This window comes from Cornus florida, unplaced genomic scaffold (assembly GCF_030987335.1).
Source record: "Cornus florida cultivar Cherokee Brave unplaced genomic scaffold, ASM3098733v1 CherokeeBrave_3.0.0_Hap2_Chr07, whole genome shotgun sequence".
In the NCBI taxonomy this organism is placed as follows: Eukaryota; Viridiplantae; Streptophyta; class Magnoliopsida; order Cornales; family Cornaceae; genus Cornus; species Cornus florida.
The window spans coordinates 45,706,126-45,778,214 of record NW_026775577.1 but is presented as its reverse complement, the minus strand read 5'-3'; the positions used below and the strand labels follow the sequence as shown (position 1 = coordinate 45,778,214).

At 36.6% G+C, this 72,089-nt stretch overlaps 3 protein-coding genes across 3 annotated transcripts; all 3 read left to right on the top strand.

Moving 5' to 3' along the window:
• The first annotated feature begins 23,170 nt into the window (after window positions 1-23,170).
• LOC132267139 (ATP-dependent 6-phosphofructokinase 5, chloroplastic) lies at window positions 23,171-46,827 on the top strand. The gene is made up of 13 exons (XM_059768207.1): window positions 23,171-23,668; window positions 24,219-24,309; window positions 24,680-24,753; window positions 27,243-27,354; window positions 27,812-27,907; window positions 29,589-29,690; window positions 29,832-29,906; window positions 30,821-30,961; window positions 31,585-31,701; window positions 31,781-31,885; window positions 33,371-33,451; window positions 35,318-35,446; window positions 46,268-46,827. The coding sequence occupies exons 1-13, from the start codon at window positions 23,370-23,372 to the stop codon at window positions 46,433-46,435; spliced, it is 1,590 nt and encodes a 529-aa protein (XP_059624190.1). The 5' UTR covers window positions 23,171-23,369; the 3' UTR covers window positions 46,436-46,827.
• A 1,801-nt stretch (window positions 46,828-48,628) lies between these two features.
• LOC132316668 (F-box/FBD/LRR-repeat protein At5g56420-like) lies at window positions 48,629-51,661 on the top strand (the record flags this gene model as incomplete). Its single annotated transcript, XM_059815141.1, has 2 exons — window positions 48,629-48,635; window positions 51,018-51,661. Coding segments are annotated over exons 1-2 (651 nt in total), but the record flags the coding sequence as incomplete, so codon positions are not given.
• A 7-nt stretch (window positions 51,662-51,668) lies between these two features.
• On the top strand, window positions 51,669-52,580 carry LOC132316667 (putative F-box/LRR-repeat protein At3g58920). Its single transcript, XM_059815140.1, has 3 exons — window positions 51,669-51,932; window positions 52,044-52,187; window positions 52,296-52,580. Exons 1-3 carry the CDS (start codon window positions 51,669-51,671, stop codon window positions 52,578-52,580), a joined length of 693 nt encoding a protein of 230 aa, XP_059671123.1.
• Window positions 52,581-72,089: the final 19,509 nt, after the last annotated feature.

The window sequence follows — 72,089 nt, the reverse complement described above, 5'->3', positions numbered from 1 at the left end:
GAGGAGGAAGTCCGGGCTTATGTTCAAGCTGAATCTGGAGAACCTTGGAGACCTGTCTTCTCAAGGGCTGACAAGTCAATCCTTCATTCTGGGGATTCAATAGTCTCTGATCCATCTGCTGCCTTGGCGGTTGCTCGAGGGATGTGGCTACCCAATGATGAAGAAATCATTGGGAATCTGGGGTTGGATCAGCTACTACCATCCGCCCCAGTTGATGCTGTGAAGGTTTATTCTTTTCCCTTCACTTATTTAATTCTTCATATTTCTTTTCACACATATTTACTAATATTGTTATTGTTGATTATGTAGAGTTTGTACCAGACTATAGCACTGTGTGCCACCGCTGAAGCTCGGTCTCTTTCCATTTAGAAATTGGAAAGAGACCTGGGTAATGCTAAGAAGAAAGCTTCGCATTTTGCTATGAATGCGAAGATCGCATCTGATGCGAGGGATGTCTATAAGAATCGCCTGGCAGCTTCTGAGGCTAAAGTAGAGACTCTGGAAGCTGAGGTCCAATGCTTGAATGATGCCATTGGTACCTGCATTACTGTTGGGAGATAAATGCAAGGACGCTACTCCACTCTTGTGCGCTTATCCAGTGCAAAGGCTTTTAGGTTCGGCTTCAGCCAGGGTTCTGGTGACAAAGTAAAGGATCCAGAAGCCTTTGATGTTGACATGAAAGTGTCCTTCCCTTATGCTGAGGGTCCAAAAGCCCAAGAAGCTAAGGTGCTCTTTGCTGAGATAGTGAAGGCTCATCCAGAGGTTCATCCAGCTCCAAGTTCCTCAAGTCGTCCAGCTCCAAGGCCTTTACTCCCCTCAGAAGCTGCTTCCAACCCAAATGTGGTTGATGCTTTCGACTCTGCTCCCTTTAACCCAAAAAGGAAGTAGGGCCGTGTAATATTTTTTTTTTTTTCTTTTTTTTTTTTACTTTGAACTGATGAATGTTATGACAATGTATTTTTGATCCTGAGGTTGTAATGATTAAATCTGTAGGTGACTTTATATCTGTGATTGTCTCTGAGTTTCATAGTGTCACCAAATAGTAATGTTTTCCTATCTTTAGAGGAAGACTCATTACCTGAGGGCTTCGTACCTCTTGTGGTCCGAAGAAAAAGCAGGAGAGATGATAAGAAAGGAATCCCTTTGACCGTTTAATTAATATCTGAAGATGGTTTCTCCGTCTAGGATTCTAACCATCAAGGGAACCCTTCTTGCCATTGATTCGTATGGCATAACTATATCAATACTTATTTTCCTTATATTATTCCGATGTGGGACAAAACTTTCCACGGGTTATATACCACTAGTCCATTAAAAAGGATATGTGGGCGTGTTACCATAGAGAATTTTTGCCCCCAGTTGGACTTATACTTTATTGACGTAGCCTCAAACTTAAATCATCCGATGTGGTATACTTTTCAGCTATGAGCCTGAGAGAAATTGCACTGTACCGGACTCCTGTTATCCGAAGTAATATGTTCCTCGGCCACGAGCTTGGGAGGAGCTGTATTGCGCCGGACTCTTAAGGTCCAAAGCAATGTGTTTCTCGGCTATGAGCCTGAGAGGAACTGTAGTATGCCGAACTCTTGAGGTCCGAGTGTTATGTTCCTCAGCAATGAGCCTGAGAGGAACTGTAGTATGTTGGACTCTTGAGGTCCGAGTGTTGTGTTCCTCGGCAATGAGCCTGAGAGGAACTGTAGTATGCCGGATTCTTGAGGTCCGAGTGTTGTGTTCCTCGGCAATGAGCCTGAGAGAAATTGTAGTATGCCTGACTCTTGAGGTCCGAGCGTTGTGTTCCTCGGTAATAATCCTGAGAGGAACTGTAGTATGCCGGACTCTTAAGGTCCGAGCGTTGTGTTCCTCAGCAATGAACCTGAGAGGATCTATATTGTGCCAGACTCTTGAGGTCTGAAGCAATGTGTTCCTCAGTTATGAGCCTGAGAGGAACTGTATTATGCTGGACTCTTGGGGTCTGAAGCGACGTGTTCCTCGACTATGAGCCCGAGAGGAACTGTATTGTGTCGGACTCTTGAGGTCCGAAGCGATATGTTCCTCAGCTATGAGCTTGAGAGGATTTTTACTCCGCCGGACTCTTGAGGCCCGAAGCGTTGTATTCCTCGGCAATAAGCCTGAAAGGAACTGTATTGTGCTGGACTCTTGAGGTCCGAAGTGATGTGTTCCTCGGCTATGAGCCCGAGAGGAATTGTATTGTGCCGGACTCTTGAGGTCTGAGACCTAATCTGGAAAACTTACCAAGTATGCCAAATTGGCCGAAGATTCAAAAATGACATGAGGCCAAGAAAGAGAGTAACTGTAACTGAGAAGTCCCCCATACCTTTGTTTGGGAGACTTTCTTCCACAGAGACTCTCTTCGTGGCAAACAAATGTGGTGTGCTAACTCTATATTTATTATACACCTCTTGTACTCCTATTCGATGTAGGACAAAGAATGGAATTCAATATGGGCCAAAAAACCTGGTATGTTTGAAAACAGAATTATTGCAAAGAATGCCCACTGGTACTTAGGTTTTTGAACACAATCTGGGCTGGGCCGTTACTGTTACCAATGGGCCCTCTTTGCAATGCATTCAAATACTTTAATATTTCCTTATATAAATGAATGTATAAAGGTATTCTTTTTCGATGTGGAAAAATAATACGGTATGAGTTCTGAGCTAAGTAAAGCCTGAATGTCCAATAAGCATTCGTTTGCAATACACATGCACTCTACAGTACGTTTCCCATGTAAAAAGACTTGTAAGTACAATCAATAAGCAAAAAATATATCTTTGCTTTGTTTTACTTTGTTTGTGAAAATATCTTCTTTTGTTTGTTTGTGATAATATCTTTCTTTTGTCGTAATATCAATAGTAGGGTGTATATATTGCCCCCTATGATGAAAAAGAAAGTAGCAACAAGTAATATTCTATATTACTAAAGTAAAAGGAGAAAAGATGTGTAGTACTCAAGAATCCTTTATTATACGGGCCTAAAAACAACCATGTTTGTAGAAAACAGATGTATACTGTTTGTAAAATAAAATGAATAAACCATATTGTCTAATGATAGTACCTTTTTAGGTGAATTGCATTATATGGACGTGCGATTGGACGTCCATCAACTTCAGCCAACCGGTAAGCTCCTTTCCCTACTACTTCTGTGACTCTGTAAGGTCCAGCCCAATTGGGTTGTAATTTCTCAACATGGGTTGTCTCTTGCTTCAGCACCCAATCACCTTCCACAAACTTCTAAACCGGACTCGCTTATTGTAACTATTATGCAACTATTGTTGGTATAAAGCAAGTCTAATTGCTGTGGCATCCCTTTTTTCTTCCAAGAGGTCGAGGTTATGCTCGTGCTGCTGATCATTGTTCCCTTCGAGCACCAGATGGGTTCGAAGAGTAGGAACTGCTAACTCCGTGGGGATGACAGCTTCCGACCCATAAGCCATGGCAAAGGGACTTTTGCCCGTTGGCCTTCGCAGGGTGGTACGATATGCCCACAATACGTGAGGCAGATTCTCGTACCACTTTGACTTGAGTTTCTCCAACTTTTTCTTTAAGCAGTTGAAAATGGTTCGGTTAGTTATTTCAGCCTGCCCGTTCCCCTGTGGATGGCTAACTACGGCCAACTTTTGCCTGATCCCATGCTCAGTAAAGAATTTTCTGGTACTTCTGTTATCCAAGTTCGGACCACTATCCATCATGATAACCTTTAGCACTCTAAATCGACAGATTATATTGTTCCATAGAAAACTCTTTCCTTGCTCGTGGGTCACACTTGAATAAGCCTCTGCCTCCACCCATTTTGCGGTAATCCGTGGCTAGCAACACGTATTCCTTTTGCTCCACAGTTTTGGGTAATAGACCGACTATATCAATCCCTTATTGAGCGAATGGCCATGGATTCGCCATTATGTGTAAATCTTCAGTGGGCTGATGTTTCATTAGACCATGTCGCTGGCATTTGTCACATCTTCTGGCATATTCTTCAGCATTCCAAGCCAAGTATGGCCAGAAATAACCTTAAGTTAGGACCTTATGTGCCAAGGATCTGTCGCCTGAGTGGTTGCCACAATCCCCGTCATGAATCTATTTTAGAATCGTGAGGGCCTCAGTGGGACTTAAACATTTCAGGTAAGGACCTGAGAATGACTTACGACATAATTGATTATTAATGATAGAATATTTGGCTGCAGTGAGCCTAAGTTTTCGTGCCTCGGCCTTCTGGTTTGGAAGAGTTCCCTCCTTGAGGTAAGCTTCCAATTGATCCATCCAGCATGGTTCGCGTGAAACATCTGGGATCACTATTATCTCCTGCCGAGGGCTTATACTTGGTTCGTCTAAGATGTTAATTTGTACTATCCGGACCAAATCTTCATCTGAAAAAGACGCTACAGCAGCCAACTGATCTGCTTCGGAACTCTCCTCATAAGGTACTTGATGGAATTTGATTTGATCGAACCCTCACGTGGCACTCTCTACAGCCTCCCTATAGGCTTTCATTCTATCTTCCTTGGGCTGATACTGACCTGTTACCTGATTCACAACAAGTTGAGAATCATTAAAAACTTTTAACCACCTTACCTGGAGCTGGTTTGCTAACCGAAGCCCAGCGAGCAAGGCCTCATACTCCGCCTCGTTGTTAGTGGCAGGAAAAGTCAGACGGATTGATTGCTGCAGCTTGGTGCCTTCGGGGGTTATGATAATGATTCCGGCCTCGGCACTAATCAGGTTCGAGGAACCATCCACCCGAAGCTCCCATTGTGGCTCAGGAGGACTTAACTCTTCGGGCTTATCCTCATACTCCAAGAGGAAATTAGCCAATGCTTGTCCTTTGTGTGACATCTTTGGTTCGTAGGATATATCAAATGAGCTGAGTTCGATTACCCATTTAGTTATTCTTTCGGATAAGTCTGGCTTAGAAAGAATGACTCGCATGGGGTAGTTGGTAAGAACTTTGATGCTGTGTGACTCAAAGTAGTGTCGAAGCTTTCTCTTTGCATACACCAATGCTAATATGATCTTCTCTACTTTGCTATATCGTGTTTCTGCATCTGTCATTGTTTTACTGGTGTAGAAGACTGGATACTGATTCTTCCCTTCTTCTCTAATCAACATTGCACTCGTAGCTATGCTGGAAATTGCTAAGTACATGATAAGAGTTTCACCAGGCTTCGGAGCCGATAGAATTGGGGGTTCAGCCATGTAGCACTTCAGTTGATTGAGAGCAGCCTGCTATTAAGGTCCCCATATGTCTTTATTTTTGGACGTTATTGTATCAAAGAATGGTTTATCTAACAATCAAGAGATAAATCGACTGAGAGCTGCGATTCGTCCAGTCAAAACCTGTATTTCTTTGCAGGTTTTCGGTTCTTGATTTTGTATAAGGGCTTGAGCCTGAGCCGGACTCACCTCAATTCCCCTTTTGTTTACAATATGGCAGAGGAACTGTCTTGAAGATATTGTAAAAGAGCACTTCGAATGGTTTAGCTTCATATCATACCTTCTCGAAGTGTCAAAGACCTCTTGGAGGTGCTTAGAATATTCCTCCTTCTTCACACTTTTGACCACCATGTCATCGATATAGGCCCCGACCGTTTTTCCCAACATCTCATTGAAGATCTTGTTAACAAGGCACTGGTAAGTTGCCCCAGCATTCTTGAGTCCGAAGGGCATGACTTTATAACAGTAGGTGCCATTCTCTGTTATGAAAGCAGTTTTTTCTTCATCTTCTGGATTCATAGGGATTTGGTTATAGCCAGAGTATGCATCAAGAAATATGAGCCTTTCAAAACCAGTGGTAGCATCAACCATCTAATCTATTTTGGGTAATGGAAAACTGTCTTTAGGGCAGGCTTTGTTGAGATTGGTAAAATCTATGCACACCCTCCATTTTTCATTTTTCTTCTGAACTACCACAATGTTAGAGAGCCATTGTGAGCAGTGCACCTCTCGGATGAAGCCCGCCTGAAGCAATTTGCTTACTTCTTCAGCTATAATCCGGTTGCGCTCAGGAACGAACCTTCTGTGCCTCTGCTTGACTGGTTTAAATGCCAAATCCACCTTCAGGATATGGCATGAGACTAAAGGATTGATTCCCACCATTTCTAAATGTTCCCAAGCAAATGCATCTGCGTTTCGTCGAATGACATCAATTAACGCTTTCTTTTCTTCGGCTGTGGGGGAAGAACCTATATAGGTGACCTTCTGAGGATCACCGAGGATTACTTCAACAGCCTCCAAAGACTCCTCAGTAGGCTTTGCAGCTTTGGTTTCATCCTCTGCTTTCAAATACCTGGGCAGAGGGCTTTGTAATTGCTATTTGGACATGCTCCTAGGAGGTGCGATTGGTTGGGGCTGTTTTGCTACCTTCTTTGCTTCATTTTGTGTCAGCATGTAGCATTCTTTGGCAGCGACTTGATCTCCCCTAAGATCAATAACCTCTTTACCGTCCGAAGATAAGCATCGTATCACTTGATGAAGGGTAGACGGAACCCCGTTCATTCAGTGGATCCAGCCTCTTCCCATAATAAGATTATAAGGAGGATGGATTTCCATTAGAACAAAGTTCTCCTTCAGTGTCCTCTTTGCTGCAGTCATGGATAGGTCAATTACCCCGAGAGGGCCCACCTTTGTGCCATCAACATCAAAAGACTGGAGGCGGGCCGAATTAATGACGACGGAATCTCCAGCCGCTTAAAAACTGCCTTTGTGATGATATTGGCACTACTACCGGGTGATGAGCGCTGAAAAGTGCGTATTTAAACCCCTTAAGCGAGGGTATTTTAGTCCATTCATCTATCTTTATTTACCCATTTTAGTACTTATTTGTGTTTTTGTATATTTTAGGTCAATAATATTAAAACGAGCTAAAAATGGTTTCTTAAGGCCTTTTTGGAGTCAAATTAAGTCTTAGTAATGATCCGGAGCAAAAGGAGACTGATTTGGTACAAAAAAAGGCTGATACTGAAAATCTGCCAAGTTGGATCCATCCAACTTATTTCTGATCGATCCAACTTTCTTGGATCGATCGAAGAAAAGTTGGATCGATCGAACTAAGTTGGATCGATTGAAGAAAAGTTGGATCGATCAAAAATGTGCTGGCAGTGAGCTGTCTTATTCCCGCGCGCCTAAAACTCCACCTACCACATAGTACGGGATTAGATATTTTTGGGGCTATATTTCTGACTTAATGGCTAAGAAAAGGACCATCTATATAAAGGGAAGTAACCCATTTTGTAAAAAGTTTTTTATCATTTTATTTTTACATTGTAATTTTAGTTTCTCTCTCTAGAAAGTTAGAGATTAGGGTTAGAAAAGAAGAGGGAAGTGGAGGCACATCTCAAGAACACATCTCTAGATTCATTCACTCTCTCTCTCTAGAGTTTCAAAGAAGAATTAGAAGAAGATGGAGCCATGTTTGGAGCTTACCCTTGAGGGTTTCATAACCACATCTACCTCCTCCATGATTGGCTAGATTTACACTTAGGGCTTGGATGAGCCCTAAGTCTTGTGTAATCTAAACCCTTGTATTTCTATTTTTGGGGATTTATATATATTATTGTGATTAGTGTTCTAGCCTTGTGAATTTAATGAATCTTGGTATATTTTTATGATTTCTATGGTTTAATTCTACCTATTAATTCTCTAGTTTATTTACATGTCTATGTGTGATTAAATTAGGAATTATTTCTTTCATGATTCATATGGATTAATTCTTTCTATTGATTCTCTATTTGATTACATGTTGTCTTATGTGTAATTATTTGGGAATTGATCTCTACGCTAGTTTTTTCAATATTAATTGCATGTCTATGTATGGTTGATTGAGAATCTAGTGATGGCTAGACATGGGTTTTATTAGATGGGTTCGTCAATTAATTTGATGGATTATTCTTATACTTGATGGATTGTTCTACAATTTAATTCATGCTTGTAGGTAGGTAGACAATCTATACTTGAGTTGATATTCTATGGCTTATTATTGCAAATTCCATGATTCTCTAGATTGATGCGTGCTATAATTGTTACTAATTTGATGGGTCATACTTAAAATTGATGGGTTGTACTACACTTAGTTTATTTGTTGGTTAGGTAGACAATTCATACATGGATTTGATGGTCCATGCTTAATATTGCAATTGGTAGTCACATTTTGTTCACAACAATGTATTCCCCATTAATGGAAAGCAAGTGGTTAATTACATGAGCTTAGTGGTGATTCCAACACCCTAAGACCTCTCTTCATATCTCTTAAATCCCTATCTCAGCTTAGTTTTATTTTAATTGCATTTTCATTAATTGAAGTAGTTTAATCATCTCATCAAATCTCTTTGCAATCTTGTGATACATTAGAGTCAAAGTTAAATTATAATACGTATAATCCCTTGGGATGATCCCTACTCACTCTTGTTACGTTAGTAGTAGTGGTGGTAGTGGTTTTTATAAATTTAAATTTGACCTAAAAGACTTTTCTTGAACCGCACATTCACTACATTATTTTGGCTTTCAAGAGGGCGCCGTTGCTGGGGATTAACGGTTTTGTTGGAATTATACTAGACAATAGTGTTCATTTGATTTCTTCTATTTTTATTTTATTTTCTATTGTATATTCTTTTCTCTTGTTCTCATTAGTATTTGTCAATTGGGTACTTGAGTACAAGAGAGGCAAACTTTGGAACTTGAAACAATCATTGGAGCTTAAAGCTAATATTAAAATTTGAAGTTGCTTAAGGACCGTTGTGAGCAATTCTTGGAACTCTTGTATTTCAATTGTGCACTTCTTTGCATGCTTGTGATAACCCTTGTTGAGGCTTATTTCATTGCTTTATTTTAAGTCCAAGCATAGGCCCTTGTTGAGGCCAATATTTTCTTGCATTTGGATTTTAATTGTGAATGGAGGAATTGTTTGATCCAAGTTTGGGGGAGAATTATATTCCTTCACCTTATGCTCCTCCATCATATTTTAATCCTTAAGAGATTGAGTCCAATTCATTTAATGCATCATCTTATTATGGACTTGATCACTCATTTAATCCTTCTTATGACTATTACCCTCCCCCACCATTTTATAATGAACCAACTCCACCACCTTCTAAGTACTCACCCTGATTTGAAGAAAAAGTGTTAGCTTTACTTGATGTGCATATTTCACACACTTCACTTATTAATTCTCATTCTCAAATGTTAGCCAAGCTTGAAGCTCAAGTTGAGCAAATTGCAAGTACTCTTTCTCGTCAAGTGGAGGAGGAATAGGCAAATGAAAAAATGGCAAGAACTTTAATGTATATAGATGAGGATGATAAGAGTGAAGAGGAGGATGAAGCAAGTGAGCTAATGCCTAACACTCTATCTTGTATAGAGGAAGAAGTGGCAAGTGAGTTAATGGCTAATCCAATAGAGCATAACATGATTAATGAGGACTTTCCTTGTTTTGATTATGATTTTATCTCGGACATTGCTACTTTAGAGAGTGAGGAGATGTTGACCACTATAGAGATAGGAGAGGAGGAGGAGGAGGAACTTGTTGAAGAGGGCCTTCCTTCTATTATCTCCAATGTCTTGAGGAATGCCTTTTTGAAAAGTATAAAAATTGTGGTTTTGACTTTGAAAGCTCAAAAAATGAAATAAACTCTCTAATGGACTCCTTACCTAACTTGGAAGGTAAGAAGATGGTTATTTTTGAGGAGGAGAAAAGGGATGAAGAGAAGATGTTTCTTGATATTCCAAATGAGTCTTTGAAAGACAATGCCTCACCAATTACCAATGTGAATGATCATTTGAATGTGTTTCAAGAACACAACAAAGAGACAAGCCCAGCCATGATTGATTTTGTTTTCAAGACCGTGGATAAAAGGAACGAAATCATCTCTTTCATTTCTTTTCAAGTCATTCTTTTGGAGGATGATTTCATTGTCATAAGTGGGATATTAAATGAGAAAAGTGAAAAGAGGATCAATAAGGATGTTTCATATCCAATTTTTGATTCTTTTGATTAGTGAGTTGACCCAACGTCTTGCTAGAGACGTTAAACACTAGTATTCATAGAGTTTTCAACTCTATTCCTCTCCCATTTCTTTTTATTATTTATTTTTATTTTTCGTTTTTGTGTATATTCTTCTATCCATTTTTCAATCTCTATTTTTGTTACCATCATTGGGGCTTAGCATAGGATTTTCTGCACTTTCATGTTGAAAGAAGTTCGATCGATCGAACTTCATACCTGCATCCAATCACCTCTCTGTCCCATCGAGCGAAGAAAACCGGCATATTTTAGCTCTCTGTCTGATCGATCGTAAGTTCTTTGATCGATCCAGATTCATCTTGGATCGATCTGTAGTCCCAACACTTAGAAAAAAATTTTGAACTTGCATATTTCAGCTCTCTGTCCCATCATTCGAACTTTATGTTCGATCGATCCAAGTCAATTCGATCGATCCAGGAGCCCTCATGATCGATCGAGATTCTATACTTAGAAAAATTTTCAAAGCACTGCGAATTTCATACTCTCTATCCCATCGTGCGAGCATATATCGATCATGGTGTGATCGATCCAAGTCAAGATCGATCACGGCCCCTTTGAATTTTTGACTTTTTCCTCTTTCTATTTTTATTTTATTATTTTTTTTTTTTACATTTTCTTTTATTTTATTTAGTTACTTTTCTTATGAAAAATAATAAAAATAAATAAATATTATTTCTTTGCATTCTTTATTTCCTTCTATTTTATTTACTTGCCTTTTTATTTTTGTGTGTGTACATATTTGTTTTGTCTAAAAATAAAATAAAATAAAATAAAAATGATGATTATTTTTCAAAATAGCATTCCGTCTTACTAGAGAAGTTAAACTTAGCACCCATTTTGTATATTACTTGCATTTTTCGTTTTTCTTTGCGTGTTAAAAAAAAAAAAAAAAAGGTTTATTTTTATTTTTATTTTTCATTATTTTGTTCTTGCATCCTTTCTTAGTTTTTGTTTTTCATTTCTTGTATTGTACATATTCTTTCATTGCATTTTAACTTCTTTATTTTTCTTTTTATATTTTGTTCATGTATTTTATTCTTTGTTTTTCTCGCATTTTGTATATACTTGCTTTCATAAAAAGAAATATATAAAAACTTTTTACCATTATGCCCTTATGTGTAGTCATGCATACTTTATACTTTAGTCAGGGCTTGATCCCATATCTCCCTTTCATATTGTGTTGTATTGTCTTAGAATGCATGATTTGATTATTCTTATCCCATTTGATTTATGATGTGAGTTTGCTAGTGTGGTTATTCAAATAGATTGTTGATTCCAAGTTTGGGGGAAACACTTTTCATATTGGATCATTGCCGAGCTTCATGTTTTCACCACCACGGTATACTCTTTCCTTCTTTTTCATTGTTCTCATTGCACATTGAGGCCAATGTGCGGTTTAAGTTTGGGGGTAAGGTGTCTTGTCGCATTCTACTTAAAGTTGAACTTTAAATGCATGATTGAGATTTGAGATTGATGTTAGCGATGATTTTGATCTTTTGAGGACTACATTGCTTAGAATTTAAAAATTGTTTGACTTGAGAGTCCAATACTCCTTGTATGCCTTGTAGATGCCATTTAGCAGTAAATTTTTCGAAAGATTGATATTTTGCTTGCATTTGTGGTCCACATCATCCTGATTTTGTGATTGTTTTGAGATTCACTCTAGGATTCTACACTAGCACAGGTGCACACTAGCATTCATTTGTGGGGTACATGCTTTATTGATTATTGAATTGGTTATTTTTCAATTGAGCTAGTAGTGCATTGAAAGCTTTCATGTTGATAAAAGTGGATAACAAACCCTTTCCATTGAGTAGCCGAGTTCTAGCCTCATCAAGCACTGAATTTCTCACGCCGAAAGGTGGAGGGCCCAAACTCTAGGTTAAAAAAAAAAAAAAAAAAAAAAAAAAAATGAAGTTACCAAAGCAATAAAAAAGTGAGGACTTTTCCTAAAAGGTGAGAAGTGGGAAATGATTAGATGGAGGTTATTTTGATTTGTAGCCTAATTGATTTGAGCTTGTAAGTCTTTAGGGGTGTTTGAACACCTAGTGCCCTAAAGCCTTCTGGTTTGGGAGTCATTGACCTGACGTCTGACCTCATGGATCGTTAGAAAGCTTAATAGATCACTACATTGCACCATGCTTCCATCTTTGATCCTTAGAAAAAAAAAAAAAAAAAAAACCAACAACAACAAAAAAAAAAAAAATTTGAGCGAACAGAATAAGCGCACCTAGATTAATAAAGCTTTAATAAAAGGTTCACTCTTTGTCTTGATGATCGGTACTAGATTTGTGTGCTAGTTTAAGGGTAAGGATGTGATCATTTTTTTAGTTGGCTTAGATAGCAACATATTTGATGCCAGTCCACTCAAAAATGATTCTAGTGTTGTTTTAATTTGCATGATCATTTTCTTGATGTGTGGAGGACCATATTTGCTTGCTTGGTGTTGAGATTTTGGGAGATTGCTTGAAAAGGGTTGAAAATTTGCATACTTGAAGTAGTTTTTTCCCAATGCTTGCAATATTGGTGCTTCTTTTGTGAGAATGAGCTTAATGTTTGTGGGTAGCATTTCTGAAAACCCTCATGAGACTTCACTCGTCCACTAGGGGTTTAAAAAGCTTGTTGCATATACTAAATGCAATCGTGTTCCCTACGAAAGTGGCATTATCCATATATTGCTTTCTAGTTCATAGTTAATTAGTTATTCATTTCATTCCTTTACTTTGTAGTTCATTGCAAGGGACTAGCAATATTTAAGTTTGGGGGTGTGATGAGCGCTGAAAAGTGCGCATTTAAACCCCTTAAGCGAGGGTATTTTAGTCCATTCATCTATCTTTATTTACCCGTTTTAGTACTTATTTGTGTTGTTGTCTATTTCAGGTCAATAATGTTAAAACGAGCTAAAAATGGTTTCTTAAGGCCTTTTTGGAGTCAAATTAAGTCTTAGTGATGATCCGGAGAAAAAAGAGACTGATTTGGAGCAAAAAGAGGCTGATACTGAAAATCTGCCAAGTTGGATCCATCCAACTTATTTCTGATCGATCCAACTTTTTTGGATCGATCGAAGAAAAGTTGGATCGATCGAACTAAGTTGGATCGATCGAAGAAAAGTTGGATCAATCGAAAATGTGCTTGCAGTGAGCTGTCTTATTCCCGCGCGCCCAAAACTTCACCTACCACATAGTACGGGATTAGACATTTTTTGGGTTATATTTCTGACTTAATGGCTAAGAAAAGGACCTTCTATATAAAGGGAAGTAACCCATTTTGTAAAAAAAAATTTTATCATTTTATTTTTACATTGTAATATTAGTTTCTCTCTCTAGAAAGTTAGAGATTAGGGTTAGAAGAGAAGGGGAAAGTAAAGGCACATCTCAAGAACACATCTCTAGATTCATTCACTCTCTCTCTCTAGAGCTTCAAAGAAGAAGAAGAAGAAGATGGAGCCATGTTTGGAGCTTACCCTTGAGGGTTTCATAACCACATCTACCTCCTCCATGATTGGCTAGATCTACACTTAGGGCTTGGATGAGCCCTAAGTCTTGTGTAATCTAAACCCTTGTATTTCTATTTTTGGGGATTTATATATATTATTGTGATTAGTGTTCTAACCTTGTGAATTTAATGAATCTTGGTATATTTCTATGATTTCTATGATTTAATTCTTCCTATTAATTCTCTAGTTTATTTACATGTCTATGTGTGATTAAATTAGGAATTATTTCTTACAAGATTCATATGGATTAATTCTTTCTATTGATTCTCTATTTGATTATATGTTGTCTTATGTGTGATTATTTGGGAATTAATCTCTACGCTAATTTTTTTTATATTAATTGCATGTCTATGTGTGATTGATTGAGAATCTAGTAATGGCTAGACATGGATTTTAGTATATGGGTTTGTCAATTAATTTGATGGATTATTCTTATACTTGATGGGTTGTTCTACAATTTAATTCATGCTTGTAGGTAGGTAGACAATCTATACTTGAGTTGATATTCCATGGCTTATTTTTGCAAATTCCATGATTCTCTAGATTGATGCATGCTATAATATTACTAATTTGATGGGTCACGCTTAGAATTGATGGGTTATGCTACACTTAGTTTATTTGTTAGTTAGGTAAACAATTCATACATGAATTTGATGGTCCATGCTTAATATTGCAATTGGTAGTTACATGAGCTTAGTGGTGATTCCAACACCCTAAGACCTCTCTTCATATCTCTTAAATCCCTATCCCAGCTTAGTTTTATTTTAATTGCATTTTCATTAATTGAAGTAGTTTAATCATCTCATCAAATCTCTTTGCAATCGTATAATACATTAGAGTCAAAGTTAAATTCTAACACGTATAATCCCTTGGGATGATCCCTACTCACTCTTAATACGTTAGTAGTAGTGGTGGTAGTGGTTTTTATAAATTTAAATTTGACCTAAAAGGCTTTTCTTGAACCGCACATTCACTACATTATTTTGGCGTTCACGAGCGGCCGTCGCCACCTGGATTTATCAAAACCCTTTTAATCATGCAATTCGCCACCAAGAGACTGATGACCAACGGATCCTTGTGGGGGAGTTGAACTCTGGATAGATCTCCATCGCCAAACCTAATATTGACGTTTCCCGAAGCGATAATATTCACTGAGGATAACCTTCTTAGCGTATGGGCTGTCCTCAGTCAGGATCTATATACTTCCTCTGACTCTTGATCATCCTCCGATCTTCCATGTATTACATGGATGACCTTCAACTTTTCGAGGATTGACCTCCAGGAGCTTTATGTACTCCTTTGTTGTGAGGTAGCCTGTCAATTCAACTCTCATTATCATGTTTTCCACCTGCCACCTAAGGGATCTGCAATCATTAGTTGTATGCCCGTAATCTCTATGGTAGGTGCAGTGCTTGCTCTTGTCTCTCTGCTCCAAAGGTTGCTTTATTGGCTGAAGGGCTGCAAACTTCATCATATTTTCTTGGAATAGCCGAGTCAAGGTCGTGCGAAGAGGTGTGAATCTTTCCTCTATCCTTTGCCTTTTCTCAAGTACCTAAGTGACTGGTGCTGAAGCGTGCTGGTTTTTCCGGCTTTTTGAATTTGAAACCTGAGGCTTGTTCTCCACTGTGACGAGGGTGGCATATTTGTGCCCTAACATTGAGAGTTTGCATATCCGAAGGGGAATATTTAACTAGAGATGTATGGAACTTGGTTCCCTAAATCATTGCAAGCTTAAACGTTTCTATTGCAACAGCAGGATGGCAATTTGTTATTTCCGAAGCCTCCATGTTAAATCTGGACAAGAAATCCTGTAATGTTTCGCCTTTCTTTTGCCTTATAGTGAAAAGGCTAGCAATACTCTTCTTTTGCTTCTTATTTCCGCAATACTGCACCAGGAACATAGTACACAGAGTTTCATAGTCTGGAATGGATTTATGTGGCCTATTCTTGAACCACTCCAACGCAGCTCCTGTTAGACTTGTAAGAAAAACTTTGCACATCCACGGATCGTTGTGATCGTCCAGAGCCATCTTTTGTGCGTAGTGATCTAGGTACCAAGAAGGATCTCCCGTACCATCAAATTGGGTAAAGGAAGGTATAGTGAATTTCTTAGGTCTGTCAACAAGGTATACATCGTTAATGAATGGGGTCTTCACTAGAGAATTCTTATGTTCCCTGGCTATCTTGATAGGCGTTTGAACTCTCAGGAGTCTCTTCTCATCAAAAGCCTCCTTTACTCCTGCACCATCTGAAACACCATTAGACCATACCGTAAGCTTACGGCTGGACTTTGCCTATTCGTCCTGCATGCGACGAGGAAGATTGTCTGAAGCAACCGCTTCGGACCTTGTCCTATGCTCTTGCTGAACTTCGTTGGGCCGAGCTTCATTAGGTCGCACCCCATTAACTGAGGCTCGTTAACCTGAGGAGCGTTTTGGTTGGGAAAAGCCGCGGCCCCATCGACTGGTGGTGGCTGAGGTGTCAACTGAGCCATAGCCGTTTAAAGGGTGTCGTTTTGCTGTTGAAGCAATGCAATCTGGGCTACGTTGGCTTCGTTCGCCTAACGAAATGTTTCGAATTGGTGCAAAAATTCTTCTCGCATCTTTTGCATTAACTCCATCTGCCAACCAGCCGCCATAGCAGATTCTCTATTCGACATTCCGGATCGTAGTAATAGAAACGATTTGAAACAACAGTGGGGATATATTTTTATACATTTCCCACAAACAGCGCCAAAGTGTAGGTGCAAAATTTCTCTCTATTAAAATAAATAAAAAGAAAAATACAACTCACTCAAAAAAAACAAGCAATTATAATACTCAGAGAAAAACGTATAATGCTCGATGATTTTATTGGAGTTTTAGGCCTCTATTTATAAGAAACAAGGTGGTGGAATTATGGTAGGACTCGCCTGGCTTGTCCTCCAATCCATTCCATGCATGACATTCTTTACAATTATAATCCTTTTTCTTTTTACAATTCTTTCCATGCAAAACTTTCCTTGCACAGAACTTGCTTTCTTTGCTAAATCATTTGTCTAGTAGGACTGGTCTGCCTTTAATTAAGGTTGGGCTGAGTGTGGGCTAATCCAAACGATTCGGTAAATGGGCTTGGAGTTCAACCTTAATGCCCCGGGCTGTTGATGTCTTCACTGGGCCTGAATGAGATTGTGCGCATCTGGGCTTAGTAAACGAGCCGAATGGCCTCAGTCAACGATCTATATGGAAGAAAGACTTTACCTGGGCTTGTTCCGAATTGGGCTCTCCTAACTTAGGCTTGATACCGTTCGGGCCCTTGCTGTATATAATTTAAATTTGTAGTGTGATGACGTGGACGATTCTTATTGAGGGGGGATTTTTTCCCTCCACAGCAACCCTTTGGGTAATCATTACCCATGTCTGCAAATTAACCAAGTTACGAATGTAGAGTTTGGAATCCGCTTGTTTAAAACTTAATTTGAACTCGTTCATTAAATAAGTGATTTGAGTTTGAGTTAAATATTGCTAGTGTTCAACTCGTATTAAGTCGTGAACACATTAAAACAATCTTGAACATTAACTTCAATCGATTTCGAACAATTTTTATTATAAAATGAGCCAAATCCAAGCTCATTTTTTTTTTGGCTTCTCTTGATCTCAAGCGGACTCGAAGTTTGAGTTCACAAATAAAAGAACCGAGCCCGAACACATTGAAACTCGACTCAGCTTGGTTAGTTTGAGTTCATAGATAAAAGAACTGAGTCCGAACACATTGAAACTCGACTCAGCTTGATTCATTTATAGCCCATTGTATTTGTGTTGTATTTTTCATTTGTCTAAAAATAATAATAATAATAATAATAATTGACTCATTTAATTGTTGTAATATTTTCTACAGTATTTTTAAAAAATTGGTTAAAAAAATAAATCCCAATTTAAAAAGAAAACAAACTGTCTTAACTATCTTTTCATATACCATGGCCTACTCCATAAGAAATAATCTATAGAGATACAAACTGTCTTTAAAAAGCGACATAATCGATCCATGCCTTAATTCTGCGTGAAATTCACAAAGAATCAAGTTTACTTTGCATTATTCTTGTTCTTATAAGATAAATATATACTATAGTGTAATGATTAAATCTTAGCCATTGTTCTTGCATTTTGTACTTTAAAAATAAATTGATAATTTGTTTAAAGTAAACTAATTAATTGCATAAAACCTTCATTGATATTTTTATTTATCTATTTACGTACTTTTTTGTCCCTTGGCGAGAAACTCAACTATCCATACTGTAATAATTTTCAGCCCATCTAGACACAATATTGTTTAATTTTTGGCGAGAAATTAGTTTTTGGCTTCCCAGAGTAGAGACTTCTCAGGAGAATGCGTCATAAAAGGGTGTTGAACCTTACACATAATACTTTCCCTTCCCTAGAACGATGTAGGATCATGACACCCTATAGCCTGCCAGTGTGGTAGCTAGTCGTCCAGTGTCTTGCACCTCGCCCACAGAGGTCGTCGGCTCGTCGCACATACATCCCATGAAAATTTGAACGTTAATCTATAATAAAATTACACATTAACCCTTATAATTTATGTGCAATTTATTTTTATATATAATTCAGTGGAGTTTTATGCAATTATTTTTGAAGGGTAAATAGGAATTTTCAAGAAGTCGCTTAAAAAAAAATTTGGCGCACTTTTTTTTTTTTTGGTAATTGATTGGTTTACGCAATTAACCCTAAAAAAAAATAATAAATAAAAGGATTAGGGCAAGTACAATCTAGAAGAAGTATTAGATTCAAATTACAAAAGCATTAAACTTTGAAGTAATGATGTGAGTCACCACACTCACACTTTTTAATTTTTTTTTATTTTTTTTTCCTTTCAATTGGTATTCACACACACATGTCTCTATTAAGACTTAAACCCTGACATCACTTTAGGAGGTAAGAGACTAATACCATTAGGTTACGTCTCGTTGGTATCACAACACTCACTCTACCTTGCGAATTACGATTTTAGAGAGAAAGAAATGACTTGAGTGCAATATAGAATAGATATGTGTTGTGTGTTTATTATGTGATGGGTGAAATATGGATTGAATATAGATGTCCATAGTCAACCCATCTTAACCCTCAAATTAAGTGGTTAAAAATTACCCAATCCATTTTTGACTCATTTTAAATATGGTTCACCCAAAACCATTAAAAAGCGGGCGGATAGGGGTGGGTTGATAGGTTGTGACCCATTTTGCCACTCCTAGTCTTGGGCAAGCAATACCAAAAAATGTATTAAAAAACAGGACATAATTTTCAATTAAATTAGTCTTTTGTTGTAATAGAAAGTAATTGAATTTCTTAATATTTCAATTAAATTCCACTTTTAATAAATACTTCCAATTAAGTTTATCACTATATCAATAATGATATTTAGTTAACATTGTGCATTCTTTAAATACTTTTTTTCTATTAAGTTACTAGTTATACTTATACCCTTTACCTCTAAAATTTTAATTCACAATAAAAAAGCACATAGCCACAAATTAGCAATTTCTAAAAACATGTAATATTTTAATTGAATTTCACTTTTTTGTGGTGGAAATTTTTGTAACATGCTTAAAAAGTTCTGTGATATTGGAGTTGGAATTTTATTTTTTAAATGGGATGAAATTAGTTTTTGTGGGATAAATGCAACTCCAATAAATACATCTAAAAAAATTGTAGGAACTAATTTTATTTCTTTAATAAATAAAGATAAATTATTCTAACCTTTTATGAAGTTTGGACAAAATTCTGCATCGTTCAACATTTATTATTTTGATCTTCCTTAAACTCGTTCATCGGTTTACTTTGAACTTTCACTATATGTTATGAATGATATTGAACACGTCAAGTCTCAAGCAAAATCAAAATAATAAGGGTATGTTTGGTTTAGGACAATTATCTGAAATCAAACATTTTTATAACTTAGTTTCAGAAAACCGAATCAAGAACATTTTTAGAAAACTGAATTAAGTAAAATTTTGGGTTAATTACAATAACACCCCTTGAGGTTTGTCATAATGACATCCATATACAAGTTGGGCCTATTTTAAACAATGACACCCCCTCACATTTGATAAAGTTAACAAAAACATTCCAATAGTCAGCAAGATCTGACACATAGTGAAATGACTTTATTATCCTTTGACTTATTAGTTACCCTATTTAAATAATATAATTATATTTTTAACCTTCACACCCACCATTCCAGGCCACCACCACCCACCACCACCACTCCACAGCTCATATTAAGAGAGCATGAACACACGGATAAATATATGTATATATATATACTACAATAATAAAAATCATGTAATTGGTGCGTGTGTTTATGTATATATTATTTTGATAGTATGTATCTGTTTATGATTCCAATAGGGGTGTTTAGAAAAGTAAAGGTGAACTAATTACAAAACGGGTGTTGAAGGATTGATTTAGACAAGGAAAGTTGAAAAATCGGTTTGTGATTGTAATTGGGGTGTTGAATGATTGATTTAGAAAAGGAAAGTTGAACAATTGGGTGTGTTTGTGTGTAATATATGTATTGATGTGTATAGAGAGAGAGAGATAATCATGATTTTCTATATATACAGATAATATAAAAATCTCTCACATAAATTTTTTTTTTTCTAAATAAATTCCTTTTTTAACTTTCCTTTTCCCCTAAATAAATTCCTTTTTTCTTTCCCTACAACACCGATTGCTAACACACGTGCATAAAGAATCCATACACAAATATACATACACAATGAAGGGCTGATAATAATCAATCAAGAATCTTGAAACACCGGGAAAGCACCGTCGACCCAAGTTTTAAGAAATAGAGGAGCAAAGAGAACAAACAGAGAAGCAACCCTCTGCCGCGATCCACGAAGCCACAAATCAATCTAATTCCTTCACAAAATTCTACAAACCCTAGTCCAATGCAACTTCCATCGTCGTGATCCACTTCCTTCTCATACCACCCATAGCACAGATCAACCATGGTGGTGGTGAAGAGATGCAAGTTTTATTTTTGCAAAACTTAGAGAGAGAAGAACGGATGCATACGCCGTGTTTAGGAAAGAAAGAATGAATATCCAACGGGGTAAGCTTCACTGAAGGGCAAAAATGACTTTTCATGAGTTTTGATTTTTCACAATGAAAATGAATAAAATATTCATAGGCAATTTCGTCTTTTTAAATATTTTAAAGGCTGTTTGGATCCAAAATACTTGTATATGACTGACATTATGGCAAACCTCATGTGGTGTCACTGTAATTAATCCTAAAATTTTTGTACAACACTAATATTTCATAAGTATATTTATCAAAATAACAAAAATTATAGGATATAATAGTAAAAAGTAAAATTTAGGGGGTCATATGCTGGTTCCGTTGTTCAATAATAATTTTTTAAAATAATTTTAAAGAAGCAATAGTACTATTTCATAAGTATATATCAAAATAACAAAAACTATAAAGTATAATAATGAAAAATAAAATTCAAGGGGCATATGCTGGTTCGTGACTGAAGGTGACTGTGTAATTTTTTTTTATTTATAAAATACAAAACGGTGTCGGAGTCAAGTTGGGTACCAACAGTCCACAAAAGAGGGTCGATTTATTTGGAATGTGATTAATGAGGGTGCATGTGAATTGTTAGATATGCGAATCCTAGTCTCTTGATTCGAGTAGGTAAAGGTCTCCCACAATAGACAGTCAACGACTTTCAGGCATTTCCAGCCGCGAACATGGAGGGCCACGTGTTACACTTTTCAACAACACACCGTTGCTTTCCACAAAAACAGAGATCTGCCAAAATTTTCTCTCTCATCATGTGGATCTTTTGCATGCACTTTATCATTAATTCCATTGAAGTAAGAGCTTGGAACTCTTAATGCAAATTGGAACTTTCTTAACACTTAATTAATCCTTAAAATATTGATATATTGTTCTTCACAACTAACACTCTCCACAATTTTTACAAAAACTATTCTAATTTTCATATTTCAAAATTAATTTTCTCTTTTCATTATAGTAAAAAATTGCAAAAAATGCAATGAAGAAAAAAAAAAAAATCTATATATATATATATATCATCATCATCATTAATCCAATTAGAAGCATGTAAAATGGAGTTGTTGGTATAAATTATTTTTTCGCTTTTTTTTTTTATAAGATATATTCTCTTGAAATCGTTTTAATTACCTTTATTTCATATAACTTTTAGTCATAATCTTTGTGATTTATTGTTAAGGAAGAGCTTATCCCACATCGAATCCAGATAGAAAAATGTATGAATATAAATAGGTGAGTATTAGCATTACCCAATAACTTAATCTTTTGAATAAATGAACAAGTTACATTTATCACCTAAGTTTACTTTCCCTCTATTGAATATGACCTATGTCTAATTTCTTCAATTTTAAAATTTATATAATATACCTAGTATTTCTCTAATTTATTAATTTTTGATATTTTTTTTATACGGAACTCAAACCCCTTCCCATATGATTAATATACATAACGATAACGACAATAGTATTTTAATTAACAAATGTACCATCAATATATTAATTAGGGTGAACTACATTAAACCCTTCTTTTCTATCTGTGTTTTTCACTAAATCTCTCCTTTTTATTTTTTTTGTCAATAAACTCACCTCAACTATTCGAGGGGGGTGATTTAACTAACGAAAGTTAGCTGAAAAGGAACTGTTTGGACATTTAATTTCTCATATATTTTTTAAACAAAAATGTCCTTGTACCTATTTTAATATACCCTCACATATATACCTACTCCATTATCACTCTTAACCGCATATCTTCCACTATTGTAACAACACGCACTTTTCCATCATTATAATAGTATATATAATTTGTATCATAATATAATGGTATATATAATATGTACCATTAAATATTATTTATATTATATTTTCATTTCTATCCAGCCTTCAGACCAATATAAATCTAGGTTTTTTTCTTGAAATTTATCTGCTATATATATATATATATATTTGAGAATTATATTGTGCATTCATTTATTTAGTTTTAGTGATTTTCATTTTATATAGATTTATTAAAGGGACATTACGAGAAATAATGCCTAATTTTTTTCCTTCTTTATATTAATATTTATGCCTACATGTTTTATTTTTTTCTATAAAAAAATAAAAAATTCCTTTCATGTGACTAATGTGAACTTGTCAGTTTAGTAAAATGTTAAAACAAAAAAAAAATAATAGAAGTGTTAATTTGTGTGAATGACGTTGTTTAGGTTTTTTAATAAATAAAAAAATAAAAAGTAAAGTAGATTTTCAAATAGGCTTTAATGTGTATTTAAATCAATTTATATTTCAGTTCTCTTTCAACTAATTTCTATTAATTAAATTATCCCTTGAATAGTTGAGGGGAGTTTTTTAACAAAAATAAAAAATAAAAAAAAATTTAATAAAAAATATATATAAAAAAAAAGAGGATTAATGTACTTCACCCTATTAATTAATCATACTGATGAATATGCCTCACTCCGTAAATAACGTTAAGACAAGCGAGCAGGCGTATCATAGGGTTATTTTGGTCATAAAAAGCCGCTTTCAGAACCTCGTTGAAATTGAAAAAGTTAAAAAAAGGCACTTCAAGTTTGGTGTTTCCAAAGTACAAAGCCGTTCGAACAAAGCTCCCTCTGTTTTTGCCTATTTCTCTCGCTCTCTAACCTCTGTCGTTTCCCATTCGATCACCTACATCCTCTCTCTCTCTAACTTTCTCTCTCTAACACTCTCTCTCTCCTACTGCCTTTGCCTTCACACTATTCAACAAACTCCAACATTCCTTTGATGGACTCGCTCTCGCAGGCGGTCGGCCCCAAGCTGCTTCTTCCGGCGGCGAGCTCTCACCGATCACACGCACTCTTCGGCTCCGTTCTTCCAAGTTCGGCGCCGAACTTGCGCCGAATTTGCAAGAAAGTTCGAGTGCATGCGGAGAATCAGAGACCGACTAGCGCGATCGACTTCTGCGATCCTGATTGGAAATCCAAGTTCCAGAACGACTTCGAGCGCCGATTCAACATTCCTCACCTCACTGATGTTTTCGAAGACGCCGTTCCGATTCCCTCCACTTTTTGTCTCAGGATGAGGTATTCTGAATTCAATTTTGACTTTTGTTAGATTGTAATTCACCATTTCTGTGCTGTTTTTGAGTTTTGAAGTTCTAGTTTAACTTCGTCTTTACATTATTATGTTGAAGAATTTTTTGAATTAATTATTGAAGCCAGACTTTTTTTTAAAAATATGTGATTTGGTTTTTTTGATGTTGAAATTGGACATGTGACAATCTGTGCAAATCTTGTATCAGTTTGTATTTTGTAGTAAAACCTCATTGATTTTAGTTAACTTCCAAAAAAAAAAAAAAAAAAAAAAATCTCATTGATTTTAGTTCTTTCTGTTCTCTGTCATTTATCAATTTTGAATTTCTAAGGAATTTGTTGATTATATTCTAACTCAAGTTGGCACTTGTGGCCTTGGAAATGTTAATGACTTTGATTAGAAGGACATTGATCATGAATTATGTTACACGGAAGAAATGGAACTAAAGATTGTGGTTATTTTTTTTATTTTTTTTCCCCGATCATTAGCAATTGTGCATGTCTAAATTAGATTAGAGCCAATATATATATTTTTTTCCAGGACTCCGGTAATTGAAGATTTTGCTGATGGTTATCCATCTGATGAGAAGTGGCATGGATACATAAATAATAATGACAGAGTACTTCTTAAGGTATTCTTTGATCCTACTTTACCTTTTATCTATATCCCTCACAGGACACTGCAATTGAGAATTTTCCGCCAAATTTCAAAATTTAGACGGATCTACTTATGCATTTTTTTTTTTTGTTTTGTTTTTGTTGAAGCTAATATTTTACTAGTACTCTAACTGTGAATGTGGTGATCATGGATTGTTTTCCATGTTTACTGTGATCATATTGTTAGGAAAGGTCGAAAAAAAAAAAGACAACCGAAGAAATTCAACCATTTTCACCAGCTACAAAGTGAACTTATTTGAGACCCATCCGAAACTCAATTTAATAGTGTCCAATTTTTAGTTGCTCTAGCAAATGGAGAAGTGAATATCTTATTTAATATTTCAGGTCATACGCTACTCTTCTCCTACATCTGCTGGTGCTGAGTGCATTGATCCCAGTTGTACTTGGGTGGAGCAATGGTACATGTCACTACTTTTTCAAATAAATATGTTAATCAATAAGAATGCCTATGATTGTAAAATAGAAAAACTTTTGATATCTTATGTATTAAGCTTCCAAGTAACTGTAGCACTGTCACTGCCTCCCGGTAGCCAATGTTAATTGATGGGTGAGAAATAAGAAGACCGTGACCCAAGGTTCTGATATGTCAGAGTGCGCAAAATCCAATATAGATTTAGAGGGGGTGTGGATTGATCTTGTTCAATTCTTACTAACAATAACTGATTTTCAACCTCTCACAATAATTTTTTTATATGAAGCAATATGAGTCAGTTAAAGTGTAGACAGCAGAAATAAATAATTAAGCAATTGCATGTGAACACGCAACTTATGTGAAAAACCCCAACAGGGAAGAAAACAGGACATAATCCAGACAGATCAAATTTACTAAGAGAGATAAGTATACAACTAGGTTGACCAATTTTCCAAACGCTAGCAAACCTCTAATTACCTATTACACAGACTTATGCCAAACTCTCTACTCAAGTCTTTAGGTTGCTGCTCCATCAACAAATCCGCTTCTCACACGATCTGCTCCTCCTTCAGTACATTGATCTTTGTGACATATAAAGTCCACAATTTGTGTTCATTGTGTATAAACACATTGGCGTTGTATTGGGGTTTCTCAGTTGCAGTCAGAAAAGGAAAACTAAAACCTTTTAGAATTATAATTTGAGATAGTTACCAAAACAGTTTGTGCACAGGTGGATCGATTGAGCTTCCGATTCAACCATGCTGGTACCCGTTTTACCGATCGAGCTTTCGATTGAAGTATGCTAGCCTTTAGACACAATTAATTTGAAATTTTTTGATCTATCTGCATATTGATCTAAAGCCATTTTGCTTCATGTAAAAACTTCATGTTTAAATATATTTGATGTAAAAAAATATGTACATTCAAATATCTTTGTAATTAATTGAAATCTGTATGCCTTGTGTCCCAATATAAATCATGATGAGAATACATCATCATGAACCCTAATTTGGTAATTTATAATTCAAGAGGTGAATTTACCTTTTTACTGTTTTGAGTTCCAATTGCTTTCTCTTCATAGTCCATATATCTGAAGTAAATTCTAATCCTAACTAACTAAACCAACTTCTGAAAATAAAACAAAATTCACAGACTCTAGCTATTGTTAGAAATTTGCCAACACTAAATTCTAATAACCCGAAGCCTGTAGACAATGAGATGCTAGGAACTACATGCATAGAAAAGATGAAATGAATGGGTCTTTAACCATATAATATACTTCTTAGTGATCAGAGTTACAGTTTTTCATACAATAGATTGCTGTTTCTCATACTGCTATGGCTATCCTCAAGGAGTCATACCATTGGGAATTGAGTGAATCAACAACAGGATCATTGGAATGGAATTTTCAGGTTCTCAACTCCTATTGGTTGTTTATTAGGAAACAGACTCTTCAGTTCACTGAGTAATATGTCCAAGTTCGGCTCCACCATCAATGAACCTTCTTACAGATTTTGAACTCTCCAACTAATTGGCATTATTCAATATAACAGTAAATCTCTCTTAAAGTTGGAACTTCGGACATAAATTTGGTATTATTAGTGGTTATGTTCTGATTGAGCCGTTAACCAGCACCAAGCAACCAAAATACTCCACCCAGAATCCACTATTTAAACATGTAACATTTCATTATCAAACCTGTTATTGAAACTATCAGACCAATCATTTATTCTTCTTCTTTTTCCCATAGAAAATGGGTTAAAATAATGTGAGTTTGTTGAAATTCAAGATATGATGTATGATGTGGCCCCAGACAAAGGAGCCTAACAAACTTTAGTTTGTGCAATGAAAATCTCTTCAGAAATGAATTTTTTTTTTTTTTTTTTTTTTTTCAAATGGGTAAATGCTCTTGAAAGAAAGACATGCTGCTAATTGCACTTTTTATAAAGTGTATGAAAAGAATTTATTTACTTCTTTATTGAAAAATAAAATTTTATCTGGTCATGTATAATATAGATTTCAATTGATTTCTTGGTGAATCAACTCTTTGCGGGCTTATTATGGGATACCGGAAACCTTTGTGGATCCTAATGAAAAAGTGATAAATGTTTATTCTGACATGCCTTGAATGTTGGAGGAGGTTGTTTCTCCTCATCTTGTTGAAGGATATCAGAGAAACGACTTCATCCATTTTCCTAATTTTGTGACATTATTTCTTCTGTATTGACTGATTTATTACTCACTTCCATTTCCCTTGTGGTGGGGGTTGGCTCCACCCCAGATTCTCTCTTCTCCAATCATTTCCACTTTTCCTTTGTTTAGAAGTCAACTACAGAAAGGAACACAAAGTCCATTAGATTGCTACATTATACCTGATTTTATTGTAATTGTTATAGTTTTATTTTATTTCATATAAATACTTGTATAATGTAATATTAAACATTATCTAAGGATGTGGCACCGATCTTGTTCCAGGGTTCACCGTGCTGGTCCCCGGGAGGAAATATACTTTAAACCAGAAAAAGTAAAAGCAGCAATTGTAACTTGTGGAGGACTCTGTCCTGGTCTTAATGATGTCATCAGACAGGTACTTATCCAATGCAAAAGTCATTGTGTTTGTTAACAGTTTTGTCCACATCAAACCTGAAACATCTTTTAATGAAGTCATCACATTCAATTACCTGTTACAATGGAATTATAGTACCATTACAATTGACCCAAATGATTACAATTTTTTTAGGTTTCACATATCTACTGCCTTTTAATGGCACATGCTTATGTTTGGAGTAAAAATTCACATAATTGTAAAATTAAGCACCTGACACATATGTTAATGCTAAAACGAAGACGAACCTTGTGACTATCATTCTAGGAAAAGGAAAAAGAAGCTCTAATTATATCACCGCCAAGGCTGATAGATAGTTGCAGAAGATATAGAGGATCCCATCTGTACCAAAGTTACTGATATAGCACTTGCATAGGTCTCAAAACACTTCCCAGTTTTTGATTGTCATTCTTTTTCTCTATTTCCTTTGTATGTGCAGATTGTCATCACACTTGAAATATATGGTGTGAAAAAGATTGTGGGGATTCCTTTTGGTTATCGCGGTTTTTCTGACAAAGAATTAACTGAAATGCCGGTAAGATCCTCTTTTTATTATAGTCCTAATGTCAATTGAGTCATAAAATTTGATGTATGACATATGCTTTCTTGACACGTCTTTGATGCTTAGTTTCCATGGTTTGTTTCTGATGAATGTTTTATTCTTGGGGAGAGCTTCTTTGCAGTACAATTTACTTGGTAGGATTTACAACACCATTTTGCCTCTGTTTTTAGATGCCTTGATAGACGGTTTGGTGGTCCTTATGTTTGGAAAGGCCATTGATGCTTCCTTGCCACATGGCTTCACCGTTATCTCTCCTACTTGGTAATAACATACGTTACCATGTTGACTCAGTTGTAATTGCGTCAATTTATATTTTGGTTGGACCTTAAATTATCATATTTCCTTGGTAATGCTTGTATTGATGTTGGTTCTTCCCGGTTATTTGAATTATATGAACCATAGGGTAGGGTTTCCATGTGACAAGTTGCCAACTACTCTTGGCAAGGATTATGGCAAGATTATAGTTGTTGAAGGCACGACTAGCCCTATTAAACACCCAACTTGTCAAGGCTCAGTAGAAGCGCATTAACTTACTAAAGCATGGCCTCTTCAGTAAGTGCACATAAATCCCTTGGGTGTGCACTTTTTAGTAGGCTTAATAAATGCACGCCTCTATTCCTTAATCATCCAATCATATTATTTCCTTTTATTGTTTAATGGCCATTAATGGATATGCTCTATATCATTACAAAACTCAAAACAACAAAGTATTTTCCCCACTATTAGGCTTGGTTACATGAATTCTGTTTCACCATTCTGCTCTATTGAAGGTCATAGCCCGGGTTAAACCACAGATATCACATCTTTCCTCCCTATCTCAATTCATGTTAATTTTGGCTTACCCTCCTTAACATTAACCTTAATAAGGATCACGTCACTTTTCCAAACCAATGCAGTTATTAATCATTGTTACGCATAGCCAAACCATCTTAAAAGGTTCTCTCTCATAATTGATTGATCATATTCACATTGTTTAATCATGTTGGATGTTTGGTATACAAAATTCGTGGACATATAATTGATTACTTGCACTAAACTTGTCTAGTTTTTGATATTTAATGTTTATGATAATATAATGTGTTTTTTTAAATCTATAACTCTATATGATTTTAACCTTTTATTATTGCATGTTCGCAATGGTATTTGACTAGTTTCGTGTTGGATCTTCTGATTTTTTTCAATTGTGCATTGATTTAGTTGAATGCATGTGCAATTTGTCAAAGATATTAGCCAATTCTTGGAACTAATCTGCTGAAAAAATTATCATTTACATTTTGACTATTTTGTGTAGTATTTAATTTTCTTCGACTGTAACTGTTTAATATGCATTTCTATCAAACATGCACCTTGTTTTCACTTAGTTTCTTGCCTTGCACTTAGGCTCCGATTGATCTTGATACCTTAGCATGCCTTGAGCTTATTGACGCCCACCCTCTCCCCAGCAACAAATTCTGTTAAATTTAATGTTAGTGCCTAATTAGTTGACAATAGCCAGTCGTAAGATAATCTCAAAGTATGATGAATCCATAAAGCCAACCCCACACAGCTGGGGTAAGGCTTGCTGGTCCTGGGTTTGATTCATGTTTTCAGATATGTATATCTCCTCTAAATATAGCAAATTTCATTTATTTGTTTAAATGTCTTTGATTATCAGTTATCCAGGAAAGTGGTTCAAAATATTCATCTTTCTGGAGGAAGCTTGTTAGGAGTTTCACGTGGAGGACCAAGTATTAGTGAACTAGTGGACAGTATGGAGGTGCTCAATTATTATTATTATTTTCACGTGCAGATCATTCCCTGGTTTTATTTATTTATTATTTTGGAATTATATACACAATACCAAATGATGCTCAGAATGATGCAATCTGATATCCGTATTTATTTGAACTGATGTCAGGAGAGGGGAATCAACATGCTCTTTGTGTTGGGTGGAAATGGTACGCATGCTGGTGCCAATGCGATACACAACGAGGTTTCCAAACCTGTCTACTTGATACTCGATCTATGCACCATATTTTTTATGTAATCTGCTTTAATGTCCATAAAAATCCTTTTTTTTTTTTTTTTTTTTTCCTTCTGTGCTTCACTAAGTTTCGTAGAGATCTTAAGGCTGCACTGGGGCTGATAAAGATCTGGTCCCAGACTGATTAATACCTGTCCACAGAACAAATGAGACCTGGCTGGTTGAATACAAATTCAATATTTTGAGATCTGATTATTATTGGGTCGGATTTGGTTTTAGGTTGATTTGATCTGAATAAGACCCAAGTCTGATTAAAAGATATTATGCGTAGTAATTTTGTATTTCATACATGTTTTTCCAAGTATAATGCTATTATTTTATCAAATATTTTAAAATGTATATGCTTAGGATATTTATTCAAATTTGCTCTGGATTCAGATATTTGAATTCATAAATCAGATACAAACTCGGATATGATTTATAAGATTCGTTGGATTCGGATTTGCACTTGCTTCATTGCATAAAAAGTCTAGTTAGGATTCTGATTTTGCCTAATCCGTACTTAATCTGACACATTTGACAGCCTTAGAAAAACTTGGCCCAGAGTGACTTATTCAATTTTGATTCATTACCTCTCAATTTTAAAGTTGGGTGCATGCAGTCTTTGTGAAAGATGTTTTGGTGGACATGCACTATGTATCTACAAAATATATGTTTGTATTGCGTTAGTTAAATGTACTCTTTATAGTAAGCTCTAATATGAAGTAACTAACGTTCTGCTATATGTTACAGAGTTGATATCTTTCCAGGTCTCACTTTCTTTCTAACTGTTTTTGAGTTATGAAATGCTTGATCTACTCCCTTCTGGTGGTTTATTTTTCATTTACAAAGTCTAATTTCTTTTTTTCTCCTTTGGTTTGTAGTGCCATAAAAGACGGATGAGGGTGGCTGTAGTTGGTGTGCCAAAAACTATAGACAATGATATTTTGTTAATGGATAAGACTTTTGGTTTTGATACTGCCGTTGAAGAAGCTCAAAGAGCAATTAATTCTGCGTACATCGAGGTACAATTGGTTTTAATTTTAGTGCTTTGAAGAAGCTCTAAGAGCAATTAGTTCTGTGTACATTGAGGTGCAATTGGTTTTAATTTTAGTGCTTTACCTTGAACCCAAATCCTCTCTAGTGTACCCGTATTCGGCAATGCACTGGGAACTACTGTTGGGTTGATCCCAGCCATCCCAAATTCACTGCGTGATACAGGTGCACTGGGGTTGATTTTCTCTCTCTTGTTCAATATGCAAATTAAGTTCTTTCATTTATTTATTTTCCTATTTATCGGAGTCATCATCATTACAATCCTTGCGTTTATCCCAGTCGAAACGGGTCAGCCATATTAATTCTCTTTTAGCAATTATATACTATTGCACGCCATGTCTACTCTTATATTTAATATTTTTCTAATTATTTCATCCCAAGTAAGTTTTGATCAACCTCGTTGTCCTCTTTCTAGGAGTAATGTACTAGAAACTCTTTGCTGAGGCCACCCCATAGGGAGGAGGTGCTAAGACCTAGGTTCAACTCCCAATTGGAACATTTTTGTGTCTGTTGTAATTATACTGGAACCCTTTTTCTTGTATTGTCTCTTAATTAAACTTCCTTTTTTTTTTCTCTTTCACTCTTGTGACAGGCTCATAGTGCTTATCATGGTATTGGTATTGTGAAATTGATGGGTAGAAGTAGTGGATTTATAGCTATGCATGCATCCCTTGCTAGTGGACAAATTGATATATGTTTGATACCCGAGGTACTGTTACTAGATCTAAATTGGATAAATATTTGTCTGAGCTCTAATTTTTTACACAGTCTACATGTGAACTTTTAAGGTACCTTTCCGTTTACATGGACCTCATGGTGTCCTGAGGCATCTGAAGTACCTACTTGAGACGAAGGGATCGGCCGTAGTCTGTATCGCAGAGGGAGCTGGGCAGGTGAGTTACGTTATTTTTTTATTTTTAGGCTTATTGGTAAACCACATTAAACTGAGTGAAACATATTTTTGTCTATTTTTCTTGCATATAAAGCCTTATGATTTCTGCCAAATGTAATATCCTATTTTTTATCTACCCTCTTTTTCTTTCACTATATATTAGAGTTGAAAAAACAAATTACAGGAAGATATAAGGGGGAGCTGCTACATGTGATGTATACTTATAGCTGAAGTTTCTAACTTCATGTAGATATTTCGGAATGTTATATAACTTCTCAATCAAGTCCTTTTTCTCCTTTCGATTTTAATCTATAATTTTTTTTACGCACAAAACTAATAGTAAAACTAGGGACCTTTTGAGTTGGAGATCTGTTAGGCTTGTGACAGTTTGATGAGTGCTCCAGGTTTAGAATAACTGCTTCTACCATTTTACCAGATGAAGAATGGTTTAGTATATGTCATGGTTTCTGAGCAAGTATAAAACATGCCAAAAACGTTTATATTCAAAGTTTTGTCCAAGTTAAGATGATGCTATACACAGTAAACTTTTAATCTTCCTCTTCTTTTCATATCTGTCAATACTCTCATGTGCAACCGTGACCTTGACGGCAAGCTTGTCTTTTGCACACCTACTCTGCAAGAATACTTCTCATTAATTATCATTTCAGCATTTTAGTGATTCATGTATTTTCTGAACCACAAAGAGCAATGAATTTGTTTTTCCTTTGTTTTTATGGCCCACCATGTCAGATAGTTAAGTTAATTTCCTGTTATTGGGTTAACCATTTGGGTTATTTGCCCCTCTAGATATTTTGGCATCTTACGTAAATTTTTAATTCTCTCATGTTGTGCATATATTGTGAATCTGTAGAATATAGCTTCTGTTTCCTTTGGTAAGTGTAGAAGATAGCTTCTGTTACCTCCTGACTCCAAAGTTTTTGATAACTTCTGTTTCTTCTTCTTTATTCCTCTCCTTCTTTACACTTTTCCTTTTCAGAATATGCTCAACAGCTTTAGAACCAGAAGCGTGCTTATAACAACTTCATTCAGATACTCCATGCACTCAATTTCCAAAATTCTGCAGAATACAAAAATATTTCTTAAAAACTTTTTCTGTCATGGTGCTTTTGACTCTTAAGTATTTTCCAAGTTCCTTTTCTTTCTTTCTCTTTGTAAAAAATTTCCCTCATAAATTGACATTGCTGCCTTTTTTTCTTAATAATAACTTTTGATGCACGATGCTTTTTCGACTTGCCAGCGTTATTACTTAAACTTCAACGATTTCTTTTTTTCTTTTTTTTTTTTCTTTTTTATTTATTTTTATTTAACATAATACCTCAAGGTTTTAAACCTAGAGAACGGGCATAGTTTGTAGTTATGGGGAAGTTGATTGAATGTTATGCAGATCTATTGCTTTAGTCAACATTTCATGTTATTATGAGATGACTATCTAGAGCTTAGTGCTTTTGTGTTGTTCTTTATGCAGAATCTCCTTGAGAAAACTAATGCGAAGGATGCATCTGGAAACATTGTATTTGGAGATATCGGTGTACATATACAACAAGAGGTTAGTACTTACATTGTCATGCTGTTCTTGCTCTCTGGTGAATGGCTCTTAAATACTGTTAATGTGGTCTATGGTTAATAATAGTTTGACTGGTTTAATCAGATTATGTGAGGGAAAGTTGAACTTAATTTTCTTTTTCTTTTTTTTTTTTTTAATAAAAAATTGTAGTGTTGTGGTGTGACTAAAATGGCTTCTATTCATGAGAGTGATGAATTTATCATTATGCCAAGTTCTTAAATTTCAGTACTTTTATCATGTGGAAGATTTGATGCGGGTTTCATGTAGAGAATAAAAAAAGTGGATATGCATTTGGGTCATACAGTTTCAACTATCTTGTAATTTACTATGTCCATGGGATGGTTGCAATCATCATTTTATTGAACAATCTTCAATTGTGGGCAATCTGCATGAGATTTTCCTTGTTATCTACTGAAAATTATAGTACTATATTTTGGAGGTTTTAGAAAAAATTTATGCTGAGTTACTGATTTTACATTGGTGAAAATGCAATTGTTGAGATTGATGGACGGCAAGACAAAAAAGGATATAATTAGAATTGAATACATCTTAGTTGTTGAAGTAGTACTAGTTGGAGATAAAATGAGGGAAAACCGATTAAAATGGTTTGAACTTGTGCAAAAAAGATCACTAAATGTGCCAGTAAAAAAAAAAATTATATGGTTCACATGGAGGGTAATGTTATAGGCAAAGTATTAGTACACAGAGAGTAGGATTTTTAGTTCTTTATTTGGAAAAGGAAACTGAAACTCCAAACAGCTCGATTAATTTTGGAGCTGGTTGATTAATCGATCGACACAACCCCGTAGAGCTTTGACCGATTGTTCGATCAATCGAATTTCTCTGCAGATTTATAATTAAAAAATTAACTTTGCAGAAAGATAGTTACCAAAACATTTTTATATGCAAATCAATTAGAATTTTCTGAATCAATTCAAATCATGTATAATTAGAAACCCTAATGAATGAATGCATAAACCTTAATTTTGATGAGTGCATTGAAGTGTTAAATTACCTTTATATCATTGGTGTAGAATATTACACATTTACCCTTGAATATAGCTAAAATTCCATCTTCAAACATGAGCAAGAGGTAACAACCTACACTAATTGACTTTTGAAATTTCTAACAAAACTGCAAATCAAAACAAAAGTTGCAAGCTCTAGTTTTTATTTAAGAAATTTGTCAACCCAAGTCCTATTAACTTAACACAGCTGATAATCGTTACAACAAACGCCGTGAACCAAAAACGAATCAAGAAACACGACAGAAAAGTAAACATGCCACCCAAAGAATACAAAAATTTACATGGTTTGTCAAAGCCTACGTCCACAATGAAGATCCGGCGAAAGATTTCATGCAAGAGATACAAGTCTCTTTCTCTTTCTCTTTCCTAAGGTTTTCAGTGTTCACTCATTACCCACTCCAAAACCCTAAACGCCCTTATATACTGGGCGACAAGGGAGTCCTAAACAGGGTCCAAGACCCACAAGCCAAAACGGGTCAAAACAAAGCCCTTTTTTTGGGTCGCAACACGACCCGGGGCGGAACAAAATTCGGGCTACAACATCATTTTTCCTGAATTTCTAGAAGAAAGCAAGATACACATCCATTTATCATCCATTGAGTTTAGATGTGCTTTGGGTTAACATGGGCCACATTTATGTTTGACATTATTCAGTTGATAAAATGGTGTCGCAATGATTGATGACAAGGGCATCTCATAAGCTTTTTTTTTTACATCTACCTGTCTTTTCCTTTCTATACTGAGTATGGGATGTATGTGATTTATTTGGTTTGGTTCGACATAATATGTGACTGATATTCATTTTATCTTTTTTTCTCAGACAAAGAAATATTTTAAGGAGATTGGTATTCCAGCTGATGTGAAGTACATTGATCCCACTTACATGATCCGTGCATGCCGTGCAAATGCATCAGATGGAATTCTATGCGCCGTACTGGGTCAAAATGCTGTGAGACTCTCGTGCTCGCATTTTCATGCTATTTCTTGTTATGAAGTTAAATATATCTTGTCCGTCCCAAACCTGTTGCATTGCTATGTGGATTTCAAGAGTCATACCCAACTCTCATGCAGGAGAGAGCCTAAGCCAAAAATTAACTCTAATCGAGTTCCTGTCCTAATCCACACCCGCACAAAATATGGGGCGAAGAAGCAGATCTTATTATCCAAGCCTTCTAGTTAATGTGATGTTAACACGTGGCCTACCTAGAGTCAAATTCTCTTTTTGAGATAAATTATCTTCTTGAGAAGCAGAAAAAACATGCTCTAATTGAGTTCCTAATTGAACTCGAGCAGAACTCAGTTAACTCTAATTGAGTACCTGTCCTAATCCACACCCACACACAAAATATGGGGAGAAGCAGCAGATCTCATCATCCGAGCCTTCTAGTTAATGTGATGTTAACACATGGCCTACCTTGAGTCAAATTCTCTTCTTGAGATAAATTATCTTCTTGAGAAGCAGAAAAAACATTCTGAATTTTATGTGGAAATTTTAATTGGTTTAACAGCGAAGAGAATAGAAGCATATGCCCTTTAAATCAAACTCGGTTTTCTAAGTAGCTCCATAGGTAAAACATGATCCTGGTGCAGTAAAGCATGCCATAAAAATTGCCAATAAATGAGCAGCTAATAAAGTTGTGTGCTTATAAAGTTTGCTAACTAGATTCATTGAACTAATGCCAGAATCTGTAGTCCTCTTGCTAATTGAGGTGTGAAGTACGATAGATGTGGTGGTTGGTTTGTTAAACTCAGTTCGGATGGGCTTCTTCAAGCCTATGGTGTTTTCCATGTACACTTGACCATCTATCGATTAGGTTTGAGATCTTAACTGTATCTCAGTCAACTAACTTATACGCCCAGCTATTGATTAGGTTTGAGATCTTAACTTGAGGAGGCCCCGGACGACATGGGCCGGATCCGACTTGCAAGCACAACATTCGGTCCGTACAGCTGGGTCGGCCCATATAAAGACACTGCCATATGGGCCGAACGCGAGTAAGCCCATCAAAGGTGACCAGGACTTATGGAGGAATAGGCCCAGATCCAGCAATCAGTCAATATCAATATCTTGTAAATATCTATAAATAGGATAAGGAATGGAAAGGAGGGAGGATCTTTTTGGGTTGAAGTGTAAGAATTCTAGAGAGAGAAAGAGGGAACGAATTTCTTGCATCTTCAATTGGCGCCGTCTGTGGGAAACGCATGGAAGTTTGGTTGATCAATGAGGAATATCGAGTGGATTCAAACCAATTCGGTTGATCGAGACTCGATCTTTGGGATTTGGATCCAGATCTGAGCGATTGTGACCTACTCTGGAGGAATTACAATTCTTGAAGCTTTGGCGGGAGTGGCTTCAGATCTACGCAACAACGAGTTGTTCGATTGTGGCAGGATCTGACGGATTTAGAGTTCAGACAATTCAGATCTCGTAAACAGTGAGCATAATTCGGAGAATTAGAAGCCAGATCTAAAAATTCCTACTCGCGAAGCTCGGATCTACTCGCGAACTTGAGATTAATGCCTTTACTCCGTTCAGGAATAATGATAGGTGAAAGCTCCAATCCGATGGAGGCTGTCCAGCAAACAAAGCTTGAGGAGTTGATGAACTTGATTAAAGCTCTCAAAAAAGAGAATGCAGAATTGAAATGCAACATCGGCAAATACCTGCGGTTTCGCATCCACTTCCGGTCGGAGAAGGAGGTGTTCAATCTAATATCGCGCGTCAAGGCGAACAGGACGAGAACAATCAGTCAGCTCACCACCGTGATGAAAGGATGATGGACAATTTGCCGCCAAATGTTCGTCGAGTTGAAGATCACGAAGGATCGACTCACGTTGATCCGCATCGGGAAAGGTTCGACCGAGAGGAAGTGATAGAGGTTGATCGCCGTCGAGTAGCGTCGCCTTGGCAAAGAGAGTTCATAGAGGAACGGTCGTTCGATCCGTCTTACCGGCCCTCCATGGTTACTATCACTCATCGTGGTTCGGAGGGCAGAACCGTAACTCACAGAGCTACCGCTGGACTCCAGAGAAAGAATGAAGCTCTCCGATCCGCAGCTCGGACGGTGGATTCACCATTCACCGACGAGATCTTGAATGCCCCGCATCCAAGGAAGTTTGCTATGCCAGTCTTTATTCTGTTCGACGGAACGACCGATCCGATCGATCATGTGTATCATATCCAGTTGAAAATGGCCCTGAATACGGAAAACGACTCTTTAATGTGCAAATGTTTCCCTACAAGCCTAGCCGGACCGGCGCTCAGCTGGTTCAAAAATTTGCCTAGGAGCTCCATTGGTAGCTTCAGAAACCTGTGCGATCGGTTCATAAGCCAGTACTATGGGAACAAGCGCCCGCCGAAAGACATCTCGAGCCTATTCACGATGAGGCAGCACAAGGATGAACGTCTCCAGGCTTTTCTTACCAGGTTTAATCTCACTAAGAGTATGGTGATCGAATGCCACCCTTCTACAGCAGTTCAAGCCTTCAAGTTAGCCATGACACGTGGAACTCCGTTTCACACCAGTCTGGTAGTGAACACGCCAACTACTATGGATGAACTCAATGAAAGAGCCGATGGCTTTGTGCGCCTAGAAGAAGAGGAGGCAGCTAATGCTCGGACAGCGTCGCTCGTGTCGACCGAGGAAAAGTCCAAGGCAAAGATTAGGCAGAAGCAGGCTCAGCCGCAACGTCAGACCTCTTGGAAGGCAGAAAAAAGGTCCAGGGAGGAAGAGCTGATTACTCCGCTGAAGGTCACTCTGGCGAGGTTGTATCAGGAGAACAAAGATAAGTTTCATCCACCACTGCCAATTAGGCAACCCCTCGAACAGAGGGATCAAACTAAACATTGTGCTTTCCATTCTGACTTCGGTCATCAGACTAACGAATGCAGGAACCTGAGGAGGCAAGTGGAGATGTTGATAGCTAGAGGGGAGTTCGCGAGTTATGTTCAAGGTTCGGCGATAGAGCAGAATCGACCGGTGGAACAAATAAAAAGGAGTCATAAACAAAGCTCCCACAATTCACAACCAGTTCGTATAATCAATGCTATCCATGGTCGACCAGAGCCTAGTGAAGAGTCGGATGAGCTACTCCGGGCGCGCCTGCGGCAAGCGCAGATGAAGAAAAGGGTCAGCAGTGTGAATACTCTACACCAGCAGAGCCTGTCGATGCAGATAAAATTCGACTGGGCAGACCTGCAGCGTGTTCAACTGCCGCATGAAGACCCGTTGGTAGTCAGTTTGACAGTGGCAGACTGCTTGGTGCGCAGAGTTCTGATCGATCCTGGGAGCAGTGCGAATGTCATGCCGAGGGACACATTTGATAGGCTCGAGATTCAACCAGAGAGGCTCAAGCCCACCGGAAATCCCTTGTTAGGGTTCGATGGGAAGAGGGTGGAGCCCGTCGGGATGGTGGAAGTGGAAGTTCAAGCTGCAGAACGAGCTCTTATGGAAACTTTTGTGGTTGTAGAAATTCACCCCTCGTATAATCTCCTGATGGGAAGAGGATGGATTCACAGAGTCCAAGGTGTACCCTCAACTCTGCATCAGGTCATGAGGTGCCTCGGACCCGAGGGAGGTAAAGTGATAGACATTCGGGGGGATCAGGTTGCAGCCAAAGAGTGTTATTCCGTCACACTAAAGCATGTTGGGAAAGGGAAGGCGCCCGTTCGTTCGGCAAGCCCCAGATAGCAATTACAGGAACCTCCGCCCGAGCAGAACAGGGTGGAGGAGTCAGTCGACTTGACCGAGGAGCCCCTTCTAGATGTGCAGATCGATCAGTCCAGGCCAGAACGAACTACCAGAGTAGGTATAAGACTGACCAGAGAAGAGCAGCAAGAGCTAGTGGATTTCTTGTCCCACAATGCCGATGTATTTGCATGGAGTCACCTAGACATGCCTGGAATTAGTCCCTCCGTATCCTGTCATTCCCTGAATGTCAATCCCAATTTCAAACCGGTGAAACAGAAGCAGCGAAGATTTGCTCCAGAACGTAATCAAATCATAGCGGAAGAGGTCGATAGGCTGCTTGATGCGGGATTTATCAGAGAAGTGCACTACCCTGATTGGTTGTCCAACGTCGTTGTCGTGCAGAAGAAGAATGGGAAATGGCGAGTATGCATTGATTTCACCAATTTGAACAAAGCCTGTCCGAAGGACAGCTTCCCGCTGCCTAAGATTGATCAAATGGTGGATGCCACCACCGGGTATGAGCGTTTAACCTTTCTGGATGCTTATTCAGGTTATAATCAGATCCCTATGGACCCCGCAGATGAAGAAAAAACTTCTTTTGTTACCGAGCGAGGAACATACTGCTACAAAGTTATGCCTTTCGGACTAAAGAATGCGGGAGCAACTTATCAAAGACTTGTTAGCAAAATTTTTAAGAATCAAATGGGTAAGATTGTGGAAGCCTATATTGATGATATGGTGGTAAAGAGTAGGAAGAAGGATGATCATCTGAAGCATCTGCAAGACGTATTTGATGTACTGAAGCGATATGGGATGAGGCTCAATCCAACCAAGTGCTCGTTCGGTGTGAGTTCCGGACAGTTTCTGGGGCACGTGGTCAACCGCAGAGGCATCGAAGTTAGCCCCGCTCAAGCAGAGGCTTTGATTAAGAATGCCGAGCCAAAGACGATCAAAGAGGTGCAAGCCCTCACAGGACGAATAGCTGCATTAAGTCGATTTATTTCAAAATTGTTAGATCACTGCAAACCGTTCTTTGACACGATTCGGAGCCATGGAAGGCAGGTCTGGGGGGATGAGCAACGACAAACATTGACTCATTTGAAGGAATATATGCAGAATCCACCAGTCCTGTCAGCCCCAGATCCGGAAGAAAAGTTATTTCTATATCTTGGAGTATCTGGTGTCGCGACGAGTGTCGTTCTGATTCGTTGCAAGGAAGGGGTGCAATACCCGGTATTTTATGTAAGCAAAACACTGACAGAGGCAGAAAAAAGATACTCAAAGGCCGAACGGGTGGTACTTGCACTTGTAAATGCAAAAAGAAAGTTGAGGCATTATTTCGAATCCCACCCCATAGCTGTTCTAACAACTTTCCCAATTAGAGCGCTTATGCACAAGCCAGAGCTTTCGGGCAGAATGACAAAGTGGGCCATAGAGTTGAGTTCATTTGACATAACGTACGAGCCGCGAACAGCTGTTAAAGGGCAAGCGGTGGCCGATTTCCTGCTAGAATGTGATGCCGAAGATACGGAAGAGGACCTTAGATCCGGCTCTTGGAAACTTTTTGTGGATGGCTCCTCTAACCAGACGGGGGCTGGAATTGGAATCAAACTGCAAACCCCAGAGGGTACTTCCTTGAGCCAGGCACTCAGACTTGAGTTCCGAGCCACCAATAATGAAGCGGAATACGAGGCGTTGCTAAATGGATTAAAGTTGGCCAGAGAGCTACAGATCAAAAGTTTGACTGTGTATAGTGACTCGCAGCTGATTGTTCGGCTGGTAAATGGTGAGTACGCGACCAAGGATGACACGATGGGGGCATATCGTTCTGCCGTTCTGCATAAAGCCAAGGACTTTGCAAAGATTGAATTCATACAGCTGCCGAGGGAACAGAATGCAGACGCGGACCGGTTAGCATGTAGTGCTTCGAGTTGCGGTGAAACATTGGCGAGGGTGATTCCAGTAGGAATACTGACCCAGCCATCTATTCTCGAAGGACCCTTGGACTCTGACCCTTGGCAAGTCAACGTCATACCGTATGAACCGAGTTGGATTGACCCCATCATCACCTATATTCGAGATGGCGTTTTGCCTATGCAGAAGGATGAAGCTAGGAGACTCAAAAAGAATGCTGCAAAGTACGCCATCGTGCGTAGCCAGCTGTACAGAAGGTCCTACTCTGGCCCATACTTGAAGTGTGTCACCCCCGCGGAGGCGCAGCAGGTATTGCGAGCTATTCATGAGGGTGTGTGTGGCAATCATTCTGGGGGGCGATCGTTAGCGCATAAAGCAATGACACAAGAGTATTTCTGGCCAAACATGTCAAGAGATGCGGAGGAGTTCTCTCGAAGGTGCGATAAATGCCAACGATATGGACCATTGATCCACCAACCACCTGAGGAATTGCACGTAATGGCCTCGCCATGGCCTTTCGCGCAATGGGGGATGGATGTGGTCGGTCCTCTGCCAACTGCGAGAGCTCAGAACAAGTATGTGTTACTGGCCACGGATTACTTCACTAAATGGGTGGAAGCAGAACCATATCCTAGCGTGACTCAGACTCATGTGAGACGATTTATTTGGAACAATATTATCTGCCGTTTCGGTGTTCCCAGATCAATAGTCATGGACAATGGCACAAACCTCGACAGCAGGCAAGTAAGAAAGCTGCTGGAGGAGTATGGAATCAACCAGAAGTTGGCTGCAGTAAGTCATCATCAGGCCAACGGACAAGCAGAAATCACAAACAGAACCATTTTCGCCTGCATCAAGAAGAAGCTGGAAGATCATAAAGGGAAGTGGTTGGATGAACTCCCGAACGTTCTATGGGCTTACAGAACCACCCCAAGGCGGCCGACTGGGGAGAGCCCGTTTGCAATGGCGTATGGTACCGAGGCAGTTATACCGGTTGAGCATTTGGTCCCCACTATCAGAAGCTTAGCATGGAGTCGAGATCAGAATGACAAGATGTTAAGATTGAACCTCGATATGATAGACGAAAGGAGGGACACAGCGGCTATAAGGTTAGCTTCGTATCAGCAAGTATTGGCGAATAGTCACAACAAAAGAGTAAAACACAGGGATTTTACCCCTGGCGATCTGGTTCTGAAAAGAAAGGTGGGGATGGTCAAAAAAATGATGCCACCCTGGGAAGGCCCATACAGAATTGCAGAAGTCATAGGCAAGGGGGCATATACGTTGGAAACCATGGCGGGAAGGTTGGTCAGCAAGCCCTGGAACGCCACGTCTCTGAAGAGGTACTACCAATAAAAGCTAAGTTTTGGCTTTAATTGGATGTTGTTTGTTGTCAATCAAATACGTATGAATGAGCAAGTTACTGAAATTTATAAAAAAAAAATAATAAATAATAACCTTTTTTTCCAACGGCCTGCTAAAAACTAAAAATTTAAAGCCAAATGGCAAGTGGCATTCTAGCCGAGCGCCAGGCACTTGCCATAAACAAACACACGGCAAAGCTAATATAAAAGAAAAGAGAGAAAAGATATGTATGTATTGAAAATAAGTTGAATAGAGCACAACACATAAGGAAAAAGAGTTCTGTCATTTCATTGATATTGAGCATTGAGTTTACAAAAGTGAGATGTCCATCGTTACAAAAAGATATGGAATGGAAGAGTCCAAAGGAGCCCTAGCTAGACGCCTCAGTACCAACAGCATCCTGGTCGTGCCGACCCGCCTCCTGGGCCCCATCAGCCGTCTCACCTTCACGAGGTGGGGAATCAAGATGAATGACTGAATCGTTCGGCTGGGGCTCAGCGTCAGCAGTGGCTGTGGAAGGTACCACGATTGACGATTGAGGAGCGGTCAGAGGCAGAGCGGTAGGAGGAGCTGTGATGATCCTGGAGGAAGCAATGTCCTGGCACTCGTCGAATATGCGCTCCGCTTCGGTGGGCTCTGGGTCGACATAGACCCCCAGAGGTTCGATCCCTAGATCTTTGTCGACCTCATCTGGAGTGGAACTGGTTTGTCCCTCATCCGGAACTCGGTCGGCGAAACCTTCCCGGAATCCTTGAGCATACCTAAGAGCACCGACCCTTGAGAACCGAGCGTGAAGAGCCAGCATCCCACCGCTCACTCTGCTGATCGCATCGATCAGAGCGGTACGCTCGTCCAGAGCTCTTTTCTCGAAAGCCATCCGAGCAGACTGTTCGTCAGCCAGAAGGCGCTGGAGTTCTGCCTTTTCTTCTCTAATTGATTCACGCTCAGTCTGCCAGACGCTCTTTTCAAGCTGGAGGGCGTCCTTCTCATCCTGAAGGGAGTCATTCTCCTTCTTCAGGACATCTCTCTCTTGTTCGATTTTGTCAAGCCGAGCCAGTACCTCGGTATTCTTCATGGCGAGGAGGTCGTTTTCTTTATTAGCCACCTCCAGGCTGTCAGAAAACTTACGGGCCCTGGCGTTCCCCATCTCCACCTGCTTCTGCATGGCCATCATTCCGAACAATGTCTGCATAGGTGCACATTAAAAACGGTTAAGCCAATAGTCAGGTCGGGCGAAGGCAAGACCAAATAATATGAGAGAATTCATGAGTTAGAAAATAAAAGTCACCTCCATAGCAGATTGGGGAAAGCGGCTGAACACATCCTTCTGGGATAGGCCCTTTGCCGCCTCAAGGTCCTTCGGAGTCCACATGCTCCTGTAGTAGGCCATGGCGGTCTGGCCATCCTTCAGCATGGTCTCGTTCGGTTTCACGAACGTCCCATCCGTTCGGGTGTACCGAGGGGCCCATGGCGGTAAGGTGGGGATAGAAGGGGGGCCTGAAGCAGAAGCGGAGCCACCAGCTGCAGTAGGCCCAGAGGGAGCAGGAGCTCTGATCGCTCGGTGCAAGAGAACACCCGGCCCGGAGACCCGGGTCCTTCTAATGAGAGGCTCCTCCTCAGGATCGACTTCACTGTCAGGATGAGGCCTTTTGCCTCGTTCTTTGTCCCGAACGCCCCCCGCAGCAGCAGGAGCTATGGTAGCTTGGGGAGACGCGCTCTGGTTGGCAGCAGGGGCGCTGGCAACAGAGTTAATAGCCACTGTGCTCGGGACAGTGTCAGAGATGGTGGCTGAGGAAGAGGCTGACGCTGGAGAGGAGGTCGCCCCAGCAGCAGGAGTGGCTGGGGGAGTATTTTTCTTCCTGCCAAAAGAAGGAATCTGAAGTCTGCTCATGTTGTAGCCGAGTGATGAGAGCGCTAAGAGGTTGTCTGAAGTGAGGAGATCTGAGCAGGAAGGAATATCGTTCAGAACGTATTTCTTCAAGTAGTTACTCCTATCCCTGCAAACACTACAGCTCAAGTCATCACAAGGTATTCCTAAGGAACGGCATAAGAAAGTGCAAAAACGAGGAACGCATGAATCGCAGGGGCAATCATGTTTATGAGATTTGAATTTCTTATAGGAGGAGACAGAACAGACACCAAAGGCGCTCGGGATTGGGTAACCCTCTGCAGCCGGCGAAGACCAAGCCCCACTAATGCCCACGATGCTATCCCTCCAACCCTTCTCAGATTTTATTGTGTCCGTACATATGGACATCTTCTCGAACGGGTAGAGGTGGTAGAAGGGTTCGTTAGTACGGATCTTACTGACCTTATAGCACAGAAGAAGGTCTATGAGGTCAAGGTCCAGATTTCTGTCACGCATCAACAAGAGCATAACAGATATGATTCTAAAGAAGTTGGGGTTGACCTGCAGGGGGGATATCCCCAATCTATTGAAGACATAACTAAAGAAAGGGTGCAGAGGGAACCTAACAACATTCAATTGAAGGTTCGTGAATAAGACTTCGCCGGGCAGGAGGCCGGCGCCGGTCATAATGTTAACGTCCTGAGGGCAAACCCTAACTTCGATGTTGTCAGGAAGTCTAAGTCTCATACGAAGAACATCCAGATCTACAACCATGGTGGAAGTGCTTGAAGAATCTAAAAGGGGGTAAATGGAAGCCTGCCGAAAGTGAAAAAAGAACGAAACTAACCTCGGAGGACTGCAAGATCGCTGGAAGAATGACTCTTGAAGGATTTCACCAGAAAAAGCTTAGCACTGTTCTAGAAAGAGAGAGACTTGACTGATGATGGAGACGGTAAAAGGACGTGAAGTGGAATTCTAGAGCATTATAAAGGCGAGGGGGCCCGAGGGCCGAAGCGTCGGGAAGGCGAGAAATTCCTCGAGCCCCGGAACATTGATTCTGGATCTGACCGTCCATTCCCCCACGTGGTTATCTCGAGCCGTCAACATCATGATGAGACGCCATCAATAATTACCCCTTATTAAATAAGGGGCAATTATGGGGGCAGTTGAGGAGGCCCCGGACGACATGGGCCGGATCCGACTTGCAAGCACAACATTCGGTCCATACAGCTGGGTCGGCCCATATAAAGACACTGCCATATGGGCCGAACGCGAGTAAGCCCATCAAAGGTGACCAGGACTTATGGAGGAATAGGCCCAGATCCAGCAATCAGTCAATATCTTGTAAATATCTTGTAAATATCTATAAATAGGATAAGGAATGGAAAGGAGGGAGGATCTTTTTGGGTTGAAGTGTAAGAATTCTAGAGAGAGAAAGAGGGAACGAATTTCTTGCATCTTCATAACTGTATCTCTGTCAACTAACTTATACGCCCACCCAACCAGATGTTCTGTACTCTAATAGCCTTGTTGGGGAAACAACAAAAAAAAAAAAAACAGAAGGGCGGGGGAGGGGGATTAATGGTTTTTTTAATATGTTAATCATAATAAATGAAGGCATTTGAAATGCAACTTGAAGCATCATATTCTTTTGAAGCTTTGAACTAATAATGGCATGTTGAATAGATATTAGCTCCCACAATAGCCCACTTCAGTTTCTGTTTAGCTCGTGAACAAGGTCTGCCTTGAGCTTGTCATGTTCTGAACTTGATTCATTGGCCGGTACTAAGCAAGCCCAAGCAAACACAACCTAGTATAGTAGGGTGGGTGTTCTCCAATTGCCACCTTCCTAAAGGAGGTTTCTGGGATGACGAATAATGCACCCCTTTTGTATTGGTACATTCGCAGTGGGCTCGGTACCCAAATGAAATAATGCCTGGCCTTTTTGCAGGTTCATGGTGCATTTGCTGGATATAGCGGCATCACGGTAGGCACATGCAACACCCACTATGTATACCTTCCCATTCCTGAAGTCATTTCTTACCCGAGGGTGGTCGACCCTAACAGCCGCATGTGGCATCGGTGTTTAACATCAACAGGCCAGCCGGACTTTGTCTGATTAAACAGGGCCATCTAATTATGTAGCAGAGTTGAGGAACCTAAGCTTTGTCAAAGAGTAGTAGATTAAAGAAATAGAAAGCCAGCTCCAGAAGGTTTACGGTTAGTTCGTTCGTGGCATGTTGTTGAAGAAATAATACAAAACGATGACGTTTCGTCTAGATTCGAATTCTTATGAATTGTATAGCATTGCAGTGCAAGATATAGAGAGGCATATCAATAATAAAAGGATCTCAGAGAACCACCCAAAGCATTGTGTAGCTGGTTCTCTTATCTTTTGTAACTTATGTTTGTATAAGAAAAATGTATTTGCAGGATGAGACTGGTATAAATCAGAACAAACACAGTATTTTTTTTTTATAAATTTATTTATGAATTTTGTGTTTTTATAAATTTATTTTGTGTTTTTTAAGAATGGAATATCATGGAAAACAATTCATTCCTGTATTTCTGAGTGGGTTTTTAGTGTGTGCGCATGTCCATAAATGTGATTCATAGTGTGCAGAGGTTTCTAAGATTCATCTTAATTTACAATTGGTGACCTCTAGTTACTTATATTCCTATTATACTGGTTTTTTATTTTATTTTATTTTTTTATCATAGTTAAAGTTCGGATGTATTAGAACTTGAGTCACAAATCTTCGGTGTTACTCTCGCTGCGGGCCGAATTGGTGTTTTGAGAGCAAATCTTTTCAATTTGTAAATTCAATTTTATTAATCCTCGAATTCAATTTGCAAATCCTCAAATTTATACTGATTTTCTCATTCATTGAATTATGAATAATTGTATATGAAATTTATTGTAGATGCCAATGCTCAAAATATACCGAATATTTTCAACTTCATATTAATCACTTTTGTTTGGTTATATATTTGATTGATCATTAGAGATTCAAATATATAGTCTAAAAAATACTAATACACATGTAGTTGTAGATAAATTATATAGACTATTTTTAGTTGTATTTTATTTAATTAAAATATTTATTTATTTAAAACTATTTAAAGTAATCATTTTAGCACATGTACAAATATTAAAAACAGTTTCACATACATATAAACACTATGGGTCTGTTTGGTTAGACAGAAAATTTTATGAAAAGTGAAAGTGAAAGAAAGGAAAATCAAGTTTCTATCATGCATTTGGTTAACAGGAAATATTTTGAAAAAAGTTGTAAAAAAATATTATTTTATTAGTTTGGATAGCATGAAAAGGAAAAAAAAATGATTCTATTTACCGAAAATACCCTAATAATTTTAAATAGTAATAAAATAAACAAATTTATGTTTGATAAATATTATTTATACTTAATTATTTATTTTAGTAAGGAAATAGTGAAATATGGAATAGAATAGTATGTGATATCATAATACAATTTTTTTTGCTTTCTCCTACCTTTCTATATATATTCACTTGTTCCTATGTAAACTTGAATTCTAGATTTTTTATTTTTTAAGTAAGAAAAATAAGTTTTTGGTAGAGTGGACTATCAAAGTTCAAGTATTTATTTTCTCTTTATGTTAGTTTTAATTTTATTATTTATTATTTATTTGTAAATGATGTAACTGGATACGGTATATCTAATTACAACTTTCTCACTAAGAAAATAAAGTCACAGACAGATTATGTAAACTATTTACAAATCATTAATTATTTATTTCAAGATAATGTTTGATGTTAGGTATGAAACAAATTGTGTTAAGATAATGTAAACTAGTTTTCATCTAACACTCTTGTTATCAACAAATAGTTATATATATATATAATAACTCTTAATCATTATCAATTATAGAAAATTTTTTTTGCGACATTTCAAAAAAAATGAAAAAAAAATAATTCAATAATAAAAGGAAAAAATTAATTAACTTCGGATGCACATATAAAAAATACAAACAATTTAATTAGTAATACATGATTTTATAAAGAAACAATTTACAGAAGAAAGAAACTCTCCTTTTCAAAGAAGTCTATCTAATTAAGTAGAGAAGAAGAGAGACAATTAATATGGGTATAATAGGAAAGTAATATATAAAGTGCACAAGTTTTGCCGAGAAAGTGAATTTCCCTTTGTTTTTTGCACGATGCGAGAATCTTACTTTCCCTAAAACTTTCACTTTCCCTCACCAAACTTCAAAAAAAATTTACTGTTTTCCTTTTCTTTTCCGGTTATTTGACGCTAACCAAACGGACCCTATGGGAAGTTGTGCGGAAAGTCTGTCTGGAAACAGATTTTATTTTCTTTTAGGATCCGTTTGGTTAGACGGAAATTTATGATGGAAAGTGAAAAGAAAAGAAAGTGAAGTGAAAGAAAGGAAAATCAAGTTTCCTGCATGCATTTGGTTAGCAAGAAAAAATTTCAAGAAAGTTGTAGGAAAATATTATTTTATTTGTTTGGATAGTATGAAAGGGAAAAGAAAATGATTTACTTACCAAAACTACCCTCGTGATTTCAAATATTAAAAAATAAATTAATTTTGTGTTGGATAAATCAATTTTATACCCAATTATTTATATTATTTTTTAGCAATTAAATAGTAAAATAATGGATTAATAATAATAATTATTATTATTTATATTCATATTTAAATTAGACAATCTAAGGTGGACTGCATTTTAGTTGTCAGATTCTTTTTATTTTCTGTTTTCAATAATAATTATTTATATTTATATGTAGAATATAATTGTAACATACTCATGTTTTATCATAAAATAATAGATTAATAATAATAATAATTATTATTATTATTTATATTCATATTTAAATTAGAAAAACTAAGGAGGACTGCATTTTAGTTGCCAAATTTTTTTATTTTGTGTTTTCAATAATAATTATTTATATTTATATGTAGAATATAGTTCATTTATGATAACATACTCATATTTTATTGAATTATTAAATATATATTTTTTTAAGCCCCCTCAAAGAAACATTAAATGGCAATTCTAGAATAAAAATTGTCATGCCAAAAAATTGTCATGCAAAAGTAATATATTTTATAATGCATGCATACTAATTTTATGGTTCATGCATAATTTATCAATCCCCTTTCATATTTTTTATGAATATGAACCACTTCTATGCCGTTCAAAGCTGTATAGATAGTAAAAAATAAATATTATATTAATTTCCATGTGAAATTGTTATGTCATATAAATAATATGATGACTCAAATTAATCTCTTCTCATATTTCTATTGAGATATTGATAAAAATTAAAAATTATATTATTTAATATTCTACCATTCAACTCTTAATTTATTTCAAAAAAATTTAAGTAACGACCTATTGGATATAATCAAATTATGTGTCCCAATATGTAATAGTTGTTGAAATATTTTTTAAGTTTGAATTTAATAACCATGCTATATTTATTATGTAAAAAAAAAAAATAGAGAAACAATTGGGCATAATAGAAAATTTGAAAATAAAATAACAATTTTGTGCGAAAAAATAAACTTTTTTGTGTTTTATGCAGGGAAATATTTTGGAAAATCTTGTATAATATATATACACACACACACACTAGCCCTCATATATATACATGAATGTTAATTTAGGTTGTCGTTTTCATCCTTCTCCTGATTTCCTAAACCCTAGCTGATTTTTGCATTTGGGGACTGTTAATTTAATATGTATTAGGTGTCTAATACAGTATAACCTTTATAAATTAATAGCATATTTTATGTACAGTATTATTATTATTATTTTTTAAACATTTGGTTTCTGAATAGTCTTAAAGATTCAATGCAATGTACTGATTTAATAAATTAAGATTCAATGTATTGGACTCATCCAATCAATTAAAAATACATTTAACCAACTGAAGATTCAATGTATTGTATTTACTATTTAATAAACTAAAGACTCAATGTATTGTACTCGTCTAATCAATTAAAGATACATTTAGTCAACCAAAGATTAAATGTATTGTACTTACTATTTAATAAAGTAGAATTCAATGTATTGTACTCATTTAATCAAGTGCATGCAATGTATTGAATCGAACACAAACTGTAGTTAAGAAATTAACCATGACAGATAAAGCATTATGTGAAGAACATCCACATGCACTCAAAGAGAATTTTTGAAATTATTAATTAATTTAATAAGTGGGACGTATAGAAACCTATAAGGAAATTTCTGAAATGTATTATCTTATAAATTTAACGAAATTATTAATTAATTTAATACCTTGCCCAGATCTGGACAGACGTAATTTATTATTTTAAAGAGATTATTAATTTTTCGAGTATTAATTTATGCACTCATATATACATCACACTGTTTTATTTATTTATTTATTTTTGAAAAAGCAAGGTGAATTATATTAAAGAAGCAAACCCATTACAGAGTTACATATATACATCAATGTTGCTTGCGGGTACTTAACCATTGTGTAAAATCACCGAGTTCAAAAGCCTCATAGTAATATAACTAGTGTACAGACTCTTCAAATTGTTGAGAAATTTATTTTATCACTAAGTTCATATTTATTTTTATTTTGTTGACATATACACCATCACAGAAGTTATGGGTTCTATTTCGGAACGTCAAAAGCATATCGAAATCAGAAGTGAAGAAGAAGACAAGATAAGCAATTTACCAAGCAGTCTAATTGGGCAAATCCTCTCCTTCCTTCCCACAAAAGATGCAGTGAAAACTAGCGTTTTATCGACCCAATGGAAGTATCATTGGACATCAATCACAAATTTTGACTTTGATGATTGGTTAGAATGTAAACCTGCATTTGAAATGTGTGATCAGTCAGTCAAAAGTTTCATAAATTTTGTCTATCGAGCACTGCGACAAAGTGTTTCAGATATGCATAAATTCCGTCTGACGTGTAATAACATATTTGATAGTTGGCATATTAATCAATGGGTTTCTATTGCAATTTTACGTAATGTTCGTGAATTTGATATTAGCCTCCTTAGGAATGCTGGGCATTTAATGGTACTGCCTCATGAGCTTTGGACTTGTAATACTCTAGTGGTGCTAAAACTAGAGGGTGCATTTGTTCTCAACGTTCCAAGTCTGGTCTGTCTCCGGAGCCTTAAAATCCTCCATCTCAATGCAGTCAAGTTTTTGGATGACGACTCAACCGGGAGGCTGTTTTCAAGCTGCCCAGTGCTCGAGGATTTGACGATGTTTAGATGTTGTTGGGAAAATATTAATGTCCTTAACATTTCGGCTCTTGCACTCAAGAGTTTGACTATTGATACCAGCCTTTGGGATGAGATTACCGTACAGTATTGTGTTTGATACACCAAATCTTCGATATCTTAAATACTTTGACTACGTAGCAGCAGAAGGATATTGGATGAATAACTTCAATTCTCTGGTCGAGGCGGACATCAAATTGGCGTTGGGCACCCAATTTGGAAGAGGTATTAATGTTCGTGAATTTGATAAATCTGGAGAAGAAGTTAATGTAGCGAAACTTCTCGGAGGAATATCTAAAGTTCAGCGGCTTTATCTTGATGGTGACTCCATAGAGGTTACCTTTGTTAAATCATTATGTCTTGTTGCTCAAATGTACCGTTGAGACTGTATGTATCCTGTTACTTCCTTTAGATATCTATTGACTTGGTTTTCTTTTTGCATGAAGGCACTTAAATTGTGCTCGCTCCCAAATTTCGGTCATTTGACTTATTTGAAGCTGGGTGAGCTTAATTATTGTGACCAGGCTGGATGGGAATTGCTTCCTGAATTGCTTGAGTGCGCACCGCAACTGGAAACCCTTGTTTGTCAGGTGACGAGCTAAGCGAGTTGATTAAACTACTTTGTTTTGATTAAATTCAAAGTTATTTGTGTAAATTACATAATAATTGAGAATATTTACGTTTCTTTTTCTGGTTAGGAACTTGTATATGATGGAGATGATGATTACCTTGTAAAACACCAATTTGGCTGGCATACGCCGAGCAATGTGCCATCTTGTTTGTTGTTTCACCTCAAGGTAATTGAAATTAGGCACTTTTTATGGAGGAGTGATGAACTGAAAACGGCAGAGTATTTCTTGAATAATGCTAAAGTTTTGAAGAGATTGATAATACGATCTGCTCCGGGTCAGAAGTCGAAAATTTGCAATATATTGTCGAGTCTACCCAAGGGATCGAAGACTTGCCGACTTGAGGTTTACTGATTTTATTGCAATAGGCAGCAAGAGTTTTTTGCAAAGGGTGTCAATGATTATCTAAAGTTTTTTTGAGTGTGACTCAAATGTGGTGGTCAAATTATTAGCTGTTCATGATTCTATCAATATTAGCTGTTCATGATTCTATTTGATATTGTGCTTTGTTTTGTAAACTTCCATGGATGCTTTAAACACTATTGACTCTAATTCTTTTGTTCGGAAACATTAATTATATCTTATTTTCTCAAATTGTAGATTAACAATTCTTGCACATGTTTGATGTAAGAATCACATTCTTCAAATGTAAAGGCTTGGAACTTCTTATTATTTACTTTATTTCCTGGCACAGATAAAAAAAATTATTAATCAAACTTACTAATTACAATCTGCTAGAACCTCCAACACAACATTAAACCGGTCCGTTGACAGGTCTACCTTCAACCTTAACTACTTAACTTGAACGCAACCAATCTTTAAAATTTTAAATTAGGTTTGCAACTCGGGCTGAGATTTCGGTTAAAAATTGGGTAAATTTGGATTGCCCTTGTGGCCATTTTTCATACTAAAAATTAATGTCATCTTGAGTTAGTTTTAGATTAAATTACTCCTAAAAAAAAAAAATTAAAAATTTAATGTAAAAAAAAAAAACACAAACAAAAGTTCTTAGGAAATTAATTTACTCCAAAATATTAACATACAAAAAAGAGTAATGCTATTACTTTGGCTCTTGTTACGATGGAGTTCTATTAAGAGTATATTTTTTCAAAAAAAAAAAAAAATACATATATAAACAAAGGAATTTGAAAAGAAAATAAAAATATACTTTGAAAACTAAGGAATTATGATCCTATCTTGCATGCAGATGTGTGAAGATCATTTACTGGGTGGGGTCCTACAAGCAGCGTCCATCTCATGTGTAATGATGCATACATGGGAGGATTTAGGACGAATACCTCAATGGGTGGAACAAAAAAGTGATAAAGGATACCTAAGGCAAAAAACTAATAAGATAATTTAGAACTTTACAGAATTATTCAGTTAACCATGTTAGGATATATATCTTTTTGGGGGACAAAAAAAACAGTCTTATTTATCTTATAGAGATTTGAACATCTACCGTCTATTTTGAAAGATAAATGAAATATCACTAGATTTTTAATACTTGTGCTTAGCTTGTAAAATTACTCAGTTCCAAATAAAACTAACGGGTGTGGGAGGAATTGTTGTAGTTCCAAAAGAGAACCAAACAATATTTCAGTAAGAAATTGCGAGGTCCGGCAATTTGATAAGAAGCCGGAATGACCACTTTTAGGGTTCTTTTTGTCTTTTGTGAAAAGGACTTGAAAAGATTTCTATGACTAATGGGAAAGAAAACTACATTGCAGGACTTGAAAGTAATAAAACTACAATGCAGTATTTGAAAGTAATGAAAGTAGAAAGTAACTGCTAAAAAGAAAGTATTGAACTTGAATTAAAAATAGTGAAAATACATTGCAATAATGTAAATTGGGTTAGAATTGAAAGATAAACAATCTGTTGTTGAAGTTCAATAAAAAAAAACAAGAAGTCCACTACCTAGTCCCATAATTCTTTACAAGGAACGCACTTTAATTACATGAAGTTACAGTTCATGAAATATAGCTAAAATTAAAAGTTCATAACTTACAATAGTATACAAATTAAACTAAAGTTTTACAAAATAGTCAAGATCATATTTACAAAATATTAAAGTTCAATTTAAAAAAAAATAGCAAAATATAGATCTCCAATCCAGTCTAATCTTGTGGTGAATCGTCGTCCGTCACCTCTTTCCCGTGTCCTGAAAATATTAAAGTAATGGGGTGAGCCAACCGCTCAGTAGGAAGTGTCTAAGACACACTTCTTACGACCCCGTGAACCCACATAAATAATAGAGTACAAATGAACGAGATCATGCCTCAGGAAACAAGTAAAACAGTAATAATATCACAAATACATACACAAGTCATCCGACTACCAAGTCTGCTATATATGCTAATGATATACCATGCCATGAAATGTCGCTCCCCATTTCCGAAACAATACCGTTTCACCTTTCTAACAATTAGTGCAATCCGACCCAAGGCGTCACGAGAGGAGGATTGGCTAACTATCCACGATCACAAGGCAATTCCAAGGCGTCGTATCTAACCTAAATAGCTCAACCACGCTAGGGTCTCTCCCTAGTCCTCTCTTGACCACACTAACGCCGCGGACCACTAGGCACCTCCTTGGGCGTCCGAGTTTTCGCAAATCCTTTTCAAAACATTTTTCCAAAGTAATTTCCATTTGCTTTTGAAAACATTTTTCCATTTTCTCTCCCAATAGAATGCATGAATGCATCATGCTTAATACAATCATGCCAATATATATAATTTCCATCATTTGAAATTAATCACATCATGCCCTCATATACAAATCTAATTCATTGAACATAGTAGAAACATTTCATGCTTTGAGAAACATAAAATTTTAGTAATTTATACACATAAAATGCAACAATAAATTTCCAATTTAGCATGCTTCTTCATATCATTTCAAGAAACAAGTAATTTCAGTCATATAGAACACAATTAAACACAAAACCCTCAAAGACATAGGCAAAACAATTAAGTTAAGTATGCTTATATTCAAATAAAAGGGAAGAAATTCACTAAAATTAAATAAGTCATAGATTAGAACAACCCTATCTCAAATTGATGAAAAAGCCCTAAAAATGCCCAATTTTTTTGAATTCCTAATTGGTGGCTAAACGAAGATTGGCTCCAATCAAATCGCCAGCCTTGATGAGTTTTCCGACTTTGCCTTTTATGGCAAGATCAAATTCTAAGTGGCATGAGAGAAATCTAAGCTTGTAATAGTGGGAAAAAAAAAAAAAAAAGGAAAAAAAGAAAAAAAGAAAAAAAAACAAAGAAGAAGAACTTACCGGAGAGAGGCAGAAAGTGGGTTGAAAAGGAATGGGAAGGAATGGTTTGAAGATGACCATTGGGTCATTAAGAATGGTCATTGGTGGTGGTGGGTCCCATGCAATATAATAATACTCCGTATCTTTTTAACTTTTAATGTTAATAAATATATATATATATATATATATATATATATATATATATATATATACACACACACACACACACCAATCATTTTCCCACCACATAATAATTATACATTCAAATAATTATGTACAATAAAATAATGCATGAAATGCAATAGATCCATGACACAGCCCCCGTGCATAATAACTCCGGTAGTGGGTCTACCTGAGATCTCCCGGTCCAAAAAAACAAAAAAATGTTGAAATGACAACCAATACATTTTTAAGAGTCATGAATTCAAGAAAATGTCTAAATCAACACTCTGACACACCGGTACACCCTACGGTGTCCAGCACGCAAGATGAGATAAGTCGATATTCTAAAAAAATGAAAAAATTCCAGAAAATGGAAAATGACAAAAATCGAAAATATTACAGGGTCAAAATCATACTAACCACTAAAGAGTCAGTTTGGTGCAATGGAAAAGGGAGGAAAGGAAAGGGAAGGTGATTAAAAAATTGTGTTTGACAAAAATAGTTGGAAGGAAATGAAAGGAAAGGGAAGGCTTTAGAAGGTTATCTATAGGTTGAAACAGTAATTTCCTTATCCTCCCAAAAATGAGAGGAAATGGAAGGAAAGTGAAGGTGAGACCTGATGTATCATTTGTGATGCCAATTTTACCCTCAAGATTATACTTAATTTTAGGACATGTATACATATAAGTTAGCAGTTGCAGAGAGAGGGGGGCAAGAGAGTTGAGAGCCAGTGGCCGAACGGCGAACCCGAACTGGAGCAGCGGGAGATGGAAACTGAAAGATATGGGTTTTGATTTTTTGAACAATCTGAAATGATATTGTAACGGCCCAAGTTTTGTAAACCCGGTGCGTCAATGATGACCAAAAGATGACCTGATAACGGATCCGAAATGCGGAAGCGAAAGGTGAAACAACGGTTTCTAATGATACAATGCGTCTCTAAGATACCAATGTGACCCTCAATGAGGTCATGGAACCCAAAGGAAAACAAATGCGGAAGTGTCGTTTTAAAAACGAACAAAAAAGAACCTAGGGGCAAAAAGGTCATTTTATAAAAAAATGGATTCAAGTGCTATCGAGCACACCACTAGGAAGATAATGAAAAACTAATCATGATAAACTCAAGAATTTCATTATTCGGATTCCGGACGAAGGAGAAACAACAAAACAAAGAAAAACGAGCAATAAAGCTAAAAGGGTAAACTGTTAATTATTCAGAAATATCTGGATGCAACCGAGCACACCGTTGGATAGAAAATGAAAAATTAACAATTTAAAAAAAAAATTCACTTGATTTGGAGTCCGAATGAGGGAGAATGGTCAAAAACAAAATCGACGTCGCGGCGGCCCGACGAAGGCCGTGACAGTTACAGTGCCGTCAACCCACTACTGCTGCAACTGAGAGTAAAAACGGGCATCTAAACGGCCTTTTCTGGAAAACCTCAAAGAAGAAACCCCCCCTAAAATCAAGTGTCCTACCCCGATCGCAAACGAAAACAAAAAAAAATGCATTGCAAAATGTCCAAAATACCCTCAAGAAAATCAGGTCTAGAGGTCAAAAATCGTTCCAAGCTACTGCCCAAAGAAAAGAAATGGGGCTTCGGAAGGTTTTTAAATTGCCTAAATTGAAAATACAATCTTAAAATATACCCACAAGACACCCCAAAGTTTTGGATCGGTTGTCACACTTTTAAAAAAAAAAATTGATGAATAGTACCAAGTACATTTGCACTAAAGTCGGCAAAAACCTGGCAGCAATGATTTTTTAGAAAAAAATAGATTTTTGAGGGCCAAGATGGCATTTTCTGGAAAAATACAAAGAAGAAACCCCCCTCAAAATTGAGTTTTCTACGTAACTCGTGAGGAAAATGAAAAAAATGCATTTTAAAATACTCAAAATGCCCTGGAACAGAATAGGGTAAAACTCCCTAAAAATGCTACTTAAAGTCTTTGTTTCATCAAGGATGGTGTTGTTTGTCAAAGTGAGCATGCAAGCATATGTAATGTGATAAAATAGATGTGTTGCAATGGCCTATGGCTTCATGGCATGTCATATGCAAAATAGAACCCTTCAATGCATTAATCCACATATCTTCCATAGGCAACAATGAAGTTCAAAGTTAGCATACATTTCACATAAGTGTCTTTGGCCCTTGGCCTCATTACAACCACATTCTAAGAGTACCAAAAGGTGCACTTAGGTGCACATTACATAACTTAGACAATAAGTACAAGTTTTATCAAAGTAAGCAAAAGTAGGACAAGATATGCTAACATATGCACATTCTATGTCATCAAAAATACTTCAAGAACTCTAGTAACTCTAAGAATGCTGTGCATCCCACACTAAGGCTTCTTTACCTGCAAAACACCCATTAACTTAGGGGTGAGTAAACAAGTTTACTCGTAGGGAATGCATGGGTTTATCTTTGTACCAAGTTACAATCTAATACCATTTAATTCATGCTATCAAGTGACAATAGAACTTTCAACATAACACAATGAGATGTAATTTCACAAAGTTAACAACTTGGAATTTAAATGCGAAATCAAACCAAAGTGGATACTTGGACGTCACGCCGGATCAAACCGACAATGTGGTTACTTTAGGGTTAGTAGGCCATGGGTAACCTCCCTATGTGCGCACTAGACTATATAGAGGGACAATCCCCCGTACTAGAACCAAGTCCTAGCCGTAGCCAAACAATGACATCCCTAAGTTTTCAAAATTAACAATTTGTGCAACAACGTATATATATATCAACATATCAACTCTTTACCAAGCACAATCCAATTTTAGAAACTTATACAATACATGCTCAAAGTCTACAACCACTATGGCATGAAAGATGTCAAATACAAAGTGTGTAATTCCTTACACATGGCAACAATATATTCAATAAGGAAAAACATATTCTCATGAATATAAAAGTAACAACTATGTTATCCAATACTCAAAAATAATCAAGTGAACATACACCAAATCCAAATCCATAATTTAAATATAAAAACAACTTCCAAAATGCAATTAAATCAATGGAATAATAAAATAGAATTTAATTAAACATAAATAGTTAAATTCTCTAAATTCCAAGTTAACCCCAAATAACCTCAATTTAATAGATATTGAAGGACATGTCATGGTCATCACATATATAACATCAAATGACAATTTAAGTGATTAAACACTTAAAACAAAATTAATCAAACTAATTAATTAATTCCCTCTAGATTTTTAAACAATTCCAAATGCCCTCAATTTAATCTATGTTGGAGAACATGCCAAGGCCTATCCAAATATCACATTACATCATGATTTCATGCTTGCAATCACCAAGTGAATTAAACTTTCACAAAAGATAAATATTAAATAAATTTTGCAATTCTTATCCAAATGTCCCAAATTTAATATATGTTGTAGTACATGTCATGGTTATTATATAAATCACTTCAAAACTTGATTTAAGTCATAGGAGCATATAAATAAAAATTAATTAAATTAATTCATTAATCCCTCTAGATTTTAAAACAACTCTAAATGACCTCAAATTAACATAAGTTATGAATCAAGCCATGGTCATGTTATTTATCAAGTCTAAAGTGAATTACATACAAGTTACAATTAATCATTTATTTCTCATTTTAATACAAGACAAACATATAACTTAGATATCACTATAGGAACAAATAAAATCGCTTGGAAGATAAATGATAATACCCCCTACCTCAATAGGGAATTGAATCTCTATAATCTAAGTAACCAAGCTCAAAATGAAAAACAAGTTTAGGGTTAATGAAGAGGGGAGTGCGAGGAAGCTTTTGTCTTCTAAGGTTTTATGTCTAAGGTGAGTGGAAGGAGGCCAAAATGAAGAAGAAAGCTATTAACCAAGCTTTTCTCCAATGGTGGCTAGGTTATGGTTCTTGAAGACAAGTGAAAATGAAAATGATAAAGTGTAAAATGGTGAGTGGAAGGGCTAGAAATCCTCCACTCACTATGTGCTCTTACACTACCTCACACACACACACAATGTAAGACTAAATGGTGAACTTACACTTGTCATGAATCTATGGTTCATTCCTAGGCTTAATCTCAAGCCTACACTTGTCACCATCCTATGTAAACTTCCACGACTTAATATTGAACCTACATTTGTCAACCATCCATGCCAACATGTGTACCAATCCTAGGCCAACAAGTGGGTGAATCTCCACCCTCCACATGTCATCATCCAAGGTATCAAAGTGTTTCCACACAAATGTCAACAAGTGGACCAATGAGAGTGTGACACTTGTCACACTTTCCGGAAATTGCAAACGAGTCCTTTTTAAAAATATCTTTCAAATTAAATTGCAAAATGGTCCCTAAGACGAAAAATAATTATTTACTTAATTACCCAAAAACCCCTCAAGTTATGGATAATTACAAAAAGTCTTGTTTTCATGGCTTTACAAAGAAAGTAAGCATTTAATATGCATTTCTACAAAAATAAAAATGTAGATGTCATGAAATTTAATTATCATGGACGTATGCAAAACCGGAAGCAAATCTGAACATAAAAAATGAGGTTATGCAAGTAAAAGTGAAAAACGAGAAGAGGACGATATAAGGAAAAGACGAAAAAATGAATAGTGTCAAAAAACAAAAAAATGTGGAAATGACTTGGTCCTCAAAGGAAGTTGTCAATTCAAAAGAAAGAGTCTCAGAAACTATTTTCGAGCACTCGAGACGACACTAAAAGGCGGAAAATCGAACCCGAAAAGGAAAAGACAATGAAAAAAATTTATCTGCAAAATTTGAAGAAAGAGAAAGAAATGAAAATGACTGGGTCATTACAACCTTCCCACCTTAAAGGGATTTCGTCCCCGAAATCCAGCCCCAAGAAACTAAAGGTGAAACCAGGATAACTACGGAGTACATCTCCGAGTACCCCACACAACATGCTACAAAATCAATCCCAATGCGGAAAGACAACGTACAAACCAATGTCATTCGCACCCACGTGCTTACGACAGGACAACTTCTCAAAAGGAAATTGACCACACGGTCACACGATAAGTCAAAAGTCACACACAAAGAACCAAAGGTTGGACAAAGGAACGGAAGACAACAACCATAAGCATTCCTCCTGATGAACCATCATACCGATCCAAAAACAACCACCAAAAGAACTCCAAGATAACCACGTATCAAATCAGGGTACAGAACAAAGACAATATGGCAGTACGAATAGCGACCATAACCTACCCACACTTACTCGTCAGTAAGGTCGCATGACGGTACTGGGTACTAATTCATGACCTACCTCCCACTAGGTCTATCCATGAAACCTCTCGATACAATTGACATTAATATCGGGAAAAGATCATCACCAAATGCACTACGGAAACTAGGCATCGTGTGAGAGTTGGGGTAGCTAATCCCAAAACTCTGACAACAATATCATAGGCACCGCTACGCTTAAGGTCTTAAATCCTCAATACAACAAAACCAACAACTCCAATGTCTCAAAACACTCCTATTAACAACATCAGTCATGTAATAAAGATTAATTGAAATGCACAGTTACAAAATACTACAATCCAAAGCATGTTATGACAAGCAAGTTCAAGAATGAATCTTGGACATGGTATGCAACTAGATGGCATATATTAGCATGATGCACATAGAACAACAACTCTAGATAAAGAAATATCCTGTACTGCAATGCAACAAAATCAAAATCCTATGATCATTCATGGCTCGTGACCTTCTCTAGATGCTTAAATGAAGTAGAGAATGGTTAAATACGGAGAATACAAGAAGCTTACCAATTGGAAGTCAGAATCTGGATCGAAAAGAACCTCGGTCATCAAGAATAGATCACAAGTGTAAGATATCAAGACAATGGCATGGTGTAATACCCTTAGTTTTAAAAGGGATTTAATTGGAATTTTACTATTTGTTTTATTGTTTTAATTATTTAGTTTAGTATTATTAGGTGGTTACATGGCTAGGTATTTTGGTGGTTTCCTCTTTTATGTGAAATTAAATTATATGTTATGTGAATTGGAAGGTTTATTAAATAAATTTATTTGTTAATTGATTTTTGAGTGATTTATGTGTTTAATTGTATTTATATTTTTTGTAATTGAATTAAATTCATTTTTAATGAGTTAATTAGGTATAAATTATTAGTGTATTAAATTGTAATGTGATTAGGGTTCTAGGCAGTTTTATCTCACGCCGACTAAGACTAAGACTCATTTAGGTTTCCATGATGGATTAGGTTTGGGCTTAGGGTTTTATTGGGTGCCTATATATATATATTGTTATAGGTTTTCAAAAGGGTTTAGAACCCTATACATGTACAGTATAATATAGAGATAACAGAGAGGGAAAACAGAGGAGGAAGAATTAGGGTTTTAGCCAAGAACCAAGGCTGAACCAAGGAGGGAAAGAAGGGGTGTGATCATGGGTGGAACCTAGGGCAACAAAGGAGTGGACGACAGTCGAGAGGTCGCCGAAAATTCTGGACAGAGGACGGTTAAAGGTTTCAAACCAAAACTACAGATGCAAGTTCTATTCTCTCTCTCTCCCTTTGGCTTATGATCTGTGCATTCTTAGATGTTCTCTAGGATCTTAAACAGTTATTAAATAGATCATGCATGCTTTGTATAGGTTAAATTAACTATCTATATGTTCTAAAATTAAACTGAAATTGTTTGTGCAAGTTTGGTTTCACCTGTAGATGTTTGAGCATGTTGAATCGGTAATGATTTTTATTGTTCTGTTAATGCAAATTGTGGTAAACAAAGGACTTACATGATAATTGGATGTAAGTTAAGACGCTTAAGGTCAGTTTTAATAAGGAATAGAGGAGGTGGAAGTGGCCAAAGAAGAAGAAGAAGCTCGTGGAAGTTGCAGAAGGGCAGCAGGCTCTCAAAGGAGTGAGAGCTGGCTCTCCAAAGGAGAGAGCCTGCTCTAGGGCAAAGAGAGCCGGCTCCCCTTGTGGGACAGTCGGCTCTGGACTAGGGAGAGCCAGCTCCCTCTTGTGGGGGAGCCTGCTCTACGAAAAAACTACACAGTATGTGTAGTTCTGTGATTTTTTTTTGAGGTTCAGGGGCTGTGGTGTGATTCTGAAAGTGTAATGGGCTTCTAAGCAATTTTAATTAATCTGTTATAGTCCCAGGATGGTTAGTCTCTACAATTAAACTTAACTAACTTCAGAAAATTTAATGGTTAAATTGTACGTTGTCTATGGGAGGGAAGGATTTGACGGTGTGTTGCTGTTCTAGCAAGTAGTAGGGGTCGGTATAATTATACTTCAAAGGTAATTTGATATGATATACTCTGTTGGTTATTTGACTTGTAATATATCAGTAATTGGATTTTTGGTTATTTAATCACAGACCGTAAACGGATAGGGAATGTTTAACTGCATGTTGTAATGCTAGCAAGTTAAAAGAATTTGTATGGTTATTCTTAAATGTAATTGAATGTGATATGCTCTGTGGGTTTCCGAAATGATATTAAATCATTCTTTGACATAATTGACACTTTACTAATTGCTAATGTTGTCAACTGCTGGACTGTGTTTTAAGTTAGTTGAAATTTAAGTTAAATAAATTAAGTTATCAACTCCATAGATGGATTCTGGATTTTAACTGGATGAACTATTAAACTTTGTCTCGTTAATTACATGGATGGAGTCTGGATTTTAACTTGATGAAACATTAAACTTTGTCTCGTTAATTACATGGATGGATTCTGGATTTTAACTTGATGAAACATTAAACTTTGTCTTGTTAATTACATGGACGGATTCTGGATTTTAACTTGACGAATTAGTAAACTTTGTCTTGTTTAATTACATGGATGGATTCTGGATTTTTAGTTGATGACTTGTTTAAATTTTGTGTTTATTAACTATATGGATACTGTGGACTTATTTGATGTACTACTTATAATGTTGCATCATTAACGGATCATTTGCATGTATACACTGGTATGGGACGGTGTCATACGGAGGGATGGATTAGGTCACAACACTAATTCCTACCCATTCATACATACGGAAGGGATTAACTAAAACAGTTAAATCCTACATGGTTTCATATCTTGTCAACTAAAACGGTTGAACGACATACTGGATGGTTGTTTATATTTTCTGTTAATAGGAAGAGTAGGGATTTAATTAAAACACTTAAATCCTAATTTTATCTCGTGTCATGGCAACGAACTGTTGAGCGGCACTGCATTGGTTTGGATGGGAATTTATATATATAAATTATGGTACCGCGATCTAAGCTTGAGTCTCATAGTCGACGGTTAGGAAGCGTATATGCAGTAGGATGCGTAACTAGCTATGTTGGTTGAGGTATACCCTGTTAGGCTTAGGTAGTCATGCCCACTCAGGTGCATTTTGTATGTTTCCTTCTATTTAGGTTGAGACCCTCAGCATAGTCTAGTAAGAGTCCTGTAATGTGGATATATATTTATTAATTACGGACTATATAGATATGGTTGAGACATCTAGGATGTATCTGCGTATCGGGTCTCTGTTTGGATTGTAGTTAGGATAAAACTTGTTCGTGGGCCTGACCCACTATTATTTTTCAGGTAACGGACGGTTCCAGGTCTTAGATCTTGTTTATGCCGAGCAAAGACGGCTTCTCATTCTTCTGACGACGTAGGAGTTTCTTCATGATTTAGCAATGGAGTTCTTCAGTTGATGATTTCAGTGTTGGAGTTTTAAGGGTTCCACCAGATGGATTCCTGAGTTGTATTAGAAATGAAGAATTTGGATGTATCAGAATAATTCTTTATTAATTTAATTTTATTCTGAGGTTTCAGTATTTGGATTATCATTCTAGTTTTTTTTTTCAGCAAATTTTTATTTATTCTTGTTTCCTTAATTGTATTCTGTGTTTGTGTATTGCTAATTGGTTTGATATCCTCGGCTAATCGGGCGTGGGCCTGGCCAACCCGCATCCGGAAATCTGGGAGTATCACACATGGAAATTGATATACACTAATATCAAGCAACCACAGTCCTAACTTAGTTTAAATTACATTTCAAAATCTTAAGTAAGTGCAAGAATTGATACTAAGGCTAAAAAATAGATACAACATCCAAATCATGCATTGCAACTCAAAAATCTATAACACCCCCAAACTTAGTCAAAAGTCAATCCAAGACAACAGGCTCAAAAGATGCATAGAAAATTTCAAAACTGGCAATGTGATACAGGTGTGTGCAAAATGGTGTATATACAAGCAACATGTTACAATTATTCCAAAGGGCACACAATTATTTAAAAAAGATCACATTAGACAAGTTTCAAGGTCATTTAAGTAACAATGGAATTAATTGACTTCAAACAGAGGGGTTGGAATGACAATTCGATCAATTCAGTTTGCAAGAGAAGATCAAGAATCATGAAAAGGAAGGTCAAGAGACATTTATGCCCTAGCATGGCAAGAATCAAGAATTATATCACAAACAAGTTCAAAGGCATTTAGCATTTTCAAATGGATGCAAAGAAATCAAATGGAACAAGCTTCAATTCAAGCAAGGGCATTTTGGTCGACTTTGGAATTTCTCAACACTTTTGGGGGAAAATGGGAATTTTTGAAAACTTTGGGGTCAAAACATTCAATTGCATTGTAGAAAAAAGAAAAAAAAAAAAAAAAACTTCATGACAAGAATCATGCAATGAATGAAAACCAATAGAAGAAATCATGCAACTCAACTTCACATTTTTCAAACAAAGTTGAAAATTTTCTCTTTTTAAACATTTGAAACCCAACAAGTGTGATCACAAAACATTTCAACATTGAAGTTCATTTTACCAAAACGCTGCACTTGAATCAATCAAAACTTTTCAAAGAGGTCCATTTAAAACATTCTTATGCAATGAAGACAAGATTTATCATTTTCAATTCAAAAGCACAAAATCAAATCAAGTTATGCTTGCAATCAATTCAGGCAACTTAGAACACATCCATGCATTTCATATTCGAGACAAACAAATGAGACAAGGTGGAACTATGCTCACAACAATTCAAACTTTTCAATGCCATTTAATTTTCAAAAATATATCAAGTCCAAAAATATTTCTTCTTTTACAATTAACTTTAACATCTAATTTGGAAAAGTCTTTTCACATCAAATTCCATCTCAAATGACAAAAATCAAACCACATCCCTTTTTGAATTTTAAAATCAAAGTTTAAAAAAAATTTCAAAAATCTGGCATGGTCTCCCTTTAAAAATGGACATCCCATAATTTTTCAAACACATCAAAACACACACATATATATCATTCAACACAATCAATTAATTAATCTCATCATTTAACAAGAGACACCGCCCACAATCAATTCACAAAACTAATAAAATTTGTCCATCCTCCTTCTAACAACTACACTAACCACATTCCATCATTAAATTTCAAGGTTTGCCCATCACCATTCAACATATATCAAAGTCCAATAAGAGTGGGTCAGACCCACATGCAAGTTCTATCCTAATACAATCCATACAGAAACCCGATATGCAGATACATCCTAGATAGCTTGGCAATAACTAAAATAGTCCATATAGATATAAATACACACTATAGGACGCTCACTAGCCTATAGTGTAGATCAACCTGAATAGAAGGTAACATGTAAATCACACATTACGGTGTGCATGTGCACTTAAACCTACCAGGGAATATTAGCTATATCTAGTTACTCATCCTTGCCGATATACGCACCCTAACCATGATCCTGAGACTCAAGCTCATATCACGGTACCATAAGTATATATATAAATCATTCCTAATACAGAAAAATAAAACAAATATCTGATATGTCATTCAACTGTTTTAGTTGACAAGACACGCATCCATGTAGGATTTAACTGCTTTAGTTAATCCATTCTGTATGTATGAATAGGTAGGACTTAGTGTTTTGATCTAATCCATCCCTAATATGCCACCGTCCCATACCGGTGTATATAATGCATATGATCCATAAATGATGCACACTCATTAAAACATCAAATATATCCAAAGACAAACATAATAGAAATCAGATATAGACAAGATCCTATTATGCATCCGGTATATGATTATAATCATAGAACCTCTATTTAAATTGCTAGAGTAATGATAAACAATTTAAACTATCCATTTTCATATAATTGACAGAACAAAAATTATAACAGTTCAGCAATTAACATCTAAAGCATGATATAATGATTATCAAAATTATAAACTGAGCATATTATACTAGAATTCCCAACCAATACTTCCATACTAGTTCATTTACATTATTAAAACAACGACTAGCAATTAAATCCCCCTCAATCCTTGAAGGCATGCAAATTAATATTTAAATCTCATGACGTCTATTTAATTCCCAATTATAAATCCGAAGTATGATATAACGATACGCAGAAGTATAAACTGAGCACATATACCCAAATTCTACAAACACACTCCTATTAGTCTGTTTACTTTGCTAAAATAACCACTAGCAATAAAACTTCCATATTCCGTGACAACATGCAAATTATTATTTAAATTTCATGGAGTCCATTAACACAGTATAAACCAACATTCCTGGGCCTTAAGTATATTATATATATCATTAATATAAAACCCCAAAAATAACTTTCATTCCAGGCCATTTAATTTGCTAAAACAACTAGCAATTAAATCTTCCTTCTCCCTCAACAACATGCATTTTAATATCTATAATTCATGATGTCCCTTACCATAGCCTAAACTAACATTTTTGGGTCTTTAACAGGTTCATAAAATCTTTTAAAAACCCCTAGATTAAATTCCAAAACTTCGTTTTAGTCCCTATAGTCAAAAAACATTAAAAATATACCCCCGTAGAGGTTCCAGCAAGGAAGCCGGCGCTCTCCCTGAGAGCCATGCTTCTCCGCCTCTATTCTTCTTCTTCGCTTCCGGCGAAGTTCAACGTCTCTGTCCTAATTTTTTTAAAGTTCTTAGGATGCAATTTAAGTTCCTACAGTCCTAGAAACTCCTCAAATTCCAGTATGAATTAATTGACAAAACTTAAATCATGATTGAAACAGTTTATGAACAAAACAGTTACAGTTTAAACAAAGACATATAACGGATTACAGTTTAATTTAACATGCGTAAAACATCCGTTTTAAAGTTTAATTAAATTCCTGGAGACTATATAGCATGCACAGAACACAGGTTTAAGGGAAGGAGTTAGAATAAAACTTGTCTTCGGTTTCAATTTTGAAACCTTAAACCACCGTCTTTGAATTCCGGCGAATCCCAAGACTGTTCTCCACCTCTATTCACTGTTTTCCTCCTCTGTTGCCTCTTGGTTCCACCCACGAGCCACTCCCTTTCTTTATTCCTCGAGCCTCTCTGCTTTCTCTCAAGTTTCTCTCTTTTTTCCTCCCAAATCCCTCTCTGTTTTTCCTCTCAAGAACTATTACGTGAATAGGGTTTTCCCAACCCTAGCAGACGTATACTATTATATATATATAGGCTTTTACTAAACCTACTTCTAATTCCAACCAAATTATAAGTCGGCTACCATAACTTCATAAAATAAAACCCTAAACCTAAACTATATACGACACATAAAAATTACAAACCAATTAAGTCCACCTAAGCATACAGAATTATCACAAACCAACCGTATAAACTATTAAATAAAACAAGTCAGGTAAATCAACAATTAACCAAATAATTAAAGTAAATAAACAATTAATTTACATAAATAAATAATTACCATTAAACAATTAATTTAAATAAATAAACAAGTAAACAATTAAGCAAGTAAGCACATAATTAAATAAAAATACAATAAAATCCTTAACTAAAATACCGAGACTATCATTTTAAAATTAGGGATATTACAGTTATGTGAGGGTGTGAGATGGAGAGAGATTGAGAGGAGAGAAAGAGAATCGGGGAGAGAGAGATGGGAGGTTAGGGTTTGGGCGAGAGAGGGAGAAGATGAATAGGAGGAAAAAAAATAGAAAAAGAAAAGGAAAAAGAAAAAGAAAAGAAAAATAAAAAGAAAAGGAAAAATAAAATAAAAATTGGGAAGATGAACAGCCAAAGTGATTTTCTGGAAAATTCAAATGATGCATTTTCGATCGATTGAAGGACTTCGATCGATTAAAATGGATTTCGATTGATTGAACTTAACTTCGATTGATCGGAATGGAATTTGAAAGGTCCTCAACCCATGTGATTCGATCAATTGAAACCTCACTCACTGGCAGTACTCAAAATGCAGGAAATGGCCCGTAAGCCGAATTTTTCAATTTAACACATATCTAGACGACGCAAAAACATATAAAAACATAAATGAGGGAGGAATAGGGATTTCAAACCCTATGGAATGCACTAGTCTTTAACGTCTCTAATAAGACGTTGGGCTCTTTTAGCCCGGATAAAAAATCTTGTTGTGCATCCCCTCCTTAACGAGGTAAATGGTATTTTGAATCCCTCCCAACAAATTGTTCCCTAAAGAACTTATTGGATTTGATTTAAAGGAGATTGATGGTCCTTTGTCAATGTAACTTTTGGGCTTCCATGCCCTATCAACACTTGGTTTAAAAACAAAATTCTTTGAAATCATTTTGGAAGGTAAACCTTTGAAAATTTTATTGCCAAGCAAAAACTCAACTTTATCAAATTCATTTTCAAGACACTTTTCCACAACACACACTTCTTTATGCTTGTCCATTGAACTCAGGGTTGGATTGAATATATTCAATTTCACCTTCATATGCCCAAATGAAATTTTCATTATTCCCGTTCTACAATTGATGTTGGCATTAGCAGTTGCTAAGAAGGGATGGCCAAAGATAACGGGAATTTGGCTCTTGGGATTCGGAACCAGTTCTGTATCAATGACAACGAAATTGACCAGGAAAAAGAATTTATCAATTTTAATCAACACATCCTCAGTAATACCCCGGGGCTTTTTAATGGATCGGTCGGCTAGTTGTAAAACTACTGACGTTGGTTTTAAGTCTCCTAAGCCCAATTGAACATACACCGAGTATGGAAGAAGGTTTACACTTGCTCTTAAATCAAGAAGAGCTCTACGAACTTCATGGTTTTCAATCACACATGAGATGGTCGGAGCACCAGGATCTTTGAACTTAGGTGGAGTGTTATGTTGAATGATGGAATTTACTTGCTCCGTGAGGAACACTTTTTTAGGGCCTTGTCCCTTGTTCTTTCTCTTTTGTGTGCAAAGATCTTTAAATTTTTTTGCATAAGGCGGAATTTGCCTAATTGCATCCAAGAGAGGAAGATTTATGTTGACTTGTTTAAAAACCTCCATCATGTCATGAATTTTTCCTTCTTATCTCCCAAAAGGTGAAGTCTCTCTCAAGGCAAAAGGAAATGGAGCTTTTGGCTCATAAGATTTTTCAACTTGAGGAGATAATAAAGAAGATTGGACATTCTAATTTGGAACATTTTCCTCCAAGGAAGTATGAATAGGATTGGAAACGGGACGGGTGCTAACTTTGGGTTGCATCGGTTCACTATCTTCACTTGATTTTTCAACCTTATTGTCAATTTGCTTACCACTTTTCAAAGTAGTAATGGCTTGCACTTGTTTTTGGGAAGGACACCCCGATGTAGAGTTTGCTTCCACAAAGTATTGGGCTTTTGGGTTCCTTTCTGATTGACTAGGTAACTTACCAATCTCTCTTACGTTCAATGCATTAGCTATCATCCCGATTTGAGATTCAAGCTTTGATATCGATTGAGAATGAGAATGCAACAAATTGGTGTTCATTTCCAAACTACCCAAAGCCACCAAAACCTTATCCTCAAATGTAGAATTACTAGGAAGTGCATGAGAATGATGAAAACCATTTTGGGATTCATAGACTTGATGATGTGAAAAGTGGTTCATTCTTTGATGATAAGAAGAAGATGAAACAAATCTTTGAGAACTTTCATTTCTTTTATTAGGAGGAACATATCGATTTTAACAATTTTTAGCTTGAAAAGGACTTGAATTTTCATCCCACATCGAGGCATAAACATTTGAATTAGGGTGAGCAGATGTAACATTGACTTGTTCAAAGTGTTCATTAAACACATGTCCATGGGGACAATTGGAAGTAGAATGTAAAACACTAGAACATGTCATGCAATTGTGATACCCCCGAATTTTCGGATGCGGGTTGGCCAGGCCCGCGCCCGATTATCCGAGGATATCAAACCAATTAGCAATAAACGAACACATAATACAATTAAAAAAACAGGAATAAATAAATTGCTGAAAAGAAACTAGAGCAATAATCCAAAACTGAAAACCTCAGAATAAAAATTTATAAATAAAGAATTAATCTGATACATCCAACTTCTCCAATTCTAATACAACTCGGGAATCCATCTCTAATGGACCCTAAAAATCCAAACAGAAATGAAAGTTACTTAACGAACATCCAGAGTAAACCATAGAGAAAAGTCCTACGTCATCGGAAGAGTAAGTAGTAGTCTCTTCTTAGCATGATCAAGTCTAAGTCTAGCACTCTCAAGCCACCTAAAAAATAGAGGTGGGTCAGGCCCACGAACAAGTTCTAACCTACTACAATCCAAGCAGAGACTCGATACGCATATACATTCTAACCAACTCAACAATAACTATTAGTCCGTATGTATATATATTCACACTACAGGACTCTCACTGGACTATGGAGAGGGTCTCAACCTGAATAGAAGGCAACATGCGAAAACGCACGCACAGGTGGGCATGAGTACATAGACCTAACAGGGTACCCCTCGACCTCTTATATCCAGCTACGCATCCTACTGCATATACGCACCCTAACGAACAAGTATGAGACTCAAGCTCATCTCGTAGTACCATAAAAATATATTTAAAATCCATTCATATCCATCCATAGGAAATCTAATAAATCGTTCAGCTTATTCAACTGTACAAACTTATATAAAAGATCCAATAAGTCGTTCAGCTTATTCAACCGCACAGACTTAAATATAAGGAGAATTATATTTTTATAATTCATATCCTTATTCCAAAATAGGTAGGACTGAATATTTTGAATCAGTCTGTCCCTAGTATGTCACCGTCCTATACCGGTGCATACAATTCACAAAATCCATATAATTGATAGAACATGTAAAGCTGTTCACCAATTAAAATCCATAAGGTAGGAATTAGCGTTTTGAGCTAAACCATACCCAGTATGTCATCGTCCCATACAGGTGCATACAATCCTCCATATCCATGTAAATTACAACATATGAATAATAAGTAAGTAATTTACAGTCCAAAACCAAATATCCATATCATTGCAGAAAAGTGATTGAAGTTTCAGCAATTTAAATCCAAGATCTAAACCATATAATTGCAAGAAATGGTTTAATAGTTCAACAACCAGCATCCAGAGCATGCATAGATCAGTT

Bases quoted from the DNA above. Each gene is read 5' to 3' on its own strand.
- LOC132267139 (XM_059768207.1), top strand. From the start codon at position 23,370: ATGGACTCGCTCTCGCAGGCGGTCGGCCCCAAGCTGCTTCTTCCGGCG. The intron at 23,669-24,218 runs GTATTCTGAATT...ATTTTTTTCCAG, and splicing joins ACTTTTTGTCTCAGGATGAG to GACTCCGGTAATTGAAGATT. The intron at 33,452-35,317 runs GTTAGTACTTAC...TTTTTTTCTCAG, and splicing joins GTGTACATATACAACAAGAG to ACAAAGAAATATTTTAAGGA.
- LOC132316667 (XM_059815140.1), top strand. From the start codon at position 51,669: ATGAGATTACCGTACAGTATTGTGTTTGATACACCAAATCTTCGATAT. The intron at 51,933-52,043 runs GTTACCTTTGTT...TTTTGCATGAAG, and splicing joins TTGATGGTGACTCCATAGAG to GCACTTAAATTGTGCTCGCT. The intron at 52,188-52,295 runs GTGACGAGCTAA...TTTTCTGGTTAG, and splicing joins TGGAAACCCTTGTTTGTCAG to GAACTTGTATATGATGGAGA.